This window comes from Lichenostomus cassidix, chromosome 1Aa (assembly GCF_008360975.1).
Source record: "Lichenostomus cassidix isolate B80296 chromosome 1Aa, HeHo_3.0, whole genome shotgun sequence".
Lineage (NCBI taxonomy): Eukaryota > Metazoa > Chordata > Aves > Passeriformes > Meliphagidae > Lichenostomus > Lichenostomus cassidix.
In genome coordinates, this window is record NC_139480.1 from 3,021,382 (window position 1) to 3,082,329 (window position 60,948).

Sequence of the window (60,948 nt, forward strand, 5' to 3'; positions counted from 1 at the left end):
GAAAACCAGGTTCACCAAAATGAGTTTGTGCCTCGCCTGGTTACCTCCATGAACATTTTTCAGCAACTGAGCCAGAGCTCTGGGATCAAAGTTAGGAATCTGTTTGAATTTTACATTGCAAATCTGCCTGGAGAGCAGGAGTGTCCTGATGGTGTCACCAATCCATGTCCCCAATCCCTCAATGATAATAAATGATAATAAATGATGGTCGAGTCTTCCTTGGTGCCTTTTGGAAACAGAACAGTCTGAATGAATACTTTAAAATATTTACTCCTTGTGGAGGAAAAACTTAGTCTGCAGCACCACAGGGGAAGATGTGATCACATATTTGGGAAAAGATTATTAGATGATCTTTAGGATCTATAAGTTGATCTTTAGGGTTCTTTCCAACCCAAACCATTCTGTGCAAAGATGGTTTCTGCCCTCACTTTCACTCCCCAGACTGGTGCAGAGGAGAGGCACAGAGACACTGTGCTATTTGCCTGCAGGAAGCACAACACCAGTGACTATTTGCTTTACCTTTGTGCAAACAAAAAGTAGATTCTTGCTCCAAAGCTGATTCTTGGCCACTTTTTGCACCACCTCCCCCACAGTGTAGACCCAATCCCTGCCTCATGCAGCAGCACAGGGATAACAAGGTGGGATGTGCTCTGTGATGGTCACAGAGAAATACCAAGGCCCTTGGGCTCAGCTGTGTCCACCTGATGGCTCACAGTGTTTTCCAGCAAACAGCCAGGTCGCTGCAGGGTTTGCCAACAATGCTTGGCACAGGAATGTGGTGCTGATCACACCCTCGGAGCTTCCTGCAGCAGCTGGCAGGGATCAACCCCTCTGGGCCAGGGCAGCACAGCAGCTCCTTCAGCCAGGCATGAGTTTTTGCCCTCAAATCCTCTGTTTTCCTCACTTAGAGCCTAAAACTGATTTGGGTTGGAAGGGAGATCAAAGACCATCTCATACCGACCCTTCTGCCATGGGCAGTTTAGCTGTGCTTCTCCCACTCCAGGTCAGCAAACTGGGGTTCATCTTGGTCATCTGAAGACTCAATGTCTGTGTGATCAATGTGTTCCTTTAATTTTCACACACTCTTGTCCTAGGAAAGGCATCTTTTCAATTTTTCCCGAAAGAAAACCCCAGCGACCACCTCTTAGTTGGAAACTTCTTTCAAGTAGCTCCACTGAAACAAAGGTTTCACTTAACAATGCATTTCCTTATGTTCTTTAACTCCCAAGAGCATGGGAGTTTATAATCAAAATCCTGGTCAAACAGGAGTTTATTTTAAATGGAAATATCTATAGAAATTGTCAAGAAGGATGTTCTGTCAAACGTCACCGCTCCTGCCAAAAATACATCTTGACTGGCATTGTGTGGTGGCCTCAAACCCACAGAAAGCTCCTTGAGGATAAACAATGCACTCCACTGCACTTCCAGGCTGCAGGACAGATGGTGACACAGGAGCTGTTAGCTGTAGGTGAAGGAAAAACTCAAAGGTCCTGAGAACTCAAGATAATTGACGTGCTGGAACTTGTTACAAGATAAAATATCTCAATTCCAATGCTTTAGTAGAATTATTCCTGGTCACACTCCGCACTGCAGGTTCAGGATCTGCCTTCTGTACTATTTTGTCAGTGGATTTTTGGAGGATGATGCTCTGGGAGGTGTCTGCAGTGGCTCAGATGATCTCTGCAGTCCCACTGCTCAGCTGGTGCAGCTTCAACTCTAACCTGGGCAATGCTTCCTAGCCAGGGAAATGGAATTTACTACCCAAACTCTTTGTTTCATAATTCCCAAGGTCGGTTGGGTGAGTTTTGACAGGCTTGAAATTTCAAGGGTGGTAGTTTTGCTTGCAAGCAGTTCAGAATTCAAAATATTATGTTCTGTTTAGCCATGAAAGCCACGTGGTGTCATTTGGGTGCTCAGATGGACTGGAACATGACCTTTAAGTAGCTGAAAGCAGCCTAGGAAAAAAGATGGAAAGGGACATTTACAAGAGCAAGGAGAGATAAGGGAAAGGGGAAACATTCAAACTGAAAGAGAGTGGGTTTAGATTATATATTAGGAAAAAAATCTTGGCTGTGAGCGTGGTGAGACACTAGAACAGGTTTCCCAGAGAAGCTGTGGCTGCCCCTGAATCCCTGGAAGTGTCCAAGGCCAGGTTGGACGGGGCTTGGAGCAACCTGAGACAGTGGAAGGTGTCTCTGCCCATGGAACTGGATGATCTTTAAAGTCCCTTCCAACCCAAACCATTCTGTGATTTTGTGATTCTATTAAAATAAGTGTCCAGTGCAAGTACATAGTTACATAGAGATGGAATTTTTGCCCCCATGACTGGAATTTTCCTTCTGGTGACAAATAGACATCACATCAACAACAGGTATCACACCCCACTGCACCAAACACAGGCTGGATGAGTTTTGAAGCACATTGCTGTTCTGACCTAATCAGTAGTGTCCAACTTCCTGACCCAACAGCCTTTTGGTTTAGGATCCACAATGGCAAAACTAGCAAAACTGTGACTGTGAGGCATTAGCTTTCCTCAGGAGGAGGGTTTGAAAAATAACTTTCTTTGCCATAGTTCATCTCCATCGCTCAAGATGACTTTCAGTGCCACAAATACTCTGGGAATATCAAGATTTCCTTGTCTGGTGTCCATTAATTTCAGTGATGTTTCTAATTTAAGCCTGGAGAGAGAGTCCTCAGTGACAGTGAGTTACCCAACCACAAGCAGATGATTTAAGAGCAGAGGCAACGATCGAGTTCTCAGAAGTTTCCTCTCTGTCTGCCTGGCTGGTGAGTTCAAGATATCCTACAGGATGCCAGTTGATAAGTGCTTCCTGTGGCTCGAATCAAAATATGCCCTAAAATTCTGCCCAGGACACAAAATATGTTTGGGGTAATGTCTTTAAACTGACAGAGGGCAGGTTTGGATTGGATATTAAGAAGAAATTATTCCCTGTGAGGGTGGAGAGACCCTGGCACAGGTTGCTCAGAGAAGCTGTGGCTTCCTCATTCCTGGAAGAGTCCAAGGCCAGGTTGGATGGAGCTTGGAGCAACCTGGGACAGTGAAAGGTGTCCCTGCTCATGGCAGGGGGTGGCATTGGGTGCTGTTTAGGGCTCCTTCTAATCCTTCTAACAAATACTATCCTTGTCAGCTGGGTATTTAAACTGGTATGACGGTCAGAAGAGACTGAGGATTCAACTCAGCTGAGCTCTGGCACCAGCTGACATGCTCTAGGATATCATAGACTATCCTGAGATGGGAGGGATCATCAAAGTTCAACTCCTGGCCCTGCACAGAACACCTGAGGAATCCAACCCTGTTGGATTACAAGATAAAATATCTCAGTTCCAACGCTTTAGCAGAATTATGCCTGGTCACACAGAGTCCTCTCTGTGGGATGTAGAAAGATTAGAGATGTGTCAGACACCTCACAGAGATGACTCAGATGACTCAATAAACCTGTGATCAGGCAGATGAATCCCACCTGCTGTGCATGGCATGGATTGGAGTCCCAACGGAGGCTCAGCTTGAGGAACAAGTGGCATGGAAGGTGGAGGATACCTGTGCTGGCTGAAAGCTTCTCCACTGAGGGAGCAGAGACAGGTCAGGAATACCAGACATTATATGGGATTAGCTTGCACAGCCAGAGACAGTTCCCAAAACAAAACTGGTCTGGATCTCACGGCCTTGTGGGGGGCTGGTCCAAAGCAGGGGCTCATGGCACAACGAGCTGTGTGCTGTCACTGTCCCCAACCCTCAAACCCCACCTCCTCCCTCCACATCAGCAGCTCCCAAGCCTTGGGGACCAGGAATCCCTCAGCTGTGTTTTGTTTGTCAGGCACCAGCAGACCCCTGCCAGTGGTGGAAACTAAATATAAACTGGCTGGGGCTCACAGATTTCATTATCAAGCTCAGAAGAGGAAACACCTGGAGAGAGGGGTGGAGGGGCTGAGCACAGCCAGCTCTGCAGCTTGCAGGGAATACCCACCCCAGAGGCGCTGTGTTCCCATCACAGCCTCTTCACAAATGACAGACAGTGTTTTCCATCCCTGTGGCTCATCCCTTCCGAGTCACTGTCCAGCCTCAGGCTGTGATTGCCTCTCCAGGCTGCTCTGAGGATCCTTGGCTCATGGAGGGGTTGGGGAGGATGAGCAGAAGGCATTCTGCCCACCTGCCAGCCCTTCACCTCCTGCTGGCCAGGATTCCCCTCGCAGGGACAGTGATGCTTTGCACAGGTTGGATCCCCACCCCACTGTCCCCTCTGTCCCCACCACCGCCTAACTCAGGGCATTTCCCTTTTCTCCCTTCCCAGCCTCCAGCTCAATTCACCTCCTCCATCCCCAGCCTCGACTCATCATCAAAGGGCTCTGTGTTGTGCCTCCTGCTCCCATTGAGGTCGGCACTACAAATTATCCTTTCATTCCTGCTGTCATCCCCTCGGCACAGCCCCGAAGTCCCTGTCCCCCCCCCGCTCTCTCCAAGTTCAAAGCTGAAAACAAAAATGATATTCTCTTTTTCCCCGTGAAACAGAATCCACGTGCTCCGACTTTCATCCCCACCCTGTTTTCTGCCCTTCCTTGGTGTGTTGGCTGTTCTTACAGGAAAATATCCACAATAGAAGGGATCAGAAGCAGTGGGGAGGATCACACAGGAGCCAGCATCCATCCAGACAGCTGCTCCTGCTCCACCAGCCAGCAATAAAGATTTTGTTTTCCTCTCTCCCTTCACATGCTAATCGCCCAGCAGTGATTAGAGCTGCAGCCTGACTCCAAGGGAAAGAAACAGAGGAGAGGGCTGAGAGGAATTTTTTTCAACGCTGGGTGGAAAGGGGGGAGAAATTGGGGAAGGGAAAACAAAACAAAGCAGCAACACCAAGAAACGCGACTTGAAGAAGCTTCATTCCTTATGGTTGGTCACGTCCGTCCCTTTCAGCATTCAACCCCAAAGTGACCAGGCGAGGGGCCTATTAAAGATCCCTATTTTGTTATTAGTATTCCTCCCTCCCAGCCGGAGGAGGTGGCGAGGGGGGAAAAAAGGGAGATGGGAGCAGGTCTGGGGAGGGCGCTGGGAAATTCCTGGCATTTTTCTGTCTTTGTGTCTGGGGTCTGAACTGAAAGGGAGGGATGCCGGGCTGCACTAAGCCTCCTGCCCCCTCCAGCAGGGAAGGGATTGCACTTCCAGAACTGAGAGCCTTTTTATCCCCTTCCTCAGGCAGTTTCCAAGGAAAAAAACCTACAAATTTGGCGGGGTTTTGAGGGAGACAAAGCTCTCAGGGGAACTCTGAGTTCTCCCTGCCATCTCACTTGGTAACACTGACTCCTTTTGATCCCCTTAGGAAAGCAGATCTTCTCCATACATCCCTGGGGGCTCAAGCCCTTCATTTTTTTGGCTGGTTTCACTTCACAATTGCTGTTTGATGGGGCTCCCCTGGCTCCTCTTTTGACACGATGCTACAGTGCTTCTTTTCACTGTCAGATCCCAGCTGGTCACATTCCTCAGGGAATAAGAGCCACCAGCGTGGAGCTCAGCAAGGTCTGGTCTGAGCCACCAGTGTGTCCCCAAAATAACCAGAGATGGAAAAAGGGGAGAGTGGGAATGGAGGAATATTCCTAGAGAATAGAATGAGAATTGCAGCAATATGTGATCTCCCCAGGAGCTCCAGAAAAAATATATTGATCCAGAGAATCATGTTCATCCACCACCGGTAGACTTGTCCTCCACGATTTTTTCTAATCCTTTTTCTGATTTATTCATGCTTCTGGTCTCCACCGGCAGTAAGATGTGCAGTGATGACATTTCACTCAGCTCTTTCCAAGGACCCAAAGATGACACCCTGGCAATGGCTGATTTGGGGGCTGTGTATGCTCAGGCTGCTTTTTTTCCCATGTGCAATCTTTTTCACTTTTTATCATCAAATGTAGGCTGTCCCTTTTCCTGCTCACTTCCTGCAGCCTAGGAAGAATATCCTCCAGCAGGTTTTCCTGGTGAGTTTTCAGCTGCAGAAATCTCTGCTGGTTTCATTATTCACCCCCTTTGCCAGATCACCCCTGAACAGCCTGAGCAGAACAAGACCAGCATCAGGACTCTTCTGGGAAAATCAGCCACGCATTCCTGTCCTTTGTTCCCCAGCTTTCAACATTTAATTAATCCATTGCAGCTTCTGAATAAGGACAGTGGGATAGTCTCTCCAGGAATTGGATCAGTCCCATCAGATTGGATTCTGCCCATGTGCAAACTCACCCCTATTTTTGACAGGAAAAGAGGCCAGAAAGTCCAGAGTGTCAGGATGGACTCACTCCTGATGCTCAGACTGCTGCTTTTTGGTGGCTCTCAGGAAGAATTCCCACCAAAGGCTTTCCTGTAGTCCACATCACCCCATGGGAAGATGAATGTGCCTCACAGTATGAGGCTCAAGCATTAAGTCATAGAATCAGAGAATAGTTTGCATTGGAATGGATCTTTAAAAAACACCTTCCACTAGACCAGGTTGCTCCAAGCCTGACCTTGAATAATTCCAGGGATGAGGTATCTACCACCTCTGAGGGCAGCCTGTGCCAGTACTTTTCCACCCTTATTGGGAAAAATTTCTTCCTTATAGCTAACCTGAATTGACCCTTTTATTTAAAACCATCACCCCTCATCACAACAGGCCCTGCTAAAAACTTTGTCCCCATCTTTCTTTCAGTATTGAAAGGCCACAGCAAGGCCTCCCCAGAGCCTTCTCTTTTCTCTGAGTCCCCAGAGCTCTGCCTGGATTGATTTTCACTGGGGGAATCATCTCACCTCATCCCACCCAACCCACCTGCAGGACACATCTCCAGTCCTTGTCCCCTCCTCCTTCCACTGGCACCAGGAGATGAAAACACACAGGATTTTACATCACGGGGAGCTATAAACTGTGCCCAGATCTGTTGTGTGGAAATAATTACGAGGAGCTGACACATCCACATGCCATCTGATAGCTAAAAATAGGGAGTGTCCACCAGGAATCGCCAGGCCCCACCTTGGAACACCCATGGAGCACTGGTGGGACATCAGTTTGCAGCTACACAATGGGAGATGGGAATGCTAAATATAGGCAGAGCTGTTCTTTAGCACAGGAAGGTGTGGTGGGACCTGTGCCATGCCAGCAGAATGGATTTGGCCAGTAAATAAGAGATGACAACAGCCAGGGAGCCCAAGCAGGAAGGACTGCATTTATTCCGGAATATGTGCTGTCTTGTGCTTCTGTGTCCTGCCAGGAGTGACCTCAGGGAAACAGGGAGCTCTTCACCACCTCCTGCTCCTCCCCCTCCCTGCTCCTCTTTCTGCTTTGGATTCCTCTGTTTGCCATTCTCAGAAGATGCACCCTGCAGTGAGAATCTCCCTCATTCATTGACAAATAATTGTCTCACATCAAACTCATGGTACATGGGGGAGGAAACTCTCTGTGACTAATATACCATGGAGGGTTTCAGGCTTCCATTTTCTTTCTCACTATTTCCTGTGATTATTCCCCGTGCTATTTAATGAGGAATGAGTGGTCCAGCCCTGCCCAGTGCTGTAGGAATCAGGGAAGCAGATGAGGCAAACTCAGTGATGTCACATCAAAATAGGAAAAGAGAGATCCCAGCCTGGGCTGGTCACTGGGCTCTTTGTTTCTCACTCATCTGAGGTCCAGTCCTCAAAATGGAAAATTACATTGGGAACCCACTCACTCAATTTTGAGAGTGAGGTCAGGCCTGCTGTGTTTTGGTTTGTTTTCTGTAGAAAATGGCCATAGTATTTCCTGTTTTCCGTGTTTGCTCTCCTATTTGCAGGACTAAATGCTGTTCTGTAGTGCCATCCATGCAGACATACCACACAGACAAAGAAAGCAGAGTTTGAAGACGACAAACAAACTCTTTTTGGCAAAAATGGGGTTTTTTTGTGATTCAGTGTGAGAACAGCAGTGTTACAACACCAACCTGTTCTTTAATCCAGCATCTTGAAAAGCAACATTAAGAGTCAACATCTGGGTTTGTCATCTACCCTGTGAATTCAGTTGCTTTGAAGGAGGTGAGGCTCTTCCTGCAGGGAAGATTCTCATGGGACAGCAGTTGTACTCACAGTCCTTGTTTCAGAGAGATTTTTCCACGTTATAAAGCAGGAAGTTTGCATTGATCCAGATGAAGAAGCCTTATACGTTAACTAATCAAATTCCTTAAGTCTGGGTAGGAATTAATTTTGTTCTCAGGATCCTGGAGACAAAAGAGCTGGGAGTTTTTCCAAGGTTACCTGACTCTTCCCAGTGCTGCAGCATCCTCATCACCCTCGTGAGCCCATCCTGCACCTTTCAGCCTCCCTCCTGTAGCTGCTGCACGTGGATGGACAACCCTTCCTGCCCTGCTCATCCCAATGCTTGAGCCCACTGTCCAGAGGCTTAGAAACACAGAAATATCACAGATTTCACATTCTCCTTGTTGACTTAGGATACTAAATATTTCCAAGTTTGAAGGAAGCCAGTATGGCACTGCCTTCTGGGGTGTGTGAGGAAAGCTGTGCCTTGTTTAATATTTCCCAGAGAAAAAAGTGAACATCCATGTTAATCTCTCTCTGTTCATCCCACCCAGGGTGATGGAGGGAAACATCTCCATCCTCTCCAGTGACTGGAGAGACCCTAAATGGAGAGACATGCTGGAAAATGTCCAGCTGCTGGTGAATCAGGGTCCACAGGAACTTTACAGTGGACATGGAGCATTTACTAATTGGGTGTGGATTGAGACTTAGCCTTCCCTTTGATTGAGATCAAGATATATAAATAGAGACCAAGAGTATAGATAGAGATCAACAGTATAGATCCCAGTTCCACCCTGCTTTTGGCAGGTTTGGGATCCAGCTCTGATCCTGGAGTAGGTCAATCTGACAAAGCATAAAAATCACACCCTTTTAATCCCCTGCTGCCTGATTTTCCAAACCCATAATCTTGACCCATCATCAGAGCCATGCATGGTCACTGCTAGAGTTGTGTTGAGCTCTAGCTGTTTGCAAGCCAGTTGGGAAGGAATTGCAGGTTTCCCTGAGTGGATTTGTCATTTGTTAGCAGGAAAACCAACCAGGTTCAACCTGGAGAGAGAGGTCAATGTCTGGTGTGTTCTTTTGCATCTTTTGCAGATGTTCTCCTCGGTGGGCTGTGGCTTTCTCACACACAGGATGCAGCGACAAATTGACAACTTCCTTCAGCCCCAGAAATCCCAGCAAAGCTCTCCCCACCACAGGGGCCTTCTCACCAGGTTTCTTACAGGAGCAGCTCCAGCCCAGCCCCTTGTTCTTCCCAGAATTTCCTTTTATTGTTAATCTCAGCAGAGTGAAACACAGACCACATCTGGAGTGTTCTCCTGGACGTTCCACTTTCCCACCGGCCATCCTTTCTCATGATGTTTATTCCCTTCTCTGGAAGGAGAGATTCAAGCTGCCTCCTGGGTTAGCTGTTATTTTAATTGACTCCTGAGGAATTTCTCTGCTTTGCTGTGTCCTGCAGTGCACTTGGCACAGACATGAATCCTGAAAAACTCTCTGTGTCTCTCTGCAGTGTGTTCAGATCTCTTGTCCTTCTCTGTGCACCAATGCACAGCTTGCTTGGTATAAATACACCCCTGAAATGCAGAATCACCAACAAAGCAGCCACATTTCACCTCCAGGAGCACAGGATGCCTCTCTGGTTCTTCAATAATTGCAGTGTCCATTAGAGCTGTCCCAGAAAATCCCCCATGGCTTCCAGCTACCACCCCGAAAAAAAGTGCCTCTTCTAGTTACTGGGACACATCTGCCACTGTGGGTGGATGTCCAAAAACCTGACAAATTTGGATCCCATTCCATCCTTAACTTGTGCCCCAGAAGGGGTCACTTTTCAGCACAGGGCAAGGGTGGCTGTGATGTGCACATTTCCAGGTTCCTAGATCCACACTGCAATCCTTGTGTAACTGCAGGGACTACCAGAGAGAGGACACCAGCCAACACACCACAGATTGCTGGGCATTTATTGCCCTATTTGTTAATTTTCTTCTTTTTCTCTCCATTCTGGATTTTAACTCTCCTCTTTTTATTATCTTAGTAGAGCTGCAGAGCAGGAGTGTGAATCTGAGGGGTGCAAGCATAGGGATGCCCTTGCAGAGCTCCCTGCTTCAGGCTGCCCAACCTCAGCCAAAACTGACATTTTTAGGACAAAGCAACTCCCCTGCCATCACCTCCTGCAGCTGTGAGCTGAATCCCTGCTCTTGCAGGTAGCAGAGAGCCGAGGCATGAAGCAGGGCTGTATCTGATGCAAAATACCAAGGTGGAGGGTGGTGAATGCTGCTAATTGTCCTTCATGAAATGCCAGCTCCCCAGGTACCTCATTAACATCCTCAGCCCAGGCAAGAGGATGTGGATTTACACTGTGCTGGGACAGGGATGCTCTCCATGCCTGTTTGCACAGCATCAAGAAAAGGCAGCTCTGAATCCATTTGAGCTTCCTCAGATCAATCTGAACCACAAGAATGAATATTCCCTAGCTCTAATAAATCCCATCTCATTGCCAATGTCCCAGGCTAAAAGGAGAATTTCTTTTCACTGGTAAAGGCTGCAACCATTCTACCTCCATGCTGGCTTGATCTCAAGAGGGTGAAGTGTTTGCAAAAAATCTCCTGGCAACAATTTCCCAGTGTCTGGGCAGTAGATTTGGCTTAAGCCAAACCAACAGTGACTCCACATTTGGGGTGATTTGGGTTAATAACTCCTGCCTAACTTATCCTAGATCTGAGTGCCAGAGAAGGAGTTAAACCCACCACACATCACCCCATAAACCTTTCCCAAGGTCAGCACTGTGCTGTGAGTCCCAGCAACAGCAGAGGGGAGATGATGACAGGATCTCACACCTTCAAAGTCTTTCCCACCAGCTTGGAGAGCTCTGACAAGTCTTTTCAAATATCATGCAAAAATTGTCATGCTGGGGTGCTGCTGGTGTGAGCACCTGCACAGAACTGCAGGAATGGTGATGAACTGGCTGGATGGAGATTTCCCCTGCTATCCTCACCTCATTTCCCCTTTTCCCCTGGGTATTTATTGTGGTGGATTCTTTTGCAACTGGAAAGGGAGAGAGCTTCAGTTGTCTTCACCTGGAGAGTCCTTTGGGCACATGTTTTGATGCAAGCAGGGATTCTCCTTGTATCTCCATCCCTGCCAATCTTTTGGTGATGCTGCATCCATCTCAGCCAGGCTAAATTCATTCTCCTGTCCCAGCCAGGAGTCACCACCTACAATTAAGATCCCTACCAAGGAGAGGGCCAATGATGTCTTAGTGATGCAGTTTAGCTTTGCTGTCCATTAACCACACCAAATCAAACCGAAACATGCTGGGAGTTGTCCTCAGCTTTCTGAGGCTGCAGGGATTTGGGGGGTTCTTCGTGCAGCCACTGTAATTCTGCTGTAATTCCCATTACTGCTGATGAGAGTGACACATTTCCACTAACTGAGTCAACGTCCCTTAAATTGGGCTTCACTGAAACATGGGAGCAGGGAAATAAAAGGGAGGCAGTGTTTCAATTAGCTCCCAGTTTGTTTTCAGCCTTGTCTTTAAATAGGAGAGCTCCACATAAAGTGTTTAAAAATCCCTCACTATTACGGAAGAAAAAGAGCAAATGTGTTTATCTGTACAAAGGTTTGGTTCATGGAAGTAATAACATTTATTATTTCCACTGCATGTTCTTTCTGTAAATGTCAAAACCTTTCATAGACCCAGCCCATGGCTGCCTTGTTAACCTCGTTGAGATGCAGGATGTAACTTAGACCTTGTGTCGGAAAACTGAGGAGTTGGAAGGGAAAATCACATTTTAAAACCCAAACCAACATCAGCATTAGAACTGAGACTTAGCAGTGGAGTTCACCTCATCTGACTGCAAGAAGTGACTCATGTGGCCCAGCTTGGGCTCCCACTGTAAAGTGAATTCCCCTTTCCAAAACCACATTTCTCACCTTAATCCACCACAAACAAACACCAGCATGAGGATCAGGGGTTCTGGGGTGACACAGGATTTACACCAACTCTGCCATGCTAATATCCCAGAGAGGAGTTTTGGGGCTGGAAGGAACCCATCTGTGGGGATTCATGTCTCAGCATCCCATAGTTTGCACCAGGCATGAGGGAAACTGCTCACAGCACAACTGGGAGCACCAACCCCATAGTGGGCATTGGAGTGGGGAAGAGGATGAGATTTTTTATAGTGCTGGAGGAACTGGAGGTCAACCACAACTCTGGGGAATGAGGCTTCCATTTTATCCCATTTCCTCTTTATTTTTTATCTGTGTATAAAAAAGCACTAGGGAAAGCAGGAAGAACCCAACTGAAACACAGTCCAGGACAGGGACAGGAAGACAAACAAAATGGGATTTGCCCAAGGCTCCATGACCCAACCCAACCCAACCAACAACCCTCACAAAGCCCCAGCCACATCCTAAATGCTCCATGGAGGGACTCCACAAAGACAAACCATGTACACCAAGCTCCCCCCACCATCCCCTTCCCCACTCCAGGCTCCGAGCAATTCCCCTCATCTCTAATAACTCAACGAGCTTTGTTATGACAGGGCAATGCACTTAATGGAGAGTGAAATTGAAGAAGAATGTGTGGAAGTTGCAGCTTTTATCTCTAAAACAAATAGTGAATTCCTCAGGGCTGCTGCAGCCCCAAACAATGATCCAGAGCTGCTGGGCTTTTGCAGGTTGCCCTGGTAACTTCTAGGCGTTTTTTGGGGCAGATTCTTGTCAGAAGGAAGGCGTGGTGACAAAGCCACCCTGAAGAGATGTGGAGTTGGTGTTTGGAGAGCTGTGAGTGCCCAAGATGTGGCAGAAGACATTTAGGTTGGAGAGATATGCTGACCCAAGGATCATCTTGGGAAATTCCTACTGAATGCAGATTGGGACTTCAAGGGACTTCTCCTACTGGTCCTTCACATCCCACAGAGCTCTGCAGGAGTTTGTGGGGAGGATGAACCTGAGGGATTTTGGAGCAGGAATGATCCACTCACTGTGGCCTTGGAAAAAGAGTTGTCTGCATTGCTCTCTACATCTTCCTGAGGAGGGGAAGTGAAGAGGGAGGTGCTGAGCTCTGCTCCCTCATATCCAGAGACAGGACAGGTGGGAATTGTCCAAAACTGTGTCAGGGAGGTTCAGAATGGATGTGAGGAAGCATTTCTTTACCAAGAGGGTGGTCAAACACTGCAACAGGCTCCCTAGAGAGGTGTGCACTGCAGGAAGCTTGGCAGCTTGCTGAAAATGAGCTTTCTTGCTTATTCTCCTAAAGTTAAACCTATGAGAATCAAAAATTACTCCTGAGTGGTCAAGTGCAGAGAAAAGCAGAACAGAAGTTCTTCAAAAACAGGATCACAGCTGAGATCAGGAGGTTATTTCAGAACTGAAGGCTGAACCTGGATTTTATAAGCCTTTTTCTAATACCAATGGGATTTTTGCCTCTTCACTCACAGAAGCTCGGGAACAGACAGCTGGCATTGTGAGCAGCATCCCAGGCTGTTCTTGGCTTTCTCAAGACAATTCCTGCTCCTGAGGCAAGCTGCATTTTGTTTCCTTCTCCTGGGTCAAGTCCAGGCTAAGGAAGAGCCTCCCAAGTGACACTTCTGGCTCCCCATCTTCTGAAATACAAATAAAAATCAGAGCTCAGGTATTTTTGTCTCTCGATGAAAGGAGAGTAGTTTGAGTTTCGGGTTTTTTTGCTTTCCTTCCTGAAATAGCCTCTAGTGATCCTCAGCCCAGCAGCCCAGAGGCTGTTGCTCACACTGTTACTCACGTCAGAGCCATCAGCCCTTCATCCTCCCCATCTTAACCCCAAATTTGCATTCCAAACGTTATTACTTCATGCCCAGTCGCGCAAGGAGATAGGTGACGACATTCAATAAAATCGGATTACTGGCAAGTTAAATGATCCTAAGCTGGATCTCAGCCCGAGGATTTTCGAGTTGCGCAGGCTTCCCTCGGTCATTTTCTGTGAGAAGAGGTAAATATTGCCAGGCTGCCTGGAGACGTCACTCAGATGTTGTGACAAATCTGAACACAGCCGAGGAGGAATTACAAGGTGCAGAGAAGATAAAACTGTCTTGGGGAATTTATCCCAGCACTGTGAAGCACAAGAGCAACTCCTACTTTGTGTTTTCTTCTCCTTTGTCCAGTTTACTTTTAAATTGCAGGAGAAATGGGGTGAAATCACACAACATTTTGGGATTTCCCCAACAAGGAAGTCTTGTGTCCTGTGGAGTCTCCCTCCTCCTGCGAGGGTTTCAGCTCAGCTGACTTGCATACCTTGAAACCACAGATTCCCTGTGCCGCTTATTCACAGCCTTGCCTAAATATTTAGCTGGAACACATAGGTACATGAGAACCTGTGTGCAACCACATCAATGTCAGGATTAAAAAACACACTGGACTGACTTAAGCCCGTGAGATTTTAAATAATCATAATGTCAATAATAAATTTTAAAGTAAATTCTTATTTTTGGCTCCCACTTCTCAGACAGATGTGCAGGCTGTTCTCCAAAGGGTTTCCCTACACTTCTAAGACATAACTTTCATGTTTGGAGTTGAAAGCAAAAGCCTCTACTTAATTCCCCATGATGCTGTGTTTAAGAGATCTCCAGAGCTGGGACACTCGTGATAAAGCTCCCAGTTAGCAATGCTGTATGTCTGGGTTCAAAGACTCCACCTCTTTCTGGGAAACACCAACGCCTTTTTGACACCCCTAGAAGTGCCCAGTTTCCCAAATTAGGGTGTTTTCCTGACCTTTCCTCCAGGTGATGGTTGGGCATTGGGGCAGGATGTGCTTTAACAGCTTTTAACCCAGCTTTTTAACCCAGCTTTGGAAGCAGTGATGCCAAACATCCCTTTCTTTTTCCCATCAGCTGCTCGTGATTCACAGCCTTGATCTGACACCCTCAGGAATTATCCCCTCTGTGGCAGAGGCAGATTTGGAGTGGGAAGGCACCTGTACCCTGCAAAGCAGCAGGAAAAATGGGAAACCTTCCTGCTGCCCTCCTGGAAAAGGAGGCTTAGCACCACTTTTCTGGGTGAATCTGTTTTTCAGACAAGTGGAGGCCATGCTGTTGTTTCAGCCACCATGGCCATTGCCTGCAGCCAAGGCTTGAGGGAACAAAAAGAGCATTATGTCCAACAAGTCTGCTGAGAACTCACAAAACTCCCTGCACAAGTGCCAGGGTGCCTTTTGTGATAACTAAGAGAAAACCTACATCCCAAATTATCAGCCTGGAAGATTTAGGCTCAGGGGGTGAGGTTCACTCCTCACCCCTGAAGGACCAGCACAGCCCAGATCTGCTGATGGGACCAACCAGATGTTATTCTTCTCCTAACTCTCATTACAAACTTCACACAATAAAACCAGATCCAGCCTGATTTTTAAGTGGATTTCAGGCCATTCTGTTATCCTTAGGTTGCTGCCAAGGGAGCTCTGTTCTCATTCATTATTCCCACAGCCTTCACTTAGAGAGGACACTCCACACACCTTGGGGAAATCCTCATCTCCCCAGGCACTGCTACCCCTGAGCAATGAGCCACGGGATATTTTTGCAGTGGTTTTGGGGCACTGGTGCCAAAAACAGAGAGTTTGAGCAGCTCAGCATCACCTCCCTCCTCTCCATCCCAGGATCATTGCTGGACTGAAGAAGCTCAGGTTTTTCCCTGGGCTGTCTTGGCTTGGCAACTCACACCAAAAATTGGGAGAGTGTTTTTGTGTGTGTGAATGGGATTTTTTATTAAAAATACTCCTCAGGGAGAGAAGGAAGTGCCTCTCTGATACTGTCGGGATTAATAACGTGCATCAACACATTCATTCATTTATTGCAGCTTTTGGGTGCTGTGTGGTGCAGAGTTGTAGCAAGAAGAGGTGAGGCTGGGCTGAGGCACATGGAAGGTCTCTCTGCACTGAGCCAGAAGCTAAAATCAAGAGAAGAAACCTTTTCTGGGAACAACATGCAAAGCAGGGAGGCCTGAGCCAGCAAACCCAAGCATCTCCTCATCTTCTGAAGGAGACTTTGCAACAAGAATGAAGTCCACCTTTAACTGAAGTCATCAAGAAAAACATATTTGAAAAGTGCTTTTTTGGAGTGAAGGTTTTCTTTACCACCTCAGGGTCCAGGCTGGGAAGGTTCCTGGTTTAGCTGGATCCAGCAGAACCAGGAGGAGGATTCAGTGCAAAGCTCTGAGCTTATTTTCAGTCTCCTCTCAGCTGCAGTGAGCACTCCTTTCATGAACACTGCAAAACAACTTTCCGTGCCTCAACACAAAATAATGCCCAAGATTTGGTCATAATTTTGCCCTTCCTTTTGCTTCCTTTGAGAGATTCTCAACCAGGTGCCAATCTTTCCTAGAAAACATCCTGTGAAAATGGGCATTCTCTGGGGAGAAGAGGAGGGGTCGGTGGGTGGTGTATATGCAGAAGGTGCATGATCCCTTTATGAAGCTGACAACCCCAAATCCCAATAAAACCCCTAAAGCTTCTCCAACCTCCCAACTCCAAAGAAACCCCCAAATCCCTCCATGAAGCTGAGAACCCCAACAAAACACCCAAACCTTCTCCAGCCTCCCAACTCCAATGAAACCCCCAAATTCCTCCACACGTACCTCCAATCCCCCCAGACTCTCATCCCCACAAACCCCCTAAACCCTCTCCAACCTCCCAACTCCAATGAATCCCCCCAATCCCTCCATGAAGTTGAAAACCCCAAATCCCAACAAAACATCTAAATCTCCTCCAGCCAACAAAACCCCCAAATTCCTCCACACGTGTGAGAACCCCCAATCCCCCCAGACCCCCATCCCAGTGAAACCCCTAAATCCTCTCCAACCTCCCAAATCCAATGAATCCCCCCAAACCTCTCCATGAAGTTGAAAATCCCCAATGCCCACAGACTCCATCCCGAATCCTCTCCAACCTCCCAACTCCGATGAACCCCCTAAATCCTCTCCAGCCTCCCAACTACAAGAAACCCCCCAAATCCCTCTATGAAGCTGAGAACCCCAAATCCCAACAAAACACCTATATCTTCTCCAACTTCCCAAATCCAACGAAACCCCCAAATCCCACCATGAAGTTGAGAACCCCCGATCCCCCCCAGACCCCATCCCGAGGAACCCCTCATCCCCTCGGCAGGTGCATCCCCACTCTCCTCGCCGCCCGCTCCATCCCCATCCCAATCCCCATCCCAATCCCCATCCCCATCCCACGGCGCTCTCCCCCCGCGCCGGGGGCGGAGGCGGGGGCGGGCCGGGGCCGTTCTGCGCCTCCCCCGGCGGCAGGAGAAGGGGGGCCCGTGGCCGGGGCCGGGGCCGTGGCCGGGGCCGGGGGAGGGAGGGCATCGCCCGCCCGCCCCGCCGGGAGAGAGCGCCGGGAGCCGCGCCGGGACGGCCGCGCCGAGGCACCATGCGGGCTGCGGGGCTGCTGCCGCTCCTGCCGCTGCTGCTGCTGCTGCTCGGTGAGTGCCGCCCCTGCTTTCCGAGCCTCCTTCCCCTCTTCCAGCATCCCTCGCCCTCTCTCCCCGCTCCGCTTTGCTCGTCGCTGTGGGCGAGTTCGGCGGAGAAGGACGCCGAGCGCGCAGCGCAGCTGATCGGCACGCCGGGCACATCCAGCCCTCCGCGGCAGCGCAACTTGGGGCGCGGAGAGCCGCAGTGCTGGCTCGGTCTGCGGCCGGATGAACCCGCAGCCCGCTGCCCAAGCCTCTGCCGGGGCTTCGGGCTCTTGAGACAGCGATGTGCGGAGCGCCGAGCGCTTTTGGGGTCCCACCGAGCAAGGGGGGGATCTCGGGTTGGGTGTTGCGGTGGTCCAGCGGGGCAGGTGCTGCACCCTTGGAATGGGAGCCAGCAGTTCGTGGAGAAGAGGGGAGAAAACTGGTGGAGACAGCAATTGCCTGGTGGAAGTTGATGGTGGAGTTGGGAAAAGGTTAAACTGGAGATCCCTTAGGGATGTGTGGTGCTGGGGAGGTTTGGGAGTGGGCAGAGTGCCTGGGGTTCTGCGGTAGTGTTGGGGTTCGGGGGGATGGAGTAGGGAGGTCTGGCTCTCTGGTGGGGTGTTTTGGTGGAGAGGTGGCCCTAAATCATATGGGAAAGCAGCAGGGAAAGGAAATGCACTGATTCTTTGCAGAGTGAATAAAGGTAGGGAGGAGTGGGGCTTTTCTTCCTTGTAATCAGGGAAGATGAGGGAGGTGGAAATTTTAAAAATCAATAAAAAAATAAAATAAAATAAAATAGGAGAAGGTGAAATCCTGCTCCAACTCATGTCTCCCAGAAGAGCCTCTGCAGGGCTGAATGTGCTTTTATTCAAGGTAACAAAAGCTGGGGGATGCTCCGGAGGTAAAAGCACAAGTGGAGGCAGGGCCCTGGGGATTTAACTCTGGGGTGAATTCCCAGAGGTCTGGCTGAAATCTCTGTCTGCTCCTTTTTTTTTCCCCCCTGTTCCTCTCAGGACTCACAGGGTTTGGTGGGTGAGCAGGTGTAAACCCTCATCTGTCCCTGATGCCATCATGAGCTTTAAAAGAGATTTCTCTTCCCAATAAAAATCAGAAATTCCTGAGCATCATTAATATTGGCATAAAGCTGTTAATGCAGTTTTCCTTGTGCTGGCCAGAATTTAGCTGAGTTTAGCTGACTTTGCCTTCTCAGGAGGTTTTGTTCTGTTTTTCAAAATGAGGTGACAAATACACTGGGATTGGGACAAAAAGGGCTCTTAGTGGGAGGACTGTGTGGGTATCTGTTTCTATAAAACCCTGAAGTGATCCTATTACATCTTTCTCAAAAATTAATACATTAAATCCTTCAAAACGGTGTTTTCTGTCATCAGTTGCTGCTCTTAAGTTTTGAGCTAAGCTCCTTAGAGACAATTTTATGTTGCTCCCTTGGTATTGGCACCAGGATTTTCTCCCTTAGGAGCCAAAATAGGATCCCTGTTTGCTGAGTGTTTTGGGCTCAGAGTCCCAGCAGTGCTTAACTCCAAGATTGGTATCTGCTGTGATCATCTGAGTTACCCAAAACCTAAAATTCACCTTTTTTTTTTCCTCGCTCTTAAATTGGAAGAAGTTGGGTTTGTCAGTGAAACCGTAAGATTTTGGCTGTCTTAAGAAATAATGATTGGGATGGAACCTGCATGATTTGCCCTGTTTAAATTGGATGTGAAACGGGTGGGTGAGCAGAGAGTGGGGATTTTGGAGCTTGTTTTTGGGAGGTGACAACCTCCATGTGTGGGGCACAGCAGAATCAGCCCAAGGTTGCTGAAGTTTTTAAAAGCAGCTCCTCGGGGTAGAGCAATTTCCCTAGAAATGCTGATTTCCAGGCTTGTACATCCCAATCCCCCTTTACATCCCTGTTTAAATCAGAATAAAATCAAGGCACAGCCAGTATGTACAAGAGATGCAGAAAAAAAAGCATCAGGCAAATAACATCTTTAAATTCAACCTGCCAGGGAGTGGCTCAGAGTTACCCATCACAGCACCTTCAGGGGATATTTTATTTTATTTATTCTTTACTTACATTGCATCTTGTATTCCCACAGGGGGAGTCTGATAGCAAAATTGCATCGGGAATTGAAAAACATTACTTTTTATTCTCAGGGGGTTCAAAAGAGCCACAGCTCAAACCTGTCCTGGGGGCAAGAAAGGGCAGGAAGGGCTTTTACCAGAGATCAACCACAGGGCTCAAAGCAAACCCCAGATTGATGGGTTTGAAATCCTTGTTGCCAAAACAGCTCTTTTCATTCCCAAAGCTGGGCTACCTCCCTGGTACTGGGAGTTCCCTGGTACTGCACTGGGAGTTTGTGTTTGTTGAGGAGCTGTCAAAGATGCGCATTAAAAAAAAAAATAAAAAAAACATTTTATCCACTGAATGCTAATCCTGACATGGGCAGGAGGAGGCAATTTGGGCCATGTCCTCAGGAGGAGAAAAAAATGGTTAACCAGAGGGGTTTAGAATCAGCATCAAAGCAGAGATGCTCTTTTAATGTATTTTGTCTCCGAGGCACTTTGATAAGATTTTTGCAACATTTTTGCCATTTTTGCAGAGCAATGCCTTCGATTCACCCCGCAGACACAGTAACACTACCCCGGGGGCTGTTTGGGAGGCTTAATTAAAAATTGTTTGTAAATCATTTGAAGATTCTTGGATGAAAGGAACTGGAGCCATGCAATATACTGATTTAATTCCAGGGAGTTGCTCTAAAGGCTTGTGATGAAGAGGATGGTGATCATTCATGCTGGTGGTGATGGGAGAGCTGCTGGAAATATCTGCTCTCAGCATTTACAGGGAGGCTGGGGTTTCACTTTGGTTATTATTTTCCCTATAATCCATGTATTTTCTCATCCCATCTGCACCTCTAAAAGTCCTAAAGCCACCAGCAGCAGTTCTGGGGTGGTTTTGGGGACTCTCAGCATATACAGAGAGGCTGGGGTTGCACTTTGATTATTATTTTCCCTATAATCCATGTATTTTCTGCACCTCTAAAAGTCCTAAAGCTGCCAGCAGCAGTTCTGGGGTGTTTTTGGGGTCTGATGGAGGTCAGTTATAGCCAGTGAGGATCTCTCCAGCTGTGCTGTGCCCCCCTGTTATCCAGGGAGTTTAATCACTCTACAACAGCAAGGAGGAGCTGTTGGGGTTTGGGTACCCTAAATTTTGCCCCTTTATCCGTGATGCTGCTCTGGGTGACCCCTTTTCCCTGTCCCCAAGCACCAGCACAGCACCCAGAGCCCCCTGGAGCTCTGCAGGGTGGGGAGGATGGGCTGAGTGGGGTTTTATCCTTGCAGGGTGATGCTCTGCAGAACTGAGATTCTGCTGTAACACCTTGCTGAGCTTTTCTGTGCTATGAGGGCTCAAACCCCAAGCTCAGGTGCCTTCAGGTGGTCCAGGCAGGATGAAGCCCTTGACAAACCCACCTGGGGATGTGCAGGAATTCCTCCCTCCTCACTGCTGAGCTGATGGGGAGTGACATACAGAAATGTGCAGGCTGGGAGGCTGAGCATCCACCTGACCTCCAGCCTCACTCCCAGCCCCACAGCACTCCTGCACCACCAGAAACCCCCCTGAGCTCTGCCCAGAGCCGAGCAGCACGAGGGTTTGAGCTCTGCAGGGATCTGGGTGTCCCAGTCAGGTCCATTCCCCGTGTGCAGGCATGTGAAATCTCCCCAGCCCTCTCCAGAGCCTTCACACACTTCTGCCAGCTTCCTGCTCCAGAGCCTGTTTACGTGCTCAATTCCTTCCAAAACTGGCCCATCTCCACCTAAGGATGTTGTTTCTGAATTCTTGCAATGCCTGCCCTTTCCTTCACTGAGAGATCCTGAGCAAACCTTGCTTTTTTGAATTTTTTTTTCCCCACTCACTAAGCAATGCACGCACAGGCATCTGGCATTTGTTGTTCTCCAGCTACCTGTGCTCTGTCCACCACAGCCCCCAGGGCTTTGCCAAATACTCCACGAAGCAGGCAGCAGTTCCTTTAGGCTTGGAATTGCCAAACAAATCCATAAAGTCTTCCTCTTGCAGTTTGTGAGACAACCAGGCTTCAGCCTGATTCTGCATGGGGCTCTTGCAGGTCCTTTGGGGATGTGTCACCCATCTTCCCCAAAAACCTGTTTGCCACTGGGGCTTAATTAAAAAAAAAATCTCCATTTTTTTTTCCCTGGACTGCCTGGTGTGACAGTGTCCCTCACCCCAGGGTGAGGATGTTGTCCTGTGCTTCATTATTCGGGAGGTTTGGAGCAATTTGTCTGAGCTTCATTTATTTTATAGTTGCAATTATGTATTTGCTGTAGCACTGGGCTGAAACCTCGTGGTGTTTTACTCTGGGGATCCTTGAGGAATACATAAATCCACTTTAAAAAGGCAGGAGGGATGTGCTCTGCCCATAGCACAGCTCCAGTTTAGAGGTGCCTAAGCACTGGGGCTACCCAAAAAACTGCTAATTTCTATGCTAAAAAATCCTATCTGGGAAGGCAGAGAGAGCTGGGGAAAAACAGATAATCTTCCTTGTTACTGTACAAAAAATCATATGATATTTTTTTCAGAAATGAACTGAAGTGGTGAAATGCTTTTCAAAGCACTGGCTGTGGTGGAGTTTCTCACTCTGTTTTTCATGTGTTTGGTGGAGAGACAGTGCCGTGAGTGATCAGGGATGGGGAGATTCTCTCAGCTGGGGCTGCTGCAGTACAAATAGCATCGAGAGGTGTCCACAAGTGTGGATGTGGTGCTTAGGGGGACATGGTTTAGTGACAGAGCTGGCATGTTAGCATAAAGTCTGCAATTAATGTTCCTAGAGGCCTTTTTATACTTTAATAATTCCATAATTCCGTGGGCAGGGACACCTTCTACTATCCCAGGGTGCTCCAAGCTCTGTCCAGCCTGGCCTTGGACTCTTCCAGGGATCCAGGGGAATCCACAGCTTCTCTGGGCACCCTGTGCCAGGGCCTCACCACCTCAGTAATCCTGAGGTTCCCTCGAAGATGACCAAACCTGCTTCAAGTTACCTGCTGGCTCTGAATGGCAAATAATGCTGTAAATAGTGATTATCTGGGGGAATCTCAGAAAACAGCAATATTAACCTTATTACCTTGTGGGGGTGCCAAACTCTGTGGTGAGTTATTTGGGGTGACCTTTTGGGGATTACATGCCCATATTCACTTGATTCCAGCTGCTGTGTGTCTCAGAGCCAGCTTGTGGCACTGAATATAGCTGAAACCCATTGGCAACCAGAAAATTTTCTCTCTTTAGGATACCCTAAAGAGAAAAAAACCCTCTCCTTCAAGAGGTGAAGCAAAGCTGCTCCAGACTCCAAAGGCACCAATATCCTTTATTTCTCCCTTTCCTGTCGGGTCCCAGGTCTTGCTGATGGGAGTTTTCTCATCCCCAGATGTGCCTGTTTAGCAAATCTTTGCAGCCTGCAGCTCTGTGTGTCGCAGGAGCCTTTTCTGCCCCGTAAATAACGTGTGTCTCACGACTCTCCTGGCCACAGGCCAGGCGCTCTCGGCACACACCGGTGACAGTTTGGTGACAAAGCATTGCAAGGACACAGGGAGAATTCAAACAGCTTATTAAAATTGACTCAGTGTGATGCCTCAGAGCCTGGCAGAGAGCGGGATGGGTAAGGAAGGGGAGTGAGGTTTTATTTCGGGGTGATGGGAATTCCCACAAACCAGTGGAGGGAAGGGAGGCCAGGCTGGGATTTGGCTTTCAGCAGGGCTCCACTTGTGAATAACCTCCAAGGTTTTGTGTCTCGGGGCTGGGTGGCAGCAGGAAGGGAATGGAATCTGGTTTGGATAAGCTGGGATGAACTAACTTGTGAAGGAAGGGAAAATTGGAAGTCACAGTGTGACTCTTCTGCCTTTTCCTCCCACTGAGGGACACAAGGTGAAGCCAGGTAGGTTCAGATACTTGGCTGAGGTGTTTAAGGTTGAAGCTGAGTTATCCATGAATCCAGCAGCATCTTCTGAAGGCAATTCAGATGTGTCTTGGGATGATTTGTCCAGAAGAGATTCCATATTGTCTCTCCAACGTGGTTTGATGTTGCACTAAAAATATCCAGGATCTGGCCCTGGAAACACTTTTGATGTGTAACACTGTCTGCACCTGCTTAAAAATGTCAAAATAAATTGGTTTAAGGATTTGGAAGAACTCCTTGCTGGTGGGTCAGGAGTGCACCCTAAAGGCTGCAAAATGAACAGGAAAATAAGGAGAATATGGTCCTTGGGTTTAAAACCCAAACCTGTGCTTGTTGTCAGATGCAGGACAGATCCTTAGAAACAGGCAGATGGAATCTGTGTTAAAATCTCCTCCAAAAATTGAAAAGCTGATTTTTTTATTTCTGAGTCAGTCCCATTTTAGATGTTGCTTTGAGAGTTGGTTCATATCCTTATCATCCTTAATAAAAATTGGATTAATCCAGTGGCCTTTTCTCCATTTCACAGGCTCTGTCTGCAGGGATCTTTGGTCTGAGGCCACATGGCTGATGAGGGTGGTGAAAGGGAGAAGAAAGGTCATTCTGCAGTGGAAGAATAAGGCCTTAGTTATTAATGACAAAGGCTGAAATTTTCTCTCTCAGCCTTAATTGATTTTGGCAAATTTAACTGGAGGAGGAGGTAGAAATTGGCTTAGAAATTAAGCTCCGGTGCTTAAATATATATTAGCTCTATTGCAGAGAAATAAGGAGACAGCCTTGTTAGACATTTATTCCAAGTGACTTCTGCTGGATACAGGCAAAGAGAAGAATACCCAATTTCTAACTTGGACAAAGGGGACTTGAAAGGCTCCTCAGAAATGCTTGGAGAAACTCTGTCTGAGAAAGTCCTTCTTTGAAACCTAATAGCAAAGACCATTTTTTTTTTCCCCTCCTCTCTGGAGTCTAAAGACAGGAGGGTGAGATAAGACATTCCACCACGTAGGCAAATGGGGGGAAAAAAAGGGAAAAGTTGAAATGATACTGCTGCAGGCTGTGGGAAGTGGAGAGCTCTCAGGGTGACTATTATGTGCTGCTTATCAAAATACTGTGAGCCCTGACTATGAGAAAAAGCAGAGTAGTGAAAGAGATGCTCTGTGCCAGCATAGACCTGGTTAGCAGTGGTTGTACTGGAACAACATCAAGAAACAAAGGTCCTCAAGATATATATATAAATATATAAAATATACATAAATATATATTAAAATTATATTTAATTATATATATTTAATATATATAAGTTTATATATTTTTATATAGATATATATAAACTTATATAAATATAAGTTGTATATTTATATATATAAAAATACACAACTTTATTAAATAAGCAATAAAGTTTGGGCTTTTCTAATTAATTAAGCAACAGGATAAATGTTTAAAGCACAGGTAAGGGAAGCAAGTTTCTTACCAAGTACTGGGCCAGCATCCTCAAAGCAAGTTGTGATTCCACAACTCCAAACCAGTATTCTCATCATGCATTTTTTCAGCCACCACTCTCTGCTGGTGACCTGGTTCGGTTTTGGAGCCTAAGTGAGTAAAAATAACAAATAAACAAATAAGAATTTTTTCCCCTGGGTTTCTCTTGGCGAAGTGGAGGAAGGAGCAACACGCAGTAAAAGCACAAAACAATCTCCTCCTGTTTTATTTTCTTTTTTTGTTGGTTTTTTTCCCTTCTAATATTGGTCTCGTTTTCAGATGGATCAGCCCCCTGATCTGCTTTGACACGATGCTAGGAAGTGTTTTTGGTTTCCACTGCCTCGTTCTAAAGGCACATAAATTTACACCAAATCACAGCAATGCTATAAAAACCCCAAAATCCTGTGTGGCAATGAAAACTGTGAAACGTGTGCTGCAAATGGGATGAAGCAGCACTTCTGGGGCTCTCAGAAATCCTGATCCAACTGAGAGACAACCAGAAAATAAAAACATGAGTAAAACGGGACAACTCATCATGTCAGCTGTGAAGCCAGGAAGCAAAATTCACACCCTTGACCCCAAATTTCAAGCTTGCAGGAGTTAATCTCCCCATCATCTCCACTTCCCTGAGCCTCAGGGTCATTCCCATGCCAAAAAGCCAAGGAGAGATGCTGATCTCTTTGACACAAAGAATAAATTTTCCTGTCCTGAACCGTATGTGGAATACTGCGGAACAAGAAAGTTTAGAGATTAATGCGACACCCTATTACAGACAATTATTTTGTTTCCTCAAAATTTTCCCAGATGGCTAAAAAAAGCCCTCAAGGCTCTCAGTCCATGTGATTTTGTGGGCTTCTGAGACAGTTCCTGCCCACGAATGGCACCAATAAATCCCCATTAACTGCATTCAACGGGAGAATGATCTTTTTTTTTTTTCTCATTAAAGCCTCACAAAGGGTTCAAAACCTCATTTTATGGCAGGGTGCTTTGATTTAAATTGATGTGGCTTAAATTATGAATTTTAATCACGACTTAAAATACGGAAGGAGAAAGTCATAATTTGAATGATTTGATTTTAATCATGTTTTTCATTTACAATTCATAGCTATATCCCTTAAGCAGGGCTGATTCTCCTCATTGTAAAACTTGCAGATTTACAGCCCACTCTTGCCTTTCAACTGGGTTTTCTAACCAGGCTGGCACACTCTGTACATATTTGCTGAAGGAATTTTATAGCCTGAGACCTTTCTATTTTGATTTCTAATTTATGCATCTCTGGAGTCGTCCTTGGTGATGATGAATAAAAGTAATTTAGGGTTTATTGGTGGAAATCACTCTTTGCTTGCAGAGGAAATTTCTGTTAAACTGACAGATGCAAAAGAGCACTTAAAATTCCTCTAAGACACATCAAATAACCGAGGACCTGGGCACCTTATGCAATAAACTTCTCAACAAACTTTTCAGTTTAGTGCTGTGCAATTCATTGAGCAAATCTTGAGCATCAATCTGTGATGGAGTTAGTGACTGAAATGAATTCTTCTGTGTCCCTCGAGGGTTTCAGATAAACAGAAGTAGTTATCTTAAAATTCACTTTTACTGTTTTTAAATGGCAGAGGAAACAATTTTATTTTTCAGCTGCCAGTTGTCAGTTGTTCTCGCAGCTTGGAATCAACTGTTGGTGGAGCAGCTGAATGAGTCTCTCCTTGGTCTGCAGAGGGAATTTCAGTGGATAGCTGAGGTTTATACACATAACTTTTGACTGTCTAACTGACTATCCCATGCTGAGTGTCTGGATACACAGGATATCTGCCCACAGTGTGGGCAGAAAGCAATTAAAGAAAAGCAGAAATTAACAAGATTTCCTTTAATTGACTGCCCTGTTTTTGTCTCACATCCAAATCCAGCCCCACTTAGTGTTGGAAAATCCGAGTTCCCCAAGTGCCATTGGTGTGCTGGTTGTGTTGTCTCGCTGCAATATATTTAATGGGTTTCTATACCTATTTTTAATTTTTTAAAGAAATATATTTAATGGGCTAGATGATAAAATTTGGTCTCTCAAATGTTGGGAAGAGATTTGGCCTTGATGGATTATGGCCCAATCCCCTCATCCATCCTATTTCAATGTGTCCCCTTGCTGATCCCACATGAGAGCATTTTCTCCAGCAAGCTTGACAAATAAAACTTTGCTGTTTAAGGCAACAGTCACTGGGGAGAAAGAAGAAGGAAAATAAAATAATCCTGAGGTGATTGTGATTGCCATTTCTGCCATCACTGCTCTGCATGAAGCCATTCCAGTGGGAGGGACATGGCTGCTTCTGCTTCAACACATCAGTTTAGGCTGATAAAGCTCTCTGATAAGCTGCAGTTTACCCAGCTCGAGGTGGAGGATGCACTAACAGACCCTGGGCAAGTTCCTCTATCCCTCACTCTGCATTTCCTTAGCCCAAATCCCTCTCAGGCTCTTAGGAGGAGCATCCCATGATGAGCATGCTCCTGAGGAGCTCTTCCATGGTGAGTGGTTCTCAAAACCTGGCCAATAATTCACCATCTCACCCCAAAATCTTATTTCCTCATCAGTTTTCCAGCCAGGAGAAGGTTGAAGGTGGATGGGGTGGTGTTAAGCAATTCCTGATGAGGACCAGGATGGGCAATGCAACCCTCACTGTGGGCTGCACAAAACCTGTCACCCATCCCTGTCCATGCTCCCCATTCCAGGTTTCTCCAAGTTGTGGCTTTAATTGCTGGGAGTGATTTAGAGCGGCAGTTTGGGGGGAAAAGCCTTTTATTTTGGCAAAGGAAGTGGCACAAGACGGGCAGACTGGTGGGAGGAGAGTGAAAAGTAAAGTTGTAAGGTTGGGTTGGTGGCAAGAGAAGTAGGGAATGTCATGATCAGGGTTTGCATTTATAAATGCCCTTTACAGAGGGTTGGGGAGGGAAACACAGGACTACAAACTGATGGGCTGAAAAAGGGAAAAGATGGTTTTCTGCTTCAAAAAAATCCACTGTTTGTGTGCTCCTATTATTGCATCTGGCCAGGGGTAGCTCTCAGCTACACTGGATAAAATCTTGGGGGTTTAAAGGAGTTTGGGTGTCACAAGAAGACCCCAAGGGAGCAGTGCTCTTTCTCCCTGATCATTAGAAATGAAAATTCCAGCATGTTGTCAGCATTCCTGATGGAACCAAAGTGACCTGGCCCCACCAGCAGCTCCTGCAGGACTCTCTGCATGGAGTCCCTAGGCAGTGCAGAGGTTTTTAGCATTGCAGGACATGCCAGGAACAACTGGGTCAGCCTCAGGATGGGTACAGAGCCCCAGCATGATGCTTAGTAGTGAGAAATTCATGGGGGGATTGTGGAAAGCAAGTTATTTTGGACCAGAGCCAAAGCCAAGCTCTGGAGCAATCCCACTGCGTACAACTCCTCATATCTCAGCCATGCTCTCACACAGAAAAATCCCAGCCAAAGTCCTGATAAAATATTACAAGAATCCACCTGGGGGTAGAAAAAATCAGGAAACCACCAAAAGAAGCTGCACTGGGGGTGCCTTGGGGGTTTGATGGGGAATACTTGGGAACAGCCACACAGAAGGAATGTTGGCTATTTTAGGGCTGTGCTTGTGTTTGAGCTGGAGGAGCAGGAGGGTTGCAGATCCATGCTTTGTCTCCTTTTGCGTGTCTGGCAGGACAGCTCCAATCTGATTAGGAGGGGCTTGATCAGGAGGGGCTTGATTAGGAGGGGGCTTGATTAGGAGAGGGCAGCAGGAGCGATGTGGGATGGATGTAAAGCTGCTTTCCCTGGGAGCAGCCTGGAGGATGCCCTGAGCCCAGCTGGCCTTTTAGGGAGGGTTCCCTTCTAATCCAGCTCAGAAGCAGTTTTGGGGCAGGGGTTTATCTCTGTCTTGGCTGGTAAAATTGGTGCCCTGAGGTGCTGGAAGAAGGGTGTTGATGAAGTGGGGAGTGAGGAGGAGCGGTGCAAGGAAAGCTCTGTAGGGGAGTTGCCTTTGAAGCTGGAGTTTGGACAGCACTTTTGGGATTGCACTTTATTTTTTTATTTATTTGCTCCCATCCTGAAGGCTGACACTCATCACAGCAAGGGGAAGGGAAGGGTAAGAAAAGTTGAGCCTGTGAGCTGTTTCTGCAAGAATTTTGACTAAATCTGAGCAGGGGGACTCACCCCACAGAGGGACAGGGTACAGAAGAGGCAGGAAGATTTCTGTCTCTGCCCAAATTTGACAAGGCCAGATGCTCACAGCTATGTCTGAAGTAATTAGAAGCATTCGTGCCACAGGAATTTATTTCTTACAGGAATTTTTTAGAAAGGAAACAGAGGAAGTATTGGAGGAAATATTTCTTAGAATTTATTTCTGAGACCCTCAGATCTCTCAGCCCTTGTTTTAAGTACCAAGACTGTTTTTTGTTGAGATGAACACTTGTGCCTGCAGGCAGATTTCCCATTTTTTCCTCACAAAGGCAAGAAATGTCTTGTTACAGAAACTTGGTGCCACCTGCACTTCTCAGGACTCCCAAAAGCCAAAGAGTTGCAAATTTTCCCAGTCTGTTCAAGCTATGGCTGTTGCCATGAAACTGCCAAGAATGGGGAAAAGAGGAGCCCTCTGCCTGATAATCTAGATTAGGAATAATGAATTTGTTTTGTAGTAATAAAGACCAGCTTTTGAATCTGCTTGGATTTGGATTTGAGCCATCTTCCCAGGGTCTAGCATCTAAATATCCTGACGCAGTAACTCATCTCCATCACAGCTTTGTTCTGCCGTCCAAACATCAGGGATTTGCTCCACATCTTCCTTTCCTCCAACACTGTTTCTTCTGCTGTTTGGGAGAGCTGATTTGAATCCTGCAGCAGCACAGGACCTGGCTATCTGCTGTATCAGCCACAGTCCCAAAATGCAATTCCTGGACTCCAGCATGTGTGCCTGGATTATTGGGTTGCTCTGCTGTGCAGAACCTTGCTGGGTGAAGGACCTGCTGCTGTTGGTTTGCATCATTTGAGCATTTCAGCCTCTCATCAGTGGCACTGTGGCCCACACTGAGAGCTCTGGATGCTGGAGGGGACTGGTGATGGACAAGCGGAGCAATTCCAGGGCAGGCTGAATGGGGCTCTGCTCTAGTGGGAGGTGGGCTAGAGCGAGATGATTTTCAGGGTCTCTTCCAACCCCAACCACTCTGTGATTCTCTGATGATTCCATGCCAGCTACCAGGGGCAGGAGCATGCCTGCACCACTGAGCAGTGTCTGCAGTACACAGGCTTGCAAGTTATTAATTATTTAAAGCAATCAATTGCTAAGAATTTAAAGCAAACAACAATCAATTACTGAGAATTATCAATAAGCGTTGCTAGAAGTTGTCATTTGCTTTTGATGGCTCAGCTCTTTCTTGCCCCTATGCTCAGCAGGCTCAGGGTTTATATTCTGAGTGGTGCCCAGCAGCATTTTGCCCAGATTAGAATTTCCAGAGATGTCAGGGTGAGAGGGGACTCAGGGCAATGAGAGGGTCTTTCTGCATGGCTGATTGTGCTTCTCCAAATGTGCATTTGAAATCTGTGTGGGGATTTTTCCGTTGTCTCTTCTGCCTTGCTGTTAATCAGAGATGCTGTTTCCAGGTAGTTTTGGCAGCAAAGCCATGCTTTGACTTGGCCATGCAAACGTGGCAGGGCTGTTCATGGAGCTGCAGCCTTCACCAGGGTAGGGGTGAACATCTCCACTCCAGGAGATGTTCACCAGGATTACAACCAGCAGCACCCACAGAATCCCAGCTCAGTGCCCTCTCTCTCCTCAGCTTTGCTGATGGCTTTCTGTGGGTCCCATCATGTCCCTGCCCTCTCCTCCCATCTCCAGCCCCACCATGACTCCAGCTCAGTTTCCTGCAGGAAATGTCCAAGCTGACATGTCAGAGTTTCCCTGCTGAGCCCAAAGCAGGACCTGGTTGGTGTCTGTCATCCCAGGAGCAGAGGAATTGGGATACTATCCTCAAGCTCCCTCCTGTACCCAGAGCTCACCTCCCTGGATCCCCTCCGAGGTGGGAACTCAACCTGGTGTTTGCAGACCTGACAGCCTCTCTGAGGAGAAAGAGGAGGATGATTAACTGCAGGGAGGGGATGCAGCTCCTTCTTCCTTCCTGCTTCCTTTGCTCCTTTCCCTTGTCCTTCCATGGCCTTCCCTGCAGCTCAACCCCCAGGCACTGCCTTGGAGAGAAGGGTTTGGATGGCAGGGAGATGTTTTGATGTCAGAGAGATGCTTTGGTGGCAGGGAGATGCTTTGGTGGCAGGGAGATGTCAGCAAAGCCCTGAGCTCCAAAGGTGACAAGGACAGGGTCTGTTCCATCCAGACCACCCTGGGTGTAGGTGCTGTAAGCTTTGCTTCCCTCTAGATATCATTTAGGATTTTCCTGCCTGACCAGTGAATCTCTTAATGCTCAAACTCACTGTCTGCCCAGGGAGTTTCTGGGGAGCTGAGTATGACCACAGTCGTGTGCTATATTTTTTTTTCCTATATTCCATTTTTTTGCTGGAGTTTCTCAGCACGCAATCATGCCATTGAAACCTACTGAGCGCAAAGCATTGCATCCCCAACCCAGTGACATCCCACAACTTCCCATGCTCTCCTGCTCAGCTGCAACCACGCAGGAATCTCACTTCTTGCTGGGCTGCTGGGTGGACAACATTGTTCCCCTATTGAGTCATTAACAATGAGGTCATTGGGCTGGAAAGACAATGTCATTCAGCAGCCAAGAACCCAGCTGGCTGATCCCGCTTGTGTCTCATCTCCTATGACAAAGCCACTTCTAATTGACTAATTACAGCTTTTGCAGGCTCCATCTTTGAAGGGATGACCAAAAAACACATTGTTCTTTGTCAGCATTAAGTCAGGGCAGTTGGCTGATTAAGAAGCAAGACCTTTCTTCCTTCTCCACTTTGCTGCTTGCTGTATAGACCTAAATTCCTGGTCCTGGAATGGGAAAACCTCCTCAGAGATATCCCACCACGTGTTTCAGAGCAAACTGCTCCAATGAGGACCCAAGGACCCCAAGAGAGCTCACCCAAAGCCCACTCAAACCACTTTGGGATGGCCTCTCTGCATTACCATCACGGCTTTTGTTGGACACTCAATATTTTGGGCTCCCAGCTCCTGTAGGAGTTTGATGTTGCACCTTAATCTATGGCATTGTGATGCTCCTACACCCTGTATGCCTTACAAGGAGAATTTGGCCTACTGGCTGTGAGCTAAGGGCATTTTTCTTCCCATTTCTGGGCCATCTTTCCCTTTCTGCACTTTTTGGGTGGTGAAGCGCAGGTGGAAAGCAGAGAAATGTCCAAGCACTGGCAGCAGATATGTCCAGAGTGAATCTCTACTTCCCTCAGGACAGTGCTCCTGCACTGCCAGGACCCTCACCACTCTCTGAATGATGTTTTGAGCCCAGAGACCAGTGGGCACTTCTGCTCTTGACATTTCTTGCTCTCATTGCCACTCTGAGTAATATCATCCTGAAAACAGTGAATAAATGTGCCCTGAGGGACTCTGCAGGACAAACACTGTTTAGTGCAGCTACACTGCCGTTTCTATGAAACCCTCAGGGTTTTTTCTGCCTGCAGTGTGATTGTCTCAAATCAGATTTATCTCCTTTTTGCTGCCCAGGCCGAGCAGGAACGCTGGGTGTGTGTTTACCAGGGCTGGTGTCCCAGCCCTAAAGCACAGCAGCCGCTTCTTTTGAAGAACATACAAAGCAAGGAAGAGGAGCAATTGTTTGGGAGGAAGTGGAACCATAATGTAATAGACTCCCATGGGATTTACTATTAGTAATTATTTGTATTGCTCTGGCACCTAACCAAGGTTGGGGCCCCGGTTGGAAAGGTGCTGGGTCAGCCTGTAAATGAAGAGAGCTCCTCTATTCAAAATCTGTCCATTCTCGCAGGTGGAGATGGGGAAACTGAGGCAGGGAGAGGCTGACAAGTGTAATGAGGGGTGTTTTGGAGAGTTGTGGCTGAGCAAGGAGGTGAGCCAGCACACAGTGCTTACAGGAGCATCCTTCCCCTCTGGGGGTAAATCCTAGAACATGGAATTGCAGAATGGTTTGGGTGGGAGAGGACTTTAAAGACCATTTTGTTCCACCCTCCTGCCATGGTCAGGGACATCTTCCACTAGACCAGGTTGCTCAAATTCCATCCAACCTGGCCTTAGACACTTCCCCTACTTGTGCTTCTCCCAGTTCCATGTAAGAGGCCACTGGGTTGCAAATATGCAGTGCTGGAGGGTCTTGCACTGGGACAGCACTGGAAAAGGTAATTTCTCACTTTTTGTCCCTTTAATAAGTAATTTCTGAGATCACATGTAGTATTCTAAGGAGGGGAAGAGCAGGAGCTGTCGAAGAACACAAGTTCTTCAAATGGAAACTGAGTCCCAGTGCTCCTGAAAAACAAAATGAAACAAACAAACAACCAAACAGACCAAAAGCTAAAATGGATTTTTTTTTGTGTGTATGTGTAAAATATACTGTTTCAGTAGAGTTAAATAATGAGGCAATTACGAATTCGCCAACAATAGAAGTTGATCAGATTACACAACCCTGTAAAGCCAGATTGTCACTGGAGCCACTTGGTGGGAAAGAAAGTCAGTGCCAGACAGTCTTTAAATAGTTTTGAATAGGAGGGAGGGTTGGCTGTGTCCTTCCCTTCCGAGGCTCTCCCCACCTAAAGAATAGCACCGAGCCTCCTGCCAAGTCCAGCATGTCCACTCCATGCCCAAGGCTCCCCTCACAGCCTCAGCTATATAAATATATATGGGTGCTCATGTGTGCACGTGTATATATAGAGCTCCCAATTATCCGGGAAGACCCCACCCTGAGGGAGGTGTGGGTGTGGAACTGGAGAAAAAAAAAAAAAAAAGTGGGACCCAAAATAGCACCGACACACAAAGGATCCCAAGGAAATGCAGAGCTCTCCTCACGGCATTGACAGGAAATCTCCGGGCTGCTGGCTCGGTAACCCCAGCTGGCCAAGGTCATGGGGGACTGATGGTGGTGGAGGGATGGATCCTGACATCCATCTTCTGCAAAACTCGTGGCATGAGGGGTGTGTGGTGGAAGATTTTATGTCAGCAAAGGTTTGCAGGTGTCCCAGATGTGCCTGCAGAGGAATCTGTCTCCAGGACAGCCTGAGAGAGCAGCAAAGCAGACAGCACTGGGGAGTCAGTATGTAACCAGGAATCACCTAAAATATTTCTTTGAGAGGCTGGGATGCTTGAGGAGTTCACCAGAGCCTCTTGGAGGATGTCACCTGGCATCGCTTGTGCCTTTCACATCCCCTTTGAGTGCCAATGGACCAAAGATCACAGAATCACAGAGTATCTCCAGTTGGAAAGGATCCACAAGGACCATCCAATTCAAGCCATTTCAGCTCATCTTTGTATCCATCCTGGCCTGGTGGCAGCTGGGGTGTGAGATGGGCTGGGGGAGGCAACGTGACTTGCAACCCCGAAAAGGTTAAAAGTAAAGTTGCTTGGCTGGAGGGCGTAAATTTGGGCTGATTTGTGACTCATCAGAGGTGCTGGGCGCACAAAGGAGGGTGAGGCTCTGCGCCTTATCGTGTCCCCACCACCTCTTTTCCGTTGGTCCGTTCTGTCCTCGGGGTAGGCAGGCAACATCCGAGCCCTGCCCTGAGCACAGCCCAGGGGACTGGGAACCTCCCCACCACAGCGTGGTGACAGGAGCAGGCAGAGGCTGTGCCGTGAGGGCAATTCCTGCTGTAAATCTTCGGGGGAGGAGGAGAGGAAAGGGAGGTGCAAGAAGCAGGGGACAACGTGTTGCAGTGCCACCCCAGTGCTGCATGCCAGCACAAACTGACCTCCCAGCCACACATCTCCATTTTTGCCCCTTGGACCAGAGCAGCCTGTGACCAGGCTGAGGTCTCCTTATCCTTTTGGGTTTAGGGTCTCTCCTCTTGTTTTCTGCCCCTTAGGGTGCAGCTTGGACCTCCTGCCTGCTGGGCCTGCAGCTCCAGCCTCCAGCTGAGGATGACATCCTCAGTTTTGATGGCACAAGTTTGGGCATTAGATCCCTGCTGCTAATGCCAGCTTTAATGCCCCTCCATGGTCTGCCTTTGTTGGGCTGTGAGGTCCCAGAGAAGTCAGTAATCCCTCCTTGGGTTTGGGGGTTGATGTTTTTTCTTTAGGAAGAGCCACTGCCACAAGAAAAGGAATATTTCCTCCCTTCCTCTTCCTCAATGCAAAAATTAGAGTGGCACTCACAAAAAGTGAGGGTAGTTTTGGCTGCACAACCAAACCCAGGGGCTCTGCTCCACCAGAGCCTTGTGGCCCTCATTGCCCACAGATAGAGTCTGGACACATCGCCGATCACAGCGCCCAACTTGAGGGACATTGGATGTGACAACTCTTCCCCAGTGCTGGCCAGCTGGCAGAGGTTCAGCTGGCAGGATGAGGAGCTCAGGGCCAGCTCCATCCCCTGCTCAGCATGAACCCAAACATGGACCCAGCCAGCTGGAGAGGAGAGCCAAGAGACGAATTTCATCCCCATGCCACCCGAGAAGTGTGCTCTCTCCCACTGCCTTCTTTTGGTGCTGCCTTTCTCCATGGCAAAAATGGAGCAAAACTGAGTTCCAGGGAGACCTGGTTGTGGTCTTTCTGTAGTTAAGGCAGCTTATAAGAAAGATAAGTGGACAAAGTTATGCAGAGGGGCTGTTGTGATAGGATGGGGGATGATGGTTTTAAACTGAACAAGGTTCAATTTAGATTAGATATAAGGGAGAGATTTTTGATGATGAGGGTGCTGAGATGCTGACCAGAGAAGCTGTGGATGCCCCATCACTGAAAATGTTCAAGACCAAGCTGGATGGAACTCTGAGCAACCTGATCTAGTTGAAGATGTCCCTGCTCATTGCAGGGGGGTTGGACAAGATTTTAAACATCCCTTCCAACCTAAACTAATCTATGATTCTATGAAGTGACATCAAGTCTGACATCAATCAGAGCTTTCCATGCCCACGAATGAGGAAAGGCCAACCTCTGCTGGGGAGGAAGGTGCACCTCATCCCTGATGTTTGGTCAGTGTGACATTTAGGACCTTGTTTTTGTGGGGACTATCACCAGATTTCTCCTGAATTGTCTTTCTTAAAGTGCAACATCTCCCCCTCATCAGCTTTCAGAGCTGAGGAGACTTTGATTTGATTTAACCTACTTCATTTGGGCTAAATTAAATAAAGACTGATTTAAAGCTGAACAAGAGTGGCCACCTGGTGGGTTGTGTGCACTTTGACTAATCCACTCTCAAATCATAGCTCCTTTTAATTTTAGATTAATTTTTTCTGAGTACCCCTGCGTAGACAAGCCATCAGGCTGAATAAAGATCAGTTCCTGTCTTGAGGGCTCATGTCCTCACTGCTTCCCAAGCTGTCTGGAGTGAAGTCCTCCAGGAAAAGCCAGCAAGAGATGATTCATCTTTCTGGGGTGAAAAGCACAGGAAAGAATTTCTGCTCTGTCTCAGTGAATAAATCTGTGTCCCCAGACACCCTGGTGGGTGAGCAGCAGGCTGGAGAAAGGAGGTCAGGTCCCCAGGAAGGGCTGCTGTGATGTGACAGTTCAGCCCTCACGAGCAAAGAGGCTTTGGCCAAGCAGCTCTCAAGTGTTGGAATCTCCCAAGGTCTCCTTCCCACCACCTTGCCAGCAGCTCCAGAGCTCCTTCCTGCTGGAGTCAACTCGTGACTCAGCCCTCAGCCCTGGGGAGAGCTGGTGAATCTCCAACCCTTCTTCCACCCCAGAGAGAGGTGGTGAAGCTGGGTGGGATCCTCATGTGGCCAAGGTGGAATCCCCCATCTGGTAACCTCAGGTAACCCACGGTCCTTCTCATGGACCTGAAATTCCTCTCCAAATTTAGGCAAACTAGACTTTTAACCTATTTGCCTTTTTTTCTTTTTTAATGGCTTTTTTAGCACTCAAAAGCCTGAAAGACCATCTTAAAGACTTACAACAGTGAAGAAAATCCCTAGATATTCAGTGTATAACAAAGTTCTGTGTTCTGACAGCTTTCCTGTGTTTTTCAGTGTTGTGTTGATTCACAGCCAGTTTTGGGACAGAAGCACCTGGGCTTTACCTTGATCCAGAGAGACTTTTCTGGATCCATTATCCATGTAAACCTTGAGTTTCTTCCAAAGTCCTGTGTGACTTTTGCAGAAATAGAGGGGTCTTGGGGCTAAATGTACCAAACACGGTGTCCTTCAGCCGATGGGTGATTGATGCTTGCTTCCATCAGGCCACAAATCTTCCTTCAAAGCAGCAAGGTCATCAGGGGATAATTCCACTCCAATGGCATAAAGGATTCAGGAGCAGGACAGGAGTGTGGCCATGCTCTGTGCTTTGGAAGCTCTGGTCAGGCTGGGATGTGAAGGTTTTTTGGCTCATGCTCCCCACATTTCCGCTCCAGCAGCTCCATTGCCATTTCCTCCACGACGAGGTGTTTCTGGCTGCAGAGACCCCAGCTCATTCTGCAGCCTGGGAGAGGTGCGGGGCTGGAGCCAGGTCCCTTAAAAATACCATCAGTTGCTGATGGAAGAGGATATTTCCAGGCTTGGTGGTGAAAAATGCCTGTGGGTTGCGTGGATAGAGGTGGGCATGTGTGTTTGTGTTTACTTGCCTCCTTGACAACCTCCTGGGAAGGATTTTGGAGCTTTCGTTTTCCACAGTGGTCTTCCTGTCTCCTTCTGATGGTTTTTTTGTCTTTCCCTTCACTTCTTAGATAGCCACAGATTTTCCATGAGAAGAGTTGTGGATACAAAATTCAAAATAGGATGTCCTATGTTTATCCATGAGAGAAGCTGGACTTCCCACTGCTGGCATTCCTCACCTCTGGCTGGAGCTGGCCATGGGATACAGAACTGCCTGGGATGGACCAGCTGGGTCCATCTGAGTGAAAAAAAATGCCACTGATCACAATTTTCTGGATTTCTCCTCAGACTTGAGGAGAAGTTCAGGGGAGGTGGCATAGAGGACAAGTCAACAACAATGTTTTTGACAAGGTGGGAGTGAGGAACACTGAGACACTCCTGCTCCCTCAAATCCACTGTCTGGTCATTAATTAGTGCAGCAAACTAACCCATTTCTGCCTCCCCAGATGTGGTATTTAGAGGGACAAAGGGAGCAAGGAGGAGAAGAGTCAGGGCTGCAGGGAAAGAGGAGTGTGGGGAGATGTGCCTTGGGATGATGATTTTTAATATTTGTCATACTTCCAAATGAAACAGCAGACAAGCTGAGCTGGCTCAAATACTTGCAGAAAAGCTGATGGGGAATTTGTTCATGAAGCAGGTTTCTCATCAGAAAATGCCAGTTCATCAAAACCTGGGTTCTGGGGACATGTGCTGCAGTCCTGGCAGGAAAAGTGTATGAGGCTGTAGATGGGTTTCTTGGTTGAAACCAAGGAGGTTTAAAGGCTGTTGTGTGGGTAAAATAAAGCCAGGCAGATCTAACAGGGATGACAGAGCAGCCAAACCTTGTGTGAGGTCTGCTTCAAGTCCTGCTCTCTGGGCCTCAGGGTCACTTGTACTTGACAAAAGTAGGGACAACCTTAATTTTCCAGTTCTGGAAGCAGAGTGGCCTTCTGGCTATAGTAGGATGTGACTGACTGCAAAATGCTGCAGACTAAGAGTCCTCAAGATGATGCTAAAATGCTGTGAGGACATGCCCCACATCTCCTGCCAAGGGGTATCTCCAGGCTGGCAGTGGAGCAGCAAGCCCTGGATGCTCCTCTCCATCTGGAGATGAAGCAAAACTGCTTGGGGCTTGAAGTAAATCCATTTCCTCCCCCTGCCCTGCTCCAAGTCCACACAGTAAGGGTTTATTGTGAAGGTTTTTCAGGGCAGAGGCTGTGGCTGCAGATTCCTTTAATGTGACAGCAGAGAAGAGGGCACTTGTCAGCATTGCTGCCTTGATCTCACTGTCACTTCCATGCACAGTCTAAACAGCAGCAATTTGAAGAGGTTTTTTAATAGAGTCTTCTCACAGCAGGGCAAAGGAGGTTTCCTGCTGAAAACAAACCCAGTGGCTTTAAATCAGAGTCCAGGAACACTCATTTCATAGAACCACAGAATGGTTTGGGTTGGAAAGGACCTCAAAAATCATCTTGTTTCACACCCCTGCCATGGGCAGGCACACCTTCCACTATCCCAGGCTGCTCCAACCCCTTTCCAACCTGGCCTGGAACACTTCCAGGGATCCAGGGGCAGCCACAGCTGCTCTGGGCAACCTGTGCCAGGACCTCACCACCCTCACAGCCAAGAATTCCCTCCCCTGACCTGCTGCCCACACTTCTGCTGATGTAGCCCCTTCCCAGGTGTTCCTGTAGAACTAATTAGACCCAGACATTTGGTCTCATCTTTAATATTTTGCAGAGCAATTCTGTCAAAACTGTTCTGCAGCAGTTTTGGTTCTGGCAGGGGTTTGGAGAGGATGTGTCTGCACTGGATGATTGGACTGATGGATTAGAGGCTAATGTTCTGGCAGCTGCTGTTGGACCTTTCCCCATTCTCTAACCCAGGAAGCCAAGCTGATCTTTGGCCTGGGTGAAACCATTTCATAAAGCTGATGGTGAGGCTGGCAGCACAGGGGTTGGGTGATACTCACTGGGAAATGTATCCTAAGGCATGGAGAGTGCCAGGGTGGTGTGTAAACCATCCTTGAACCACATCCCTCACTAAAACCTCAGCAGGCAGCTCAAGAAAACTCTGTTTGGATCCCATCCTATCCCTAAACCATGGAAGGGAAAGAGCTTCTGCGCAGGCAAAATTAAAAACCCTGTGAAGTAACTATTTTCTCTGGTAGCCCAGCTTAATTCCAGGATAAATAACCCTGCTCTGTGATATTCTGCCAATCTGATCCCTCTCAGAGTTTCAAAAGGAGGTGACAGATTTCCTGTCCACTGCAGCCGCTGCTCTCTGCTGCACCTCAGACACAGCTCCATTGCAGAGGGTGCAGAGCACCCTCCTTGCTCCCAGGGGCTTCTTGCAATGCAAAGAAAGGTCCAGGAGCTTCCTCACTGACCTTGGCACATGCTGTCCCCTCGGAAAGGTCACCCCCAGAGCCTCAGCCCCTGCTTTCCCTTTGATGAACTCAACCCGCTGCCCCTGTTCCATCAGGAAAGGCTGCAAAAAAGGGGAGGAAAATAGGAACTTCCTCAGGGCCTGGCTCACATCCCTTCCCCTTCCCTGGGCTGCTCAGGCTCCTTGGCTTTCTCATCCCGCCTTGGGAGGAGCAGGAGCTGGCGAAAGGCTCCGAGCTGGGCTCAGCCCGCCGGCGTGGGGTGTGTCACCCACCGCTTCCTAAGTTATTCTTTTGAGTTTCCTTTTCTCACTATTAATAGAATTTCAGCCAATATCTGAGCTGTTTCAACAAGGTGGACGGGGGGAGAGAGAGGGGGAGGCGTTACCAAAATAGGAAGCGGGAAGCTGTTGGGCAGGGAATTAATCAGAGGAGCTGCGTGGGGAGGAATTAATTGCTGGCTTTGGGTGGGCTGTGGAAGGATGGATGGGACATGTCCTTTCACTTTGCCTTTTGAGCTCATTTGATTCTCTTTTTGTGCTCCAAGCCTTGACCTTTCCAAAAAGCTTCTCCCCTGAGTGGCTTCCCAAGCCTGCAGAATTCCACGTAGTCACTGCGCTGAGGTTACAACCAGAGCATCACTCCATGGCGTGGCTGAACTGGGAGAGAGTGGCTTCAGATTAGATATTAGTAGGAAATTAGATTAGGTATTAGTAGGAAATTTCTCCCTGTGAGGGTGGTGAGGCCCTCAGAGAAGCTGTGTCTGCTCCATCCCTGAAGTGTTCAAGGCTTGGAACAAGCTGGGATAGTGGAAGGTGTCCCTGTTCATGGCAGGGGGTTGGACTAGAGGATCTTTAAGGTTCTTTGCAACCCAAACCGTTCTATGATTTGATGATTCCACGGTTGGTGGTGCACAGCAGTTCAAAACTGGATCTGTAACTGATATTTCAAGGAGCTGTGCTGGCACAAAGCAGCTCACCTTTCCCATTTTGGGTGACTTTTCACACCCCACCAGCCCCTGACCAGAGAACTCGCACAGTGGCACTCCCAGCCTCCCAAATCGGCCAAACAAGCCCATCTGGCTAATTAGCAATAGGGAAAATTCTGTCCCCTCCTGGCTGTCCCCATCCCAGACACGCCATATCGCAGGCAGGTCATGGGATACACATATCCGGACATGAAATCATGTTTTTGCAGTGGACTCATTTCCTCCTGTTTGGCCTCTGAGCTCTCGGATGCATGGAAGGCTCTCACCCTCCTCCCACCAATCCACCCCACACCCAGCACCACAGGTTTGGGCTTTCTGAGGGATACATGCAAGAGAAGTGCAGACCAGCCTTCAGACTCACTGCAGCCAAGTGCTGTCAAAATACCCCTGTAGCTGCTAAATTGCTCTCATCTTCCCTGAAATGTGGAATTGGTGACAGTCCAGATAAGTGAAATCAAAAAAGCAGGCTTGGCGTGCCAAAATGCAGCCAGGAAGGTCAGGGGCAGGTGTTTTTTTTTTTTCTGCCTTCTGGAAAACAGGGTGAGGGACTCTGGCTGAAATTCAAGGGGACTTTCTTTTGGGAAGGGTCTCCTCTGGGTAAGGGGAGTGATAACTTGGAGGATTTCTCCTCCATCCTCCTCCTCCTCTCTCCTAGATGTGTTAAATCCTTTTATCTCCGGGGCTCATGGCATGAAGGGATCACTTGTTCCCTGCAAAAGGACTTACTGTACCTTTTGTGAGTGATTTTCATGCTGAAGGGGCACCCAACATAATCCTGTGCTGTCTGGCTGTTCTTAGCAGGGGTTTTCTCCTCCTTCAAGCAGATCATTTTTGTTTCTTCTGCTGGGGACAGTTGTCAGGCAATACTGGCTACCAGCCCAGGCAAACAGGGGCTCATTACCAGTTATTACCCCTGGGTCCACCACTGAAATTTGGCACAGGCGGCCAGTGAGGGAGGAGGAGATTAAAAAAAAAAACATTTTCTGGCGTTTGGAAGAGATACAGTACGTGTGGAAGGAAAACAGTGACTCCTGGGATTGTGGTGCTTGTTCTGCAGTTGTTTCTGATTTGGAATTGAGTTTGCAACCTAAGCCAGGTCTTCTGTGGGTGGTGATCCTGCAAGACACCAAAAAATGCAATTTTTCTAAATGAAATACATTTTTTTCCCCAAAGCTGCAGTGAGAGAGTCCCTGGACAAACAACAACATAAAGCTCAGAGTAATAAAACTGCAGAAAGGTATTGAGCCCTGTGACTGCAGCAGCAGCAGTGAGAAAACAGTTTCATTTAATGCAGCTGAGGAGAAAAGGTAAATTTTGCTGACACAAAGGTGCCCAAAAACCTGCAGGAGGAGTGTGGTGGTGGTCCTCTGTGGGAGAGGATCTCACCCAGCTGTGGCCACAGCTCCTCTCCACTGGTGTGTTGTGGGTCCAGCCCATGATGATTGATCCCACTTAAATCACTGGTCCTGCCTTAATGAGGAAGAAGAAATGGATTTTTAACATCTCTTGACCTTAGTGAAGAGGGACACTCAGAGTGGATGCAGTGATACAGAAAGATAAAACACTCATGAGCTTTGTGGGCACTAACTTGAGTTTTGGTTCTTCTCCCAGTTATTTTTTTTGGCTCTGTCACTCTCTGTGTCCCAAATGAGGCTCTGCTGTGACCCCAGCTAGGGCAAGCCTGGAGGATCTCAGATCTCTCCATCAGCAGAACAACTCCTTGCTTTGGGGTTTTGCCCTCCGTTTTTGCTAGAAGGGGTAAAATCCTATCTGTATGTCCCTGGGGTGGGACAGGGAAGTGCTGGAGCAGGGATCTCAGCTCCTTGGGTCACAGGGTGGTCCCAGCTGGACACAGGGACTGGCACAGAGCCAAGCCATGGTCCTGTCCTTTTCTCTTGGACTGAGTTGAATGGAATTGTCTTTTTGACCTCTCTTTGGAGCCTTTAATTTCTGCTCCTCTGGGACTGGGATGGGGCATGAAGAGGAAACAAGAGCAGTGGGAGATTTCCTCCTTCCTTCCTACCAACCCTTTCTTTCTTTATGTCTCTTTTGTATTGTTTCTACCTTTAGGGGATTTATTTGTACCTCCTTTGTTGTCAAACCCCTCGTCAAACTTTTATGCCCTATTTATGGAACAGACCTGTTTTGTGGCTCACTGGATACCTGATTTCTCCCCAGCTTGGTGCAACCATCACTGACAATTTAAGCCACACAAATTGATAGCACAACTAAGGAGGTGGGTAGATCAAAACCCCCTCCTATCTTCTGCACCTGGGGTTTATCTGCCAGGACCCTGTGATGGTGTTTTGCTTCCTCACCTCTTCTTCTCCTGCAGACAGTGCTCAGCCTATAGGAAATATGACTTATCTCCACAAAAGCTCTTTTCCTGCAGATGTAATGGAAATGTTTTCTCTCAAACCCAAGTGTTCCCTAAAATAATTCATGCTGCTACTTTCAGTCAAACTCACATCTTGATTGTGTTTCCAGGAGTGGCTGGTCCTGGTGGCTGGTGTGGAAACTCTTTCAGGAGGATGTCTGTACTTTTACAGGGACGTGGAGTGACAGGACAAGGGGGAATGGATTTAAAATGGCAGACGGCAGGGTTAGATGGGATATTGGGATGGAATTATTTACTGTGAGGTTGGGGAGGCCCTGGCACAGACTGCCCAGAGAAGCTGTGGCTGCCCCTGAATCCCTGGAAGTGTCCAAGGCCGGGTTGGACAGGGCTTGGAGCAACCTGGGATAATGGAAGGTGTTCCTACCCATGGCAGAGGATTGGAATGAGGTGATCTTTAAGGTCCTTTCCAACCCAAGTCAGTCTATGGTACTGTGATTCTCCTGAAATGGTCAGGGAGTTGTATTAGCTGATCATTGTAGGTCCCTTCCAACTGAAATATTCTATCCTATCCTATCCTATCCTATCCTATCCTATCCTATCCTATCCTATCCTATCCTATCCAAGGCCCAGCTCTCCTCTGCCTCCTCCAAACCCACTCTGTCCCCAGGCAGCTCCCACAGGATCTCAAACCTGTTGCAGCCTCCCCATCCCAATTCCCACTCCCCAGGTTCTTCTCAAGCCAGATCCTGACATGATGGAATTAAATCTTCCCACCAGAAACTTGAGCTTCATCAGATCTTTGATGCACAAATGATCTTTGATGCCTTACCAGGCTCTGTAAGACAAGACACTTAGCCTCTGTGCCAACACAGAGGAACAAAGCAGATCTCTGGAGAGCAGCATTAGGTTGAAAATCAAACCTTGGAAGTGTGACTCCTGTTTTGGAGGATTGGGAATGATATATGATGGCTTCATGGGGAAAAAAATAGCAGTTCTTCTGCAGAGCCTCCAAAAGGAAGAACCTTCTCCCCAAATCAGGTTGTTGCCTTGACTCCAGATGGATCCATGGATAAAGTGGCTCAGCGTAGCCCAGAATTCCTGAAAGGTGAAAAATTGGTCAATCCTTTCCTGGGGTGAATTTGAGCAAGAGCCCAGAACTGGTGGTCACCACATGGGGAAATTATCTCTGTGGCCCTTGATGGAGCTCCTGCAGTGATTACAAACAGAAAAATAGATCTGGGTTTTATACTGGTTTAGCAGTGAAAATACCATTTTGGCATTGCAGCACATTGCAGAGCTCTCTGCAGTGGGAGAGCTCTCTCTTGTCAGGCAAGTTGTCCTTCAGCTGCATCCCCCACTGAGGAAGAGCTTCATCATTTGAAAGTTTAAAGTATTCTTCAGAAACCAACTGCAGATCTCTTTGTATGTGGAAATGAGAGGTAATTGGTTGGGCTCAATAATCTTGGAGGACTTTCCCAAACTTAATGATTCTATGATTCTGTGTCACCTTATCCCTTCAGGGAGGTGAGAGACCCTCATAACAGGGATGGACAAATGCAGTCAGGGCATCCCTTGGCTGTCTCCTTACAAGGGCTGGAGCTACTTTATTTTGGGAACCACTTGCACGGCTTTGCATGGAAGCTGGTGGACATCCTGTCTGATGGAGACTTGCCCTCTGGGAACCAGCAGGTCTTGTCCTCCTGCTCTTGCTCTGAAGTGCTGTGAGCTTGACTATGTTTGGAGGTTCCTCAGGTTTCCTTGTCCTCCTCTGCTCTACTTTCTGCTGGACACAGTGACACCAGAATGTGGAATTTGGTATGAGTGTGGAGAGCACGAGGCAAACCCTGAGTGAGTGACTCGTGGTTTATGCCAGTGCTTATTTCTACAAATCACTGTTCTGAGGGGAAACCAAGGGCAATTTCCTTAGTTCAGAGTTCACTTTGGCATTTTTACTTTTCCCCAGGTGTCAGCTCTCAGGAGGATGCAGATACTAGAACCACAAGACCAACCACGACCACTGTGGCCACAGAAAGCACCGTGACGACCACCTCTGCAGCCACTACACAGACCTCACCAACCACCTCTACCACAACCACCACACCCGAAACCACCACCACGACCACGGAAAAAGCCACTCAGACCACTGTGACAACACCCACTGCTACTCAAAGCATCATCACAACTCAAAGCATCACCACAACTCAAAGCATCACCACAGCTGACCCAGGAAAGCCATCATCCCCTGCTGCGACGTCACCTGCCACCGTGCTAGAGACCATCCCCACAACATCTAGGAACACAGAGCCTGCCACCACCACCACCACAGCCCACACATCTGGGCAGGACAGCTCTTCACATAGCACTGGTAGCACCACAGCTGCCCCTGCTGCCAGCTCTACTTCCTCCCAGCAGCTGAGTGGTACTACAGCCAGTTTGGGGAGCTCAGGGAGCACCAGTGCTGCAAACCCTGTCCCCACTACTGGGAACAGCCCTCCTGGAGCTGCAGGGGCTGCTACCACATCCTCTCCCAAACAGCCTCAGGAAAATCAGCCTTTGGATCCTTCGCCCAACACCACTGTGAGCACCACAGTGACGAGGACTGACCCTCCCCAAAGCTCCAAGGACTGTGCTGTCTCTTCTCCCCCATGTTCCACCAAGCAGCCTCCTTCTTCTTCCAGTTCTCCAGCCCAGGGACCAACCCCTCCCATCACTCCTGGAAACACTTCTGTCACCTCTCCAGTTGTATCCCCGTCCCTCACCACATCTGGCAGCAAGGACAAGGTTTCAGAGGCAGCCACCACAGCAGCTCCTGGGGCAGGTAACAGAAGACAGGAACCTTGGTTTCTTGTCTGGGGAGGCCTTTTAGTGTTCTCTTCCTCTGGCTACCCTAAACACCTCCTGTCATTATGGGCTGTCACCACCTTGTCTCATTTTAGGACTTTCCAGCGTAGTTGTCTGTGTGACAAGCAGGTGTTTAGGTCACTGTTGTCCTCAGTGGAGGTCGAGTCAATGCAGTCAGTGAAGTTCAAGGAATGAATCAACTGGCAGAGAGCAGGCATTGGCTTTTGGATGGACCAAACGGTGCCTGAAGCACCATCAAGTGCAGTGACTCGATCTTCAGTGACGGCAAACGGGAGCAGCGGTGAGGGGTTGGGACTGACGAGGGAGAGCTGGGCAAAAACACTCTGACAGCCCCCAGAATGCTGCCCCTGGGAGATCCCTGCTGCAGCTGACAGCTTAGGGAAGGCTGTCTGGGCATGCACTGAAAATGAGCTTTAGATGACTAAGGAGATTTTGTGGCTAAACTCTGAGTTTACAACCCCTGAGGAGTCTGACTTTGGTAGGACATTCATCCATGCTGCAGGAGGGCTTTGGCTGCTGACTCCTGTCTAAGCAGCATTAGGAGTGTCCACGTGCTGTTTAGGACCTTGCTGAACACCATTAAAATGTTTTCTCTGACCTCTGGAGCTTTACAGAGTTGTGTTAAGTCCTGAGTTTCCCGGTGAGGCACAATTTAGCCTCCTAAACTGGCATTTTGTCTGGCAGCATTTACAGGGACATCATCACCCTGTGGGACTGTGAGGGCTCCAGGGAGCCTTCCAGACATGGCTGGGATTGTGGGTTCAGCTCACATCTGGCTCTGAATAAAAGCTGTGATGACACTGCAGCCCTTCGTTATCTTCCCCTGGAAAATGTTCTTTCATTATCTTCCCCTGAAGAATGTTGTTCCTGAGCCAATTTCCAGTTACCTGGAATACAGAAGCCACTCAAAAACCATCTCAACCCCCCCTCAGCCTCCCAGCTGTTGGCATCACTAAATGGGCCAAGGTTTTATTGTCAAGGCCATCTTCACTGCCTTCCCCCAAGTCATGCTTTCAGTGTGTGGGCAGGAATGAGGTGAAATGGGTATTTTCATGAAGGATGTTTCTTTTTCCTTTCTTTCCCCTCCTGCTCCACAGGACTGCTCTCCACTGAAGGATGATATATAAAATTATGTTAATTCAAATTTGGCCTCAAGCATTAAGCCTGAAGAGGTCTAAAAAACCCTTTATATTTAATAAAAAGCTGACAGAATGCATAAGAAACAGATGGCTTTGGAATTAATTCTCTCCTGGAGCCTTCAGAATGTGTCTGGGAGAGAAATATCCCTCATCTTTTCCGTGGAAGAGGCAGGAGCCTCAAAAGCAAACAGGCTGTGAACATCCTGTGGCATTTTAATTATCTTTGTCACCACTTAAGGATCAATTAGGAGCCCAGGGATGAAGATCCATGTCTTAAAAGGGATCTGGGGAGGCAGGAGGCTGCTGGGCTCCTTGCACAACTCCCATTGCACAAATAATTCTAAGATGCTACAGACCTTAACCAAGTCCAGGTAGCAGAGACACCTGCATGGGGCTGGTAGATTTGGGACTTGTGCCCTTCTGGAATATCAGGCAGGACACTCCAGGCTGTGTCCTGCAGAACCAGGCTATTTCTAAGCTTGTCACCCTGGAATTTTTCCATGGAGGTGCAGTCAGCTCCATGCAATGCCCAGTTAGGGCATTACATTCCCTCCTAACAGATCCTGCTAGCCAGGTCTGCCCCTGTTGAGGGATCTCCATGGAAGACACCTGAGATAAAGTGAAATGAGGGTCATCCCATGCTTCTAAATGATTACCCAGCTACCCACACACACAACAATCTAAGGGCTTTTGGTTCTTCTCTCCAGAAGACTCTGATGGGTTTCAGCAGCAGAAGATAGAATCAGTAGTTATATTCTTTCCATATCAAAGTTAATTAAAAAAATAAAATGAAAGAAGCAACCTAAAGCTTTTCCAGCCTTTGACACAATGAGCTTCGAGGCAGGGCTAAAATCTGATTTTCAGCAGATCACTAACAGAGCTGTGCCAGCTGTATCCTCTATCCTGTGTCAGTGTCTGTCTGCTTGTTCTTTGGTGCATATTGGGAACCCAGACCAGAGTACCCGGGATGCTGGATCTGCATCAGCCAAAACCACCAGTGCCTCCCAGAGCCCTGCCAGTGCCCAGCCAGCAGCCCCAGCCCCGGGGGACCAGACAGACCAGACAGAGAGCTACAATCCTGAGCTCCTCCCGCACAGCAACCTTTCTGTCCCAAACAAGGTAATGGCACCAGGATGGGAAGGTGGGCACTAGCAGAGGTGTTAATTTAGCTGCCATGCCATGAGCACGGGGAGTCTGAGGCTCTTCTCGCTGTTTCTGTGTCAGAGATCTGCCAGCAAAGTAATTCCAGGCTGTAGAATCACAGAACTGTTTGGGCTGGGAAGGACCTTTAGAGGTCATTTACTCCCATCCCTTTCTCCTGTAGCTTTCCAATGAAGAGACAGTGAGGCTGGGGGTGAAGGGGAGCATGTCTAGGGAAGGGTCTGGAGCAGCTGAGGGACCTGGGAAAGGGGCTCAGCCTGGAGCAAAGGGGATCAGGGGGACCTTGTGGCTCTGCACAACTGCTGACAGGAGGGGACAGCCAGGGGAATAAGGCTGTTCTCCCAGGGAACAAGGGATGAGCTGTTGAATCAGTGACCAACTGTCCTTCCAACCTTTGGCCACCACTGAAAGTTGCTTCTCTTGCCTTTTCAGTTAATCTGTGAACACGGGGTGGAACTCACCAGACCTACCATTCATCTGGAAGAAGCCAAAACCTGCGTAAGTACCACCTTTTTGATTTCTGTGGAGAATGAGCAGCTGTCAGAGGTTAGCTTTTAACCTGTGGCTCTCTGAGCATGGGAGAAAATGATCACAAATGAAAATATTTTCATCAAAGATGCAACCAGTGTAAAATGGTGAAGGCAAACCCACACACAGCAGTGTCACCAGTGGGGGAGGATGTGGCAGGAGGAGAAGAGTGTGGTCTTCTTCAAGTAGAAGGACCACCTGAGCCCACACAGATCTTACAGAAAGATAAACGGGAAATTTTAAAGGGCAAACTTTTCCCTATGCAAAAGCTAACAGGAAAGCTTTTTGCCTAAATTGAGGGGATGGAATTTTGCCCCAAACCCCCCTAATGTCTGGACACGGCTGCAGGTTCATGCTGGAAAAGCTTGTCATCAAATTTTGTATTGAATAAATGAAAATATTCCAAGCAGATTGACAAAATCCAATTTTGGACCCTAAAAGGATTTAGGACCATGCTGGTGTTTAAAGCTTCCCCTCTCCTCCTGGGCTCAGGGATGTTCCAGAGCTGCTGTCCTTCCTGTGGAGCTGTGCTGGGATGCTTTTTGGAAGCAGGGATGGTGAGGCTGGGAAGCACCAGCGAGCTGAGGGAGGGGCAGACACCACATCTTGGCATCATCCACCACTCCTCTGTGCCACTCTGAGCCCATGGAGCATTGGAGCTGGCGAGCCAGGGAGTCTCCAACCCCATTTCCCTCTGATTCCTCCGGGCATAATAAAGAGCCAGAGCATTGTTAGCACAAAATGCCATTTACACCCCAAAACAGCCCCAGAAAGGCTGCAGGGCTGCAAGGGTGCATCCTCCCATCCCATCACCCTCCTCAGCTGCCAAAGCACCTCCCACCCTTAACTTTCCACTCGTTGTATTCCTGAAAATTGCAGCCCATTCCATGCCTCCCCAGCCCAGCAGATAACGGAGAAATGGCACTATCTGGTTTCCCTGCTTTGTAGGCCCAGTAAACACGTCTGTAGCCAAATCCTGACAGCAAAGTGAAAAAATCCTTTGCGTTTCACAAGCCGTGGGAAAACAGGAAAGTGTGTGCTATAAGGAGAAGTGTTCCAGAAACAGCTCCAGTCCTGATCCGAGAACAAGCCAGAGTCGGGGTGGTATTGTACTGGAAATTCAGATCCAGATAGAAGCCAGGGAAGCATCAAGGAAAACATGGGGGACCAGTGGTGGGGGACATGTCCAGATCACACAGGGCAGGGGAGAGGACACTGCAGAGCCACCAACCCCATGCACAGCTGGGCTGGTGGGACAGCACCAGTGATGGGGGGACTCCAGCAAACAGCTGGGACTGAACCCAGGAACTGCAGACATTTCACCCCACCACGCCTCACTTTCTCCAGAAAAAAAGAACTCAAACTATAAATCCTAAAAAAATAAAAAGCCAAATATACAGTTGATACCACTTTGTGGGCTGTAGGTGTTTCACAGGCTGGTTGGTTCCCTGCAACTTTCCTCTTCAGGTGATGCTTTGAACCAGCGCTGAACAGTTTGGTCCATGTTCCCCCACCTTCTCCTTCTCTTCTCCTTCTCCTTCTCCTTCTCCTTCTCCTTCTCCTTCTCCTTCTCCTTCTCCTTCTCCTTCTCCTTCTCCTTCTCCTCCTTCTCCTTCCCCTTCTCCTTCTCCTTCTCCTTCCCCTTCTCCTTCTCCTTCTCCTTCTCCTTCTCCTTCTCCTTCTCCTTCTCTTTCTCCTTCTCCTTTTCTCCTTCTCCTTCTCCTTCCCCTTCTTCTGCCTTTAATTACAGCAGGATCTTAATGAGCTTTTTAATAAGGTTTATTAGCTTGATGCTTCATGTTGCATAGGATGATTTCTCTCAAGGCCTGGCTCACAAATATATTTTGAGTTTGGGTTGCCCCTGCCTTGGAAGGGATGGGTGGAGGATGGATGGATGGATGGATGGATGGATGGATGGATGGATGGATGGATGACTAGGGATGGATGGACAGCTGCTCTGCTCCTCATCCCAACCCCAAAATGAGTTAGGTGAAGCAAGAAGTGATGATGACAGAGGTGGCTGGTGTAGCCTGAGCTGTAGTTTGGCCACACAACCCTGTGTCCATCCCCCAGGGGTTCCTCCTCCATCATGTCCCCCACCAGGACACAGATGTGCCCAAGGAGCTCAGTCAGTGGATGAGCAGTCTGGGGAGCACCAGAACCCTCTGCAGTGGGGGATGCAAAAGCCACAGCAGGACCACTGGAACCCACTGGAATTGCTGTGTGACATCCACTGCTCTGGGGACACAGGACAGCCCCCAGAGCAAGCAGAGGGACACCCTCACCAAGCAGGGTCGTGCTCCCCTCTCAGCCCGTGCAGCTGGCTGGGGTGGTTTGTTGACTCAAGTGCTGTTACCTCATTCGGGGATGTTAGTTTTAGGTCCCTGCCAGTGTGGGAACCGGATCCAAGCTGCTCAGCAGCTCCTGTCAACTCCAGCCAAGGAATGCGAGAGGCTCCGACAGAGGAGGGGGAGCTGCCAGGGGCATCCCTGCCTGCCCGGCGGCCTCACCCTGCCCCTCTCCAACCCTGGAAAGGGCCAATTCCTCCATTTCACCCTCTGGAGGGCTTTAGGTGCTGCTCACCAGCTGGCAGTGAGGTGGTTTCAGCACTGGGTGGGGTTTTAGCCTTGCATCCCATTTCCCTCCCCACCCGAAAAAAGGTATTTTTCTCCCCCATGGGCTGGTAGGGGGAGAAGGAGGTTATTAAGGGCTGGGGGAAAGCAGAGCTGTGGCAAAACCTGGGCAAAGAGGATGCAGGGAGGCAGCAGGGGTTTCCCCTGCCTCTGCCGAGCAGAAAGTGCTGCACAGCCAGGGATTGGTAAATCACAGGACATTCCAAGCGTAGGAGCACAACCCAGCGTCCAGACGTGATAAAACCACCGCCACCAGCACGCTAAACCCCCTGTCCTGCTGGGAACCAGCTTTCCAGGGAATGCTGCCCTCGGGCTGCCCCGGCACAGGGCTGGGGGCAGATATCTCATCCAGCTCTTTTCCCAGGGATGGCAAAACCCCACAGAGGGGCCCAGGGGAAGTTTCTCCCGGTGCAAAGCGAAAGGACAGGGGAGGGACAGTGGCTGTTCCCAGGGACAGCCAGGGCCTCTCGATGCTGAGCTGACCCTCACACTGTACCCGGGGCCAGCCTTCCGCCCCGGCAAGTGCATCCTGTCTCCACTGCTGCTTCCCAAATATTTAGATAAGATGGGGTGAGATTAGGTGAGTCCCCGGGCTGGGCAGCTCCATCCTTGCGGTGCAGCAAGCAGGGTGCTGCTGGCTGTCGGTGGTGTTGGGATGGGAGGGGAAGGCTTGGGGTGATGGAGCAGGCAGGAGCAGAGCCTTTCCCAGCCAGGCACCTCGTTTCAGCATGGAACAAGGACTTTTACACGCAGAATTATCTGTACATGAGGGACTTGTGCACACAGGAGTTGTACATACAGCACCTTGCATATAGGACCTGTGAGAGCCAGGTCTGTGCACAGAATAATGGAATCATTTAGGTTGGAAAAGCCCTCTAAGATCATCGAGTCCAACCATTAACCCAGCACTGCCAAATCCACCACTAAACCACATCCCCAAATGCCACATCCACACATCAGGATCTGTGCCTGCAGGAGGGTGAGCTCCCAGCTGCTACAAAGCATCAATCAAAAAACCTCAGGAGCAACTCAGAGGGAGTGTGGGCTGCATCCACCCTTCTGCCATCTCTCCAGGGATGCTTCAGTTTGCCCAGAGAAGCTGTGGCTGCCCCACCCCTGGTGAGGTGGACAGGGCTTGGAGCAACCTGGTCGAGTAGGTGTCCCCACCCACAGCAGGGGGTGGAACTGGGTGATGTTTCTGGTCCCTTCTAATCCAAACCACTCAGATCCATTCTGTGACTCTATCCAAAAGCAAAACACTGTCTCTAGCTCTTCCCTGCAGAGCTGTGGGGAAGCTGCAGGCAGGACAGGGAGCTCTGCTGGTGAGGACAGAGGGTAGAAAGGCTGGAGATGCCTGTGGGGGAACTGTGGGGCTGCACAGCCCTGCCCTGCTCCCGCTGTGGCCCCCTGGCCTCCCCAGCCCCCCCGCCCTGCTTCTCTCAGGGATCTGCTATTCCTGGAACACTGAAAGCTGCGGCTCACAGATAAGGCTGGTGCAGGGCCCTGGTGAGGAACGGCAGCCAAGAGCTCGGCTTCTTGCAAAGAAACTACTTTTAAACTTTTCCTGTTCCCTGGGAGGGCCGGCGGCAGCCGGGCAGTGCGAAGGGATGAGGGAAGATCACAGAATCCATTTGGTTGCAAAAGACCTCTGAGGTCATCGAGTCCAACCTGTGACCCAACAGCACCTTGTCAGCCAGACCGTGTGCCATGTCCTGTCTTTTCTTGAAGGGGTCATTCTAAGAGGATGGGACATCCTGAATCCCTGGCGATGGGATGGGATGTTCCTGGGCAGTTCCTGGGTGGGGGAGCAGTGCTGACCCTCATTGTCACCGCAGGAGATGTGGAGGAATGAGAGCAATGATACCTCCTTCTTCGAGAGCTTCTGCTCGACGGCGCAGCACAAGTTTGATGCCAGCAGGGATGGCTGCACGGTGAAGCTGACAGCCTGCAAGCCTCTCTCCCGTGAATGGGCTGTGCAGGTGGTCCTGCACCGTGAGTATGATCCCAGCCTCCTGCTGGGGTGGGACAGGGTGGCACTGGGGACCCTGGGCTGGAGCGTTAGCAGAGCCCTCAGGTCTACCAGAGCTTGGCCAAGGGGTTCTGTTCCTGCAGCTGCCCCATCCCAGTGGTTTGGGAGAGGCACAACAGTCCCAAAAATGGGCTTTGCACCCCAAGGAATGCACAGATCTCTCTGCCATGTTGAGTCAAGGCAGGGACCAGTGTCCAGGAGGAAAAATTCCTCCCAGGTGCTTAAAACTGAGTGCCCAGTTCAAATACTTCCCCAAAGACCACAGAGAGGAGCTTCTTACCTATGTCACAGCCCTGTTGAGAAACTCAGCTCAGCCTGGGGGTGCCCAAACATTGCTTTAGGACTGGGGTGCTGGGGAGATGGAAACATCCTGTTGCCCCAGTGTTAGGGGGAGGAAGGCCTGAGCTCCATCCTGCTCTTACTCATCATCAGAGCAGGGGTTGGGTGGGTGGTCCAGACTCCATACCCCACCACAGGGAAGGCAGTGGGGCTAATCCTTGAGGAGCCAGCTACAGCCCCTCACTGGGGTCACTGGTGAATCACCCACTGGACATGGATGGTGGGGTCTGAGGCTCTGGGGTTGTCCCCCTTCCTAAAGAGATCCTGGCTCCTTGTCTGGCAGTGAAGCACCTACAAGGGTTAAGTTCATCCTCCTCCTCCAGAAAGAGAGTCACCCCACTGACCAGGGATGGTGGCACAAGCTGCCCCCTCTCACCCACCTTGTGCTCACTGAAGCCTCTTTCTTCCCCCAGTTCCCTTGGACTCTGAGGAAGTCCTCAAGCACCTCAAGGAGAATGACAAGTTAGAGGAGGTAAGTGGTCCCTGGTCATGGCACAGCTGCCCTGTGGATGTCCCCCAAGGGTGGGTGGCACAGGAGCCTGACCTGTCCCTTCTGTGGCAGCTTGGCATCATCAACATCACCTCTGACAAAATGGTGGAGGACATGACCATCAACGATGAGTTCAGCACCCCCCTGATCATCACCATCATCACCCTGGCCGTGTCCCTGCTGCTCATCGCGGCCATCTACGGCTGCTACCAGCGCTTCTCCCACAAGAAAGACCAGGTAAGGTGGCAGAGGGGTGGGACAGGTATCCTGAGACCTTTTCCATCCCAGAGGTATCTTCAGGAGATGAGGATTATCAATGTTCCTGCCTCTGCTGGTGGAGACATCCTGGTTTGCCCAGTGGGCACCACCCCGGGTTATAATTTTGGCAAGAAAGGCTTTCTCAATGCAAAACCCCATTCCAAAAACCAGCTACGCCCCTCAAAAAGTTTTTTGAAATACTTTTACGAGTAGTGGAGCTGGGTTGGGTGCCCAGAATCATCCCCAGGGGTGCCAGGGAGCCCAAAGCTGTGTGAAGGGAAGGAGGAGGGTGTCAGCAGGACACCACAGGGCTCAGGCTTTGCAAGAGCTGGGGCAGGGCCAACTTTCAGAGCAGGAGCAGCAGGATTTAAGGAAGAACCAAAACAGAAAGAGAAAATAATGTGATTTTTATCTCAGGAAGCAATTCTGGGTGATTTTAGTGCAGCATCCACCTGCAAGGACTGGCCATTCCCACGCCCTGGGGCACTGAGGTTTGCAGTAGTCCCAGCTGCTCTTCCTGAGGATTTGGCTCTGGGACAGACAGAAACAGAAAGAGAAAATAATTTTGAAATCAGATTATACAATCAGGATAAACCACCCTCCTGATGGAGAAGCAAACTTACTTCAAATCATTTTCCCCTGGACCAGCTCCTCCTTCCTCAGCGATCCCAATCTCTGCCCCATGGGAAAAGGAGGGATAAAGCTTTAAATATTTACAGTGCAAGGTAGGTGAACACAGGAGGGAGGGAAGAGCAAACCAATACCAATGTTAGGCTTATTTGGACTTACCAGGCTTGATTTTTGGGGAAGAAATAGGGGAAGATGCAAGACCTCAATAAATATTTGACCTGCGCTGTTGTCCCCCTAGAGCTTATGGGATTTCATCATCCCTTGGATGAAATCTTCCTAGTTGGGGTGAAAAACATCCCAGTAGGGACAGAGAACAGCATAACACACCCCATGTTGTTCAGAAAACAGGTAGAAATAAGATATTTTTAGCGATGTCCCTAAAATAACCTGGTGCAGAGGAACAGGTACCAGTCCCAGTTGTATGTTCCAGAGGTGAATTCCCACCAGGCACAGGGTAAAGTAGCAAAACCAACGCAAGGGATATCAGTTCTGAAAATCAAGCACATCTCTCCTTCCTGGCTTTGTTTTCGGGTGGTTTCTTTTGTTCTCCTTCTGCTTCATTTCCAAAAATGACTTGAAAGTTTTTTTTTTTTTATTTTTTTTTTCCCTCCAACCCTCCCCACCCCCCACCTCCCTCCCTGTTGTTTTATCTTGGAAATACCCAGAACATCCACCCTGATGTCCCCGGGTTTGATGATGGACATGTGGCCCTGATCTTTAATGTGAGTTCCACCACAGGGATCGGAGGGCGGGCGCAGCATCCGTAACACCCCCAGCTCTCACCTCTGGTGCTTGGTAGGGCCCAGGAGCTTTTAACAGGACTAAAGCCCAGCTTTAAAGCCCCTTTCCCCTCTCTGCATGGCTGGAGGGTGCCTTGCCATGGTGGGAGAGCAGCAATTCCCACAGGGAAGCAGCCCAGGGGTGTCCTCTGCTTTTGGGCATCCCACAAGTGACAAAGGGGATCCCCAGCAGTGCCTTTGCAGCTCCTCTGCTAGCGCCAAGTTTTGCTTCTCCATCCCTTTCCTTCTCCATGGATTCCCTCCCACGCCTGTCTCCTGACATTTACTAGGAGCACTGTGATAGAGCAAGCTGTAAATCCAGGCAGATTTTAACAGGACTCCCCAAAAAGGGCTGAGAAAGGAGTGCAGTTCCATCCTAGGGAAGGATGGGGATGAAGGACTCCAGGTGGATGCAAAATTCCGATGGGCTGGAGTTCTGCTGAGGGATGAAGGGTTGAGTTGAGCCTGAAGCACATCACAGCAAAGGATCAGGGTGACAAAATGCCTGAATCCATCTTTCCCTGCCTGCTTTCCATTGAGAGTTCCAGAATGAGGAGGGATGATGCTCAAGAGCTGGCAGGTGGGAGCTGCCCCTGAGTAGAGGAGACGAATAAAGCAACTAGAAAAGCCAGGGGTGAGGAGAAATGGGAGGGGAAGAGCAGATTTGAGATAGGGAGGCAGGAGTTGGGATGCAGCGATGCTCAACCACTTCCAAAGGTCCTGAGTAGAACAAACTGAAGCTGGCAGCTTTTCCTGGATGTTTTCCAGATGTTTCTGGCTGCTCTTTCTTCCTTCCCATCATTAGCAGAGTCTTCCTCTTGCCAGCTCCATGCTATCCCCTTGCTGCCCCCTGCCTCAACCTCACCACGAAAGTCTCTATATGTAGTTACCTAAATCCATACAGGGCAGCTGTCACATCTGGCTGGGAGGTGACAGCCCTGAGGTGACACAGCATGGCCAGGGTGTTTTTCAGTGGGGTTTATGATTTTCTTTCCTCATAGCAGCGCCTGACCGAGGAGATGCAGACCATGGAGAATGGCTACCATGACAACCCCACGCTGGAGGTGATGGAAACCTCCTCTGAAATGCAGGAGAAGAAGGTGAACCTCAACGGGGAGCTGGGGGACAGCTGGATCGTTCCTCTGGACACCCTCATGAAGGAGGACCTGGAGGAGGAGGAGGACACGCATTTATAGGATGCAGAACTCGAGCAAGTGAAAAACGACCGCCCCCAAAAATCCCCCATAAACCCTACACACACAGCTCCAAAATAAGGCAAAATTCCCCCCAAAAATGAGAAAATCCCTTAATGAACTAATCACGGCCCCTTGTGCTGCCACATGGTGTGCAGGATGGAAGAGGAAAGGACATGGAAAGACACCTCTGGGGCACATCAACACAAGCCACTTTGGTGGCCACATCTGGACAAGCATCCTCCACCCCCCCATCCACCTCCCACGCCAGACCTGACCAGCCATGGGCAAACAGGGTGGCTTTGCTCCTGAAGAGCTGCTGATGTCTCCTCCAAGCATGTCCCCTCCCATCCCACATCCAACCACGCCAACTGCATCCTCCAGCTACGGAGTGACTCAAAAATCAAGAGAAATAAAATAAATAGGATGGGAGATGGAGCACATCTGACAGCAAAGCAGCACCTGGCAATTACAGCTTGAAAAATCCTCTGGCCCACGCTGTTTAGTCATCACCCTGCCCTCCCTGACACCCAGGTATTGAGTGGAAAACAGCCTGTTCCTTTTTAATCTGGTTTCCATCCTCTCCTCAGAGCTAAAACGCACAAGAGGCCCTCGTTGTGCCATAGGCAAATGGATGCATCCAGACCCAGCAGGATGGGAAGGATGCAGCAGTGCCAAGTGATGCTCAGCCCTGCAGTCAAGGGCTGTGGAACAGATCCTGCAACCAGGTGGAGACCAAGAAAGGTGCAGCAGCTTCTTGCTTTGAAAGGATGAAGTAGAGGGAGAGGAAACGGAGCAATTCCTTGAGTTCATCCCTCTTAGGAAGGGTTTGGAGACCAAGAATGGTGCCTGGCACTAGTCCAGGTGTGATTTTGGGGGTTTTGTGGTGCAGAAGCCCAGCTCTGGTGCTGCATTTCCCTATAGAATGCCTTCCAGGAATTATACAGCAGCACCTCACAGCCCTCATCCATCCTCCACGAGACTGTGGGACACATGCACCATGACAGTTTGTGACTTTTGAGGGCACATTTTTTCCTGTGTGAGCAGCAGAAGAGGTAAAAGAGCAGCAGAACATGAGCCAAGGGAGCCTGGTGGCATTCAGGGTTTTCCACCAGTACAACCCTTGGTGTTTCCTGCCCTCGAGGTTCAAAAGCTCAGTCCATGCTCTCAATCTCTTCTTCACAAGCCACTAAAATAACACAGAACTGCAAAGCAACTTCAGCTCAGCAGCGAAACTGGGAATGAACTTTGTCCTGCAGCCCTTGGTTTGTCATGCAGGTCTTCCTCTGCTGAAGTCTTTAGAGGGGAGAAGAAAAGGCTGGACTGAGGCCATTTCTCGATTTTGACTCCCTACCACAGCTCCTAAATGGCTCTAAAAGGTTGGGGAGAGCTTCATGCCTTTGCTCTGGTGAAGCAGCTCAGCCCTGGCAGAGGCAGGGATCAGAGCAGGAGGACCAGAAGGTCACCTGGGTGAATTCCTCTGCCAACATGAGGATGGTGCTTGGCCCAAGCCAGAGGAGCTGCAGATAAGAGCAATGCCCAAACACAGCCCTGTTCCTCTGCTTGCCATAAACCAAGGCACAACAGGAGATTCCTTTGGGCTCTGATTGGGATCTGCTCCCACTGCTGCCCTGAATGAGGGGAAAAGCAGAGCCAAGTGATGGGAAGCTTGGAGAAACCCTGGTGGAGTTGGGAGTACTCAGGAAGGAGAGGATTGGGGTGGTTTGCTCAGCCCCAGGACAGACACTGGCAGAAGATAGAAGTGGCTCTTCCCCTTCTCTCCTGCACCAAAGGGCAGAGTCTGAAGTGTTCAAACCTTTCTATTTTTGTATGTAAATATTACTGCTATTCATTAGCAATGTATTCCGCACACTTCACTTACCTGTGCACTGCACTATGGGGAAGTAATTTGGGAGGGGAGGGGAAATAATAAATAAAATAAAAATAATTAAAAAAAATTAAAATTATTAAAAATAAAAAAAGAAAGAAAGAAAGAAAAAGCTAAAGGCCAGCCTGGTAGGGGATTAAAATTTGACACAAAGCAGGAAAACACCTCTTGTCCAGGTAACTCTGTGCCACGGCTTTGCCCCTGTTCTAGCAGCATCAAGTTCAGCTCTTTAACATGGCCAGAGGCTCAGAGAACTTGCCTCAGCATCCACAATCGCTCTCGTGAGGATTTTGGCCTCCAAGCTACCCTGAGAGGCAAGCAGAGGGTTCCCAACCTCATATTTCTGTCGTTCCCAGAAAATAAACACAGTGCAAACACAGGGCAGCAGCGATGCTGTGGCCACAGGGGCTGGAGCTGCCACGAGGACATCCCTGGCAGGGCATCTCCAGGCAGTTGGGCTTTGGCATGTGCCTAAAAATTCCCCCTTCCCAGCAAAGAGATGCCAAAGTGCTTTAATAAGTCAGGTCCAAAGACTTTCCAAGAGAACCCTACAGAGGCTTGAGATTAAGTAACCTTAAATCTTTCCGAGCAGAGACCAGTGAAGATATTGACTGCTCAGCAAGTGCTTATAGTGATTTATATTTGAATAGGAATTGTACATTTATTTATTTTTCCAGACGCCATATTTTTAAACCACTAATATTTTATAGTAGATTTTCCTTCCCCTATTTAAAAGAACTATTTCCACAGGAAAAGAAAACAGTACTTTTTTTTTTTTTAATGTTGAGAACATTCTTTTTTGGAAAAAAAAAATCAGGTAGGAAATGCAGCAATGAGCATCTTTGGCCTTAACCCTTCCCTTTGTAGACTGTAGCCATAATTGTTAGACCAAAAATAGTAAATAAAAAAAAAGATTTACCAAGGCATTTCCTCCTTCCCTGCGCTCCTCTTCTCTCCCCCAAAACAGCTTTAACATCTCCCCCACGTTGTACAAAGAGATTCTTGCTCTTACCTTTCGGCGAGAGCTTCGCAAGCAGCTCAGATGTCCTTGCAAGAGACTTTTCTATTTTCAATTCACGAGGAAATGTGTAAATACTTTAGGAGCATTTTATCTCCCGCTCACAGTGCCATGACCCAGCTGATGAGGTTGATACTGTGACTGTTGCCTACAGAAGACACACAGAGGTCATAATCCATGAGGGACTGGAGAAGGAAAACCTAATTCCCCAGGTGGTTACCTGTTGAACCTTGCACATATAGTAGAGCTCTTAAATACTGTGTGTAGCATCTCTCACGGGGACAGGAGTCTGATTTACACTGGAATTTACTGAGGAACTGGATTGTAAGAGATTATTCTTGCATTTTCCTACAAATATATTTTGAAAGCATCATGTATTTCTGTCAATAAACATTCTTACGTAAAAGACTCGTTTCTTTGGCTGAGTGAGGAGGGGTGGGCAGGGCAGAGCTTGTGCTCCAGGGCCACAGCTTTATGCTCTGGAGATGCTCCATGGGAAAACACTGGACCAACTGGAACAAAACCAACCCAGACCTTCAAGGTAGCCAGATGTGGAAGAGCTTGTATTTTTTCCCAGGTAGAAGGAAGTATTACAGTGGTGGAAAACCTCTTTAATTTAAAAACCAGAGGGCTCAGAGGGGTGGGAAGCTGGGGTGATGCAAGGGTATTCCCACCATAGCCAAAGCACTTGTTTGAGCTCTCGGTGTCTTCATGCTGACAAGGGAAAGGCAG

The 60,948-nt window shown here is 48.6% G+C and overlaps 1 protein-coding gene across 4 annotated transcripts; it reads left to right on the forward strand.

Moving 5' to 3' along the window:
• The first annotated feature begins 17,330 nt into the window (after positions 1-17,330).
• Positions 17,331-60,622, forward strand: PODXL (podocalyxin like). 4 transcript variants are annotated; one of them, XM_085082067.1, is made up of 9 exons: positions 17,332-17,487; positions 45,233-46,087; positions 48,223-48,389; positions 48,864-48,929; positions 53,428-53,584; positions 54,374-54,432; positions 54,523-54,687; positions 56,004-56,060; positions 57,119-60,622. In XM_085082067.1, exons 1-9 carry the CDS (start codon positions 17,436-17,438, stop codon positions 57,311-57,313), a joined length of 1,773 nt encoding a protein of 590 aa, XP_084938193.1. In that variant the 5' UTR covers positions 17,332-17,435; the 3' UTR covers positions 57,314-60,622. The 4 variants fall into 4 exon arrangements, with proteins under 4 accessions (XP_084938205.1, XP_084938193.1, XP_084938200.1 ...); XM_085082074.1 differs by having other exon boundaries at positions 57,122-60,622; XM_085082079.1 differs by lacking the exon at positions 56,004-56,060 and having other exon boundaries at positions 17,331-17,487.
• The last annotated feature ends 326 nt before the right edge of the window (positions 60,623-60,948 follow it).

Bases quoted from the DNA above. Each gene is read 5' to 3' on its own strand.
- PODXL (XM_085082067.1), top strand. From the start codon at position 17,436: ATGCGGGCTGCGGGGCTGCTGCCGCTCCTGCCGCTGCTGCTGCTGCTG. The intron at 48,930-53,427 runs GTAAGTACCACC...TTGTCACCGCAG, and splicing joins TGGAAGAAGCCAAAACCTGC to GAGATGTGGAGGAATGAGAG. The intron at 54,433-54,522 runs GTAAGTGGTCCC...CTTCTGTGGCAG, and splicing joins AGAATGACAAGTTAGAGGAG to CTTGGCATCATCAACATCAC.